General features: G+C 46.8%; 4 protein-coding genes and 1 pseudogene across 6 annotated transcripts; 1 reads left to right on the top strand and 4 right to left on the bottom strand.

Annotated features, from left to right (window-relative positions):
• Nucleotides 1–18081: 18081 nt before the first annotated feature.
• Nucleotides 18082–19956, top strand: LOC100822393 (NAC domain-containing protein 76). 2 transcript variants are annotated; one of them, XM_003560640.4, is made up of 4 exons: nucleotides 18082–18274; nucleotides 18413–18601; nucleotides 18721–18995; nucleotides 19246–19956. In XM_003560640.4, the coding sequence occupies exons 2-4, from the start codon at nucleotides 18433–18435 to the stop codon at nucleotides 19894–19896; spliced, it is 1095 nt and encodes a 364-aa protein (XP_003560688.1). In that variant the 5' UTR covers nucleotides 18082–18274; nucleotides 18413–18432; the 3' UTR covers nucleotides 19897–19956. The 2 variants fall into 2 exon arrangements, with proteins under 2 accessions (XP_003560688.1, XP_024313114.1); XM_024457346.1 differs by having other exon boundaries at nucleotides 19231–19956.
• Nucleotides 19957–21813: 1857 nt separating this feature from the next.
• On the bottom strand, nucleotides 21814–27577 carry LOC100822083. 2 transcript variants are annotated; one of them, XM_003560639.4, is made up of 6 exons: nucleotides 27439–27577; nucleotides 26566–26815; nucleotides 26350–26484; nucleotides 24311–24348; nucleotides 24140–24206; nucleotides 21814–22313 (listed from the first exon to the last, which is right to left on the bottom strand). In XM_003560639.4, the coding sequence occupies exons 2-6, from the start codon at nucleotides 26761–26763 to the stop codon at nucleotides 21939–21941; spliced, it is 813 nt and encodes a 270-aa protein (XP_003560687.1). In that variant the 5' UTR covers nucleotides 26764–26815; nucleotides 27439–27577; the 3' UTR covers nucleotides 21814–21938. The 2 variants fall into 2 exon arrangements, with proteins under 2 accessions (XP_003560687.1, XP_014752492.1); XM_014897006.2 differs by lacking the exons at nucleotides 24140–24206; nucleotides 24311–24348.
• Nucleotides 27555–33025, bottom strand: LOC104581545. The gene is made up of 4 exons (XM_010229341.3): nucleotides 32760–33025; nucleotides 32586–32630; nucleotides 28894–29048; nucleotides 27555–27901 (listed from the first exon to the last, which is right to left on the bottom strand). The coding sequence occupies exons 1-4, from the start codon at nucleotides 32818–32820 to the stop codon at nucleotides 27884–27886; spliced, it is 279 nt and encodes a 92-aa protein (XP_010227643.1). The 5' UTR covers nucleotides 32821–33025; the 3' UTR covers nucleotides 27555–27883.
• Nucleotides 33026–35956: 2931 nt separating this feature from the next.
• Nucleotides 35957–41400, bottom strand: LOC100821769 (annotated as a pseudogene).
• A 25-nt stretch (nucleotides 41401–41425) lies between these two features.
• On the bottom strand, nucleotides 41426–44329 carry LOC112269268 (pentatricopeptide repeat-containing protein At4g21065-like). The gene is made up of 2 exons (XM_024455626.1): nucleotides 41909–44329; nucleotides 41426–41723 (listed from the first exon to the last, which is right to left on the bottom strand). The coding sequence occupies exon 1, from the start codon at nucleotides 43936–43938 to the stop codon at nucleotides 41974–41976; it is 1965 nt and encodes a 654-aa protein (XP_024311394.1). The 5' UTR covers nucleotides 43939–44329; the 3' UTR covers nucleotides 41426–41723; nucleotides 41909–41973.
• Between the last annotated feature and the right edge of the window lie 26736 nt (nucleotides 44330–71065).

Here is a 71065-nt window from a genome sequence, read left to right as displayed (position 1 = left end):
GAATTGGAGTGGGATCGGCTACAACAACGCCCGCATCGTTTTCTTCCTCTCCGGCTGCCGCTCGTCTCCAGCCAAATTCTGGCGAAGTCGTTCGTCTATTCCCCGTCAGCTTCCTCCTACGTCTCCAGGGTGAGCTCCTCTCTCTCCCGCCTCTTTCCTCGTTCGTTGTAGTGCACCGTAGCGTTGTAGCCGTGCCTACGCGCTCCGGTTTGCCGCCGGCGAGCTTCTGTGCTCAGCCGCTCCACCTCCTCGCTAAGGGTTGTGTGGTGACCGTCGTGTCACCTAGTTTGTTTCCGCGCGTCACCGTTTTTCCGTGGTAGTTAGCCCTCCGCCGCTTGCCGTGGTCGTTGGCGTTTATGCCTCGCCGTGGCCGCCGCGCGAGCCCCCAAGCAGCTAGCTTGGGTTAGTTTAAGAGGGTTTGCGCCCAAGATCTAGCAAGATCCGATCCGCAGCCCGTCTGGTTACCTCACTCTGGTCAGATCCGACCGGGTTCGATCTCCCTTGGCTGCAAGGTAAAAAACCCAACCTTTTTACCCCTTTGACCGACCCTGACAGGTGGGACCCGTTGGTCAGTGACCGCGGGCAGCCAGCTCAGCGTGCCCGCCTCGTCAGCTCTCTCGGGCCCGCTGTCAGCCGCACAGGCTAGCTGCACCCGAGTAGTTTTAGTTCTCTGTGTGTTTTCGGATTTGTTTTAAAAATTCCAGAAATTGTGTTATCTTGTTTAAATCCTAGTAAATGCATGCTAAATCCAAATTGGGCAAACCATATATGTTTTGGAATCAGAAAACTGCAAGGAATTTAACTGTGCAATTAGATTTACACTTTGAGGTTTCAAATTTCAAATCTGTCCCAGATTTGAAATTCAAACATAAGAACTTGTGCAGCTCCTAGTTTAAAATTGGTAATGCTTTTGAACCTTCTGTAAAAATGTGAATTATTCCTTGGAACCTGTACTTTATGACCATGTTACTGTTTGTCATATTTGGGCAAAGTGTAACCACTGTTATCATTCATCTTACTAGCTCATGGATAATCTATTTCTCTAAATGCCTAGAACTCTTGATTAAATTGGATACATCATTCTATCACATGCCATGCATCCTTGTTTGCACATTGCACTCTATGTTTGTTTATTCCTACCTACCTTGTGTGTTTGGTTCTTTACGTTAGCGACTCCGGCTTACTCCGTCGACGATCCGGGTTCCCACACTTCTTCGGATCCCCTCTCTCGATGCCCAGCGACCGAGAATCCAGGCAAGCAGCCATTCCTTGAACATGTTGTTTATACCCAATACCTCTCTCTCTCGTTCTTGCATTAAGTTACGTTCTCAGTTCCTGTCACGATGCCTCTAGGATTGCATAGCTTTAGTCAGCTCTACTCAAATGCCTGTTGTCTTGTTCCTTATCCCATTATCATGTCACATGTTTGTTATTGCCCTAGTTTGTCAATAGAAGTTTGCTTAGCTTGCTAGTCTAGTGTCCTTACTTGGGTTACACCATTGCTACATCCACATGCTACTTTCTGCATTTAATTGCAATTATTAAACTGTGACATGTTATTTACCTGCACAAGGCAACGATGGGAGGCCGTGCTAACGCATTGGTGTTTTGATCCATTGGCGCCAACCTAAGGACTGAGTTCTCGTTTTCGCCGACCCAAGAAACTTCACGCTAACCGCTCGTGGGAGAATATATGGGTTCCCCCTCGGCTTAGTACTCGTTTCATAGCTCTTCCAGGGGCCACATAGTTCGGGCGTTCCATTTGGCATCTCGCATATACACTGGTGTTGTGTTTGGAGATTTTTGTTGGTACTTTGCATACATATAGGATTGCGGTACTAGTCTGGAGTGGTTATCCTGCGGGCTCTGAACCGCTACCAGCTGTCCACGCAACTCTTGAGTCCGTACGACGCTTCGACCGGGCTCTCGTCTCGAATTAGACTCAGTTGGGTGGTCCCCTGGATTAGTTGTGGGGCTTGGAAACGTCGTGTCGCCCAATCCTGCCGACACACGCCTTTGTGTGTTCCTACTCGAGTGGCAATAAGAGTTGGACGAACGTGTACGGGTAAATTGGCACACCCTGTAGGGATAAATCTTTCGGAAAACCGTATCCGCGGTTATGGATGACTTGGTTGGTCATTACTTGATCATAGAGAACTTAATCATTTTAATCCACTTAATCTCATAAACTTGAGTAGTAATTAGCCTTAATCATGGATATGCTTAAAACTGCTTAAGTGTGAGTGCCTTTGGATCATTTCCTCACAAAGGGTTGAGGGGGTAATAAGAGGTTGTGTTTGTTTGGTGTTAGTTGTTAGGAGATCACCTCACTTCGTAGACGCTTCTCATCCTCTACTTAGACGCTGTCATTAGTGAGTCTCTCCAGATATATTGCTGCTGCATGACCCCACCATATTTATCCATCTTTTGAGACTTGTTGCATATCTAGTTTAGATCTCCCGTAAGTCTTGCGAGCACTTTGTACTCAGTTGTTTTACAACGTTGTTTTCTCCAGAGTTTCCGAAGGAGCAGGTGAGTGGTTACTTCGTGGAGTTCGACGACGACAGCTTCGACGTTTAGCCAGAAGATTCCAGAGCAGGGTTCTGAGAACTTGTGGTGGGCTCTCCTTTTAGTTTCAGCCTCTTAGGCAATAATTGTAAACTTGTCCGTACTCGGGCCTAATTTGGTTCTGCTGGTGTAATGATGATTGTGGACATGCGTCCGTGAGTTGTAATAACTTGGTATTTTCGCTCCTTGTATGAGCTTGACATAATCTTGTGTCTTAGAGTGATGTAATGATATCATTTTGTTCCAACCTGCGGTGAACACATTGCGTGTATGTTGTGAAGTGTTCATCATAGGGAGGCACTGGGGTTTAATTTATGCGCGAGTTAGCATTTGGGGCTAAATTGCATAAATTTGGTCCCGAAGTCTCACACCTGATAATTTAGTTGGCGGGCACGAGTTCTAGTAATTTGTCTGTGTGTCTCCGATGCTTGAGGTGTAGGTGTCGTAGGGGCTGTGGTTGTATCTATAGGTGGGATGTCCTCATCATCGTTGCTACGGTTTGCCGCAGCTTCTCGCCAGCGCAAACACGGCGAGCCCTACCCCGACACCTCTCTCAGAATCCTCCGCCCCAGCCCAAGCTAGGATGTCCCGGGCGCCTCCTTGATGACGTACGAGTTCCTGGACCTCGCCATGGTCCTCATCACCATGATCCCCCTCCCTCCTCCTCGCCATGGTCCCATTTCTCCTTGCCATGGCGTTCATGCTGCGCTGGACCGAGCCAGCCCGAGATGGGTACCAGCTCTAGCCGAGCCGAGCTGGCAAAAACGACGCGCCAAGGTCTCAGGCCGAGCCGGGCTCGGCTCGCCGGCGGTGAGCTCGCGGCGAGCTCAAACCGAGACAGACCGAGCTGTCTCTGCATCCACCTTGATGGACATTCCAAAGCTTCAAACCCGCCAAAGGGTGAGAGAGAGGAGGGAACGGGCTGCTTTGACCCTTCCTTGAAGCCAACCAGCTCCGGCCGCCAACCAAGCAACAAGGTCCTCAGATGGTTGAGGCAAACCCGTGAGAGCCCCATCCCTGGACAGAACCTAGTGGAGGACCGACCTCGTGAAAACGCAGGACAAGAGGAGACTGTCCATGGTCTCTCCCGCTCTTTGTCACAAAGATGGAATCATTGTAAGGGAGATTCTGACGTTCAAGCCGATTGGCCGTCCAGCACCGGTTAGCACAAGCTAGCCAACCACATACAGGTTTGGCACTTCAATGGATTGAGCCCGGACATGACTCTCGCTGGGAGAGGCCTAAGAGTTCGCCGAAATTTGACATTAGGTTGTGTCGATCCAATGATGGAGTACTTATTACGGGCTATGTTACATACATGGAGCTTAAAGCGCAGTCTCCAAATCCACTTGTCTTGCCAGTGATGATGGAAATTCCTTTTGCGGAGAAAACAAAGTTTAGACGTGTGTGAATAAATAAAATCCAAACATACTTTTGTGGTACTTGAGGGCCGCTAAGAGTGCATGAATGTAAAAAATCATAAGAAATAGAAAGTGGTGCATAATGGTTCTTAATAGGGAATGCAAGAACTTCAAAAGATAGTTGTTGATTTCTTTGAGAAATTTACAATAAAAGAGGAGATAAGTAGAGAGAGAAACTCATCATCTTGTCAAAGGAATATGTGAGCATTTCATACGAGCTAGAATGTTCAAATACTTGAGAACCAAAACAGGGATTCTAACCGCAGTCCACATGGGATCGAACATAGGTTTGACGCATAGTGCGTCCTATTTGGGGTGGATTATCTTTTCAAGGCTAGTCAACGTACTACAACGAGCTGTCAGTGGTGACTTCGCGAATATGAAGATGTTCCATGACTTCAATAGTCAATTTTAGGCAATGTATGAATGCATAAGCGTGGCGGTGCGCGGTAGGTGTTTTTCATAGAAAATATTTCTAAATACAGAGGAAAGTAAAATTTTCTATATGACCGATTTCTTTATTGGTTGATACTCAGGCAATGCATAACCGAACCAAACCCAAATTTCCAGTTTTCCTGTTTTCAGTTCTGGTTATGGTTAGCCGTAAGCCAATCGGTTAATTCGGTTAAAAACCGAAACTAACCGGTTAAACCGAGAGTTTTAAAATACCACAGTCCGACGAGGGCTCATTTCCCCCCTAAGGGATGCAAGTGGGACGGGATTAGCCCATCCGCATCTCGCCCTGAGTTCATACGGGATTACCACTCCAGGCCTGCGTCCCGTTTCACGAAGTCCCTCCGGGATAAGTGGCTTATTAGCCGCAGCCCATTTATCCCGCATAAACCCATTATTATGAATTAGCTATAAAAACATCAATTCATCTACCATGAACTGTGAATTTGTGTTCCTTTAGGTCCGTTCAGGAATTGACCAAATCATCAAATCCATGCTTCACTGTTAAATCTGGAATTGCAAATCCGTTCGGCAAGACATCATGATTCGTGAGTTAGACAGAAAGCTTCAGCTGAAATCAAAGAAGCAAGCAAAACAACAACAACAGAAATCTCGAAGGATGCGGACAATCTCTGCCCCTAAATTCATTCATCCAAATCAAAACCCAAAGAATCCCAATCAAGAATCAATTCCCGTTCAAGAACGCATCAATCCAAATCAAGAATCAATCCCCGTCCAAGGAAGAAGATTAGAAGAATCAGAAGAAGGATAACTGCTGCTCTCGGGCTCGTCTTTTCCTCATCGCCCTGCGCACAGCTGAGGCGCCGCGTCCCGTTCCTTTTCCTCCTCGCCCTGCGCACAGCGGCGGCGCCGTGTCCCGTTCCTCGCCGGCTCGGATCTACGGATCTGCGCTGGTATAGTTGGGAGATGACGGGATAAGTGGGTTGCCCGTGGATTTGGTGGGTACGCCCGTTTTGGCCCGTACGGGATATGTGGGCACTGTTAGGCGGGTTAAGTGGGCTTTTTTGGTGGGATGGGAGACGGGATAAGTGGCAGGCCCATCCCACCTGCATAGCCCCTTCCTCTACTCCTTTCCTCTCCCCTAGTGCTACAGCTCCGAGCCCTGCCTCCACCTCCTCTTCCCCTTCTCTCCGGTGGCTCTGCCGGCCGGAGAGGAAGGGGAGGAGAGGATAGGTCTGTTCCCGTCAGTTTTATGTACATTACCATAGTTGCCTTAGAGGCGTTTCAGCGAGGAATTCTGTCATCGGTGAAGAGGCCCCGATGGCTCGCCGGAGTAGTGGCTCTTGCCGTCGTCGTTTGCATCGGGTCTTCCGGACAGCACAACAACGGTTTGACCCTTACTATGGATTCCTCTTTTAATAATAGCCTCTGGCCAGATCTGGTTTTCTTTGCTGCCATGGCTACAAGAGCTGGATCTGAGGCCCTTCCCCTTCTATCCAAAAGAAACCCCTGCAATTTATCTCATGTGTACCTGTCGTACCTGTGCTCCAAGAATCATTCTCTCCGACGATCTTGTTCTGAGCCTACCTTTCTGACCACTTTGAAGATCTTGTGGGCTGGTTTGGGGTTGGGACACGATTCTTCTTTGAAACTATTGGTCCCTTCTCCCTATTGATCAGGGCCAGTTCTGGTCATCGGATCCGTGTTGGTGGCTGTCGTTGCCCCTCTCGACCTCCTTCTCGGAGGCCCGCATGGCGGCTCTAGGGCGTGACCTCCAAGATGCGGAAACGATGTCTCTGTAGGATCCTTCGGTTGGTGGTTACAGCCCATTTCAGGGGCAAGTTCTGGATTCCGTCGTCCATTGCGCGTATTCCCCAAGATTTCTTGGCGTCGGCATCTTCTTTTGTGGTGGCCATGGATCGGTCTTCCCCAACATCAATTGCTCTGGCTACACCATTTTCCTCCGGATCTGGCGGAGGCATGTGCTATGCTTGGCTTCTCTGTCCACCGGTGGCGGCCGGCGTCGGTGTTCGTCGACGAATCCTACGACGGTCAGTGGTGAAGCAAGCCTTCAGATGTGTGTGTGTGTTCGTGGCATCTCAAGCAACGTGGAGGTTCTTCAAGCTTTATGTGATACACGTGTTTGTAATCTTCCTTTTTACTTTTTATCCTTATGTCTTGTACTGCGATGTAACCTTTTGTGGAGCTTCTTTGCCTCCACCTTGATAGTAATATATTGCAGGCAGGGTTCCTTTAAAAAAAAATACCACAGTTCTATACCGTGACTCCTTTTGTAGAACTCGGTGTGGAGTCGTTGGTTGTCACCAGGAGACGTGGGACAAATAACTGCTCTGTACTGAAGACTGCGGTATAGTATAGCGAACTAATAGGAATTTTGTGGGCGTGCAAGAGGCTAACGCTGCGAACACACTGGCTCATTGGGTGGCCCAGCTGGCTGTTAGGAAGTTACCGAGTACCAGTGCAGTGCTAGTACGTTGATTGATCAATCAGTGTGCTTGGTTTCTTTTTTCTGCCATCATGCATGCTTGGTTATTTCTTATTTGATCCTTCAGAGAACATGCGTTGTGTTCCAAGATACTCTCTCCGATACTAAATTGTTGTCGAAATATTACATGTTAAATTGTTGTCGAAATATTACATGTATCTAGACGCTTTTTAAAATAGATACATCCATATTTGGACAAATTTGAGACAATAATTTAGATTCGGAGGGAGTATATTCTTAATTAACAAAGCTTTCTAGTTCCTCTAAACAAAATCTATGTGACTCTGTAGCAGCTATACTATGGAGAAGAAACGAAAACATTTATTTTTTATTTTAGCCTGTCTCTTGAAATAACACATGCACTTCTTTTATTTATGTATGTATGGTTTGAAAATTCTCGTCAACTTTGGTTAGTTTGTTTATAACCGAAACGGAACCAATAATGTATGGTTATAACCAAAACCGAATCGTATTTTTATACGAAACCGTATTAACCGAAGTATACCAATCGTATAACCAAAAAACTGTATGAACCGAATCGAACCAAACCAAAAATCGAACGCACACCCTGAGTTGACACGCATGATCGACCCGTCTCGAAGGAAAAATAAATCCCATAGAGAACCCTAATTTGCTCTAAGCAAGCCTTTTACGTACCCTGTCAAAGTGTCATGCAAGAAAAAGCTTGTAAATGTAATCCAAGGACAAATGAAGACATCCTTCAGCCTGTAGTCTAAAAAAGTTAATCAGAACCATTTGTCTAGCTGAACCTCCGTGGTTGACCAGATTCCTGTAAAGAGCCATTTGTGCATCGGAGCGAGCGCATTATATCGATAGCGTAAAAGCCACTGCATCCAACAATACAATAAGACAAAAAAAATCAAGTTTGGTCAGATGAGTAATAACCAGCATACAGAACTTCGATCGAGTAGATCAATCAATAAAGTAGTAACACAATGCATTGCAACGTCGGTACTCCAGACAAGAGCTCAAGATTATTAATGTGAACTGCGGTGAGGTGAAATAAAGTAAGGCAAATTGCAGGGAATAGAAGAAGAATGGAGAGATCGGGATTTGGAGCAATGGAATTAGAGGTTTAATTCCCTTGTTCCCCTGGCTCCCACGTGCAAAGTCCAAAATAGGAGCACAGTTACTCCAAACTAACCTCTGCTTAATTAATTGATGTCCTTTTTTTCCTTTAATTAATTTGAAGGAACAAGTGCCAAGACTACATCGACCTTGTAGTACTTTATTATTTGCGGCAAGGGCGCATTTCCAAATTCACAAAATAACGACCGAGATCGATCACATTAGTGTTGCATATGGAGACACCCTAATTGCTCCTTCTGAGGCTAGTTTTGAGGTAGGTACCCTAATCAAGGGACAAAACCCCCTTCTTTTCATTTAGTCCTTCCAAAACGAGCCCAATACATCACTACTACAAAACAGTCTATATGCAACGGCACATCAGTAACGGGTCCGGCGCGACCGTCACTGATGAACAACATCAGTGTCGGTCGCGGCCGCGACCGTTACTGATGAACAGAGCGAGGTCTGCCCATCCCCGCCCAGCCATACATCAGTGGCGGTCGTGCGAGGCGACCGCCACTGATGAACCATCATACCTAGCGAGATACATCAATGGCGGTCGGTTAAGAGGCGACCGCCCCTGATGAACCATGCATCAGTAATGGTCGCCCTAACGCGACCGTTACTGATGTACCCACTATTATCAGTAACTGTCGCCCATTTCCTGACCGTCACTGATGATCGTCGCAGCTTAAATACGAAGAGCAGAGCCACAGCTGGTCGCGTTGCGCGTCGTAACGGACCAGCTGCGGCCCCTTCTTCTCCGGCGACGGCGAAGCGCTGCCCGACGGCGCCATGGCCGCCGGCGAGCCCCCCAGGTAGCCCCTCCTCCCTCCCCCTTCCTCCTCCCCCCCCCCTTTCAAATATTTAGTTAGCTACGGTTAATTAACACCTTAATTCCCTTGTCAATGATTAGGCTAACTATTTTGCTTTGTTTGTTTTCTTGTGTATTGTGTTGTAGATCGAAGGACCATTTTTGGATGTACGGCAAGGAAAGAATCAATGCTCGATGGATAACCGAATGGACGGTCTTTTTTGGAATCGCGAAAGGTGATATGGAACGAAAAGGACTTGTGATGATGCGTTTTCCATGTCGCAAATGTGGAAACACATGCATGATGAAACCTGAAGATGTTCAGATGCATGTGCTGGCATCGGATTATGTGGAAGGTTATTCTTGCTGGACTTGTCACGGGAAGGATGCGGTAGCGATGATGATGATGTCCTGCGGTATGATCTGGCGAATGATTCCAGGAAGAAACAAGGGTCGATGAGGAGGCTAATGTGGAAGGTGAAGGAGCTCCACGTGGCAGAATTGCCGAAATGCTAGACGACCCGTACCTACGGGACCAGCTGGAGGACCCCGAAGATGAGGCAAAGTCTGCTCAGTTCAAAAAATTGTTGGACGACGCAAACACACCCTTGTATGATGGAGCTGGCAAAGAAAACAACGTGCTCGAAATGACGCTCGAACTTTTGAGGATGAAGGCAGCATCATGCTGGTCAGACAAGGACTTCACAAACTTGTTGAATTACCTTGCTTCGGTTTTTCCACAGCCAAACAAGTTGCCCAAGAGCACATACGAGGCGAAGAAGACTACATGCCCGTTTGGATTAGATTGCGTGAAACATCATTCATGTCCAAACGACTGCATGATATACATTGGAGAGTACGAGAATCATGAGAGCTGCCACATATGCGATGCATCGAGATACAAGAAGAAAAACGCCAGAGCTGGCGAAGACGATGGAGAAGAAGTGATGAAGGGCAGGCCGGCAAAGACTGTTTGGTATCTTACGACAGGTGGCCGAGTTGAGCGTTGGATGCTGAACGTTAAGGACGCGAGGTATCTCGTCTATCACGATCCGGCGCAGGCTGCATTCGATCCTGACGGGCACTACCGTGTGGAGGAAGCTGGGGTCCTAAGACACCCTGCCGATTGGACTCAGTGGAGGAACTTCGACACGGCATTTCCTGATTTCGGGGCAAAGCCAAGAAACCTGAGACTCGGTCTCAGCACTGACGGGATAAATCCTTTCGGAAACATGAACAACAAGCACAGCACATGGTCAGTGATCTTGTTTGTCTACAACCTTCCTCCATGGTTAATCATGAAGAGAAAGTACATCTACATGTGCATGCTCATACAGGGTCCAAAGCAGCCGGGAGCTAACCTAAATGTGTATCTGCAGCTAGTGAAGGATGAGCTGAAGCAGCTTTAGAACCCTGGCAGAGTGGTTTGGGACGCAAACAGGAGGGAGTACTTCACGATGAGAGCAGCGCTTCTGACCTGCGTGCATGACTACCCCGCGAATGGAAATACTTCATGCCAGGTGACACATGGCTACAAGGCCTGTACAAAGTGCGGGGAAAACACGACATCGGAGAAGTTGCCCGCTTCATCCAAAATTGTTTACATGGGCCACCGAAAGTGGTTGGATGCTAAAGACCCTTGGAGGGATGACAAGGAAAGGTTCAATGGGAAGACAGAGCACGGTACAGAGCCGAAGGAGAAGTCTGGTATGCAAATCCTCGAAATTGTGAACGATCTTGAAGTTGTCCCCGAAAAGATTGCTGCGAAAAAATATAAGGAATCTGAAGGCGTCGTGTGGAAAAGGAGGTCTGTATTCTGGGACCTGGAGTACTGGGCACATTTAGAATGCCGCCACAGCATAGATGTCATGCACGTGGAGAAAAATGTATGCGACAGCATGCTGGGGTTGCTGATGAACAATCCAGAGAAGACGAAAGATGGACCCAATGCACGAAAGGACCTGGAACTCATGTCTATCAGAAAAGAGTTGTGGGGCAAAGATCAAGTGTCGGCAGCCGACAAGAATGGTTTCGTGACGGTGACCACGCGGTGTCGTCTTGCATGTTACAACCTGTACAAAGACGAGATGCATAGGATGTGCCTGTGCCTGCAGGGCATTAAAGTCCCATCGAACTACTCGTCGAGCATCAAGCATCTAGTTGACATGAAGAGTCACAAGCTATCTGGCATGATGTCTCACGACAATCATGTCATACTTCTCAGTTACTTCCAGTCACAATCAGAGGTATCATGGAGCCGCACGTAAGGGAGACAATCATGAAGCTTTCTGATTTCTTTGACAACATCTCGCAGAAGTCAATCACCGTTAGACGATGTCAGATACTGAAGGATAGTATGATACAGATTCTGTGCGAGCTCGAGATGTTCTTCCCTCCATCATTCTTCGATATCATGGTCCATCTAATGATCCACATATGCGATGAGATCTTGTCCCTAGGGCCCTCATTCCTGCATAACATGTATGGCCCTGAACGATACAACGGGGTTCTGAAGCGCTACGTTCGTAACAGATCGCGTCCAAAAGGTAGCATCGTAGAAGGCTTTAGGGCAGAAGAGTGCATCGAGTTCTGCACGGATTGGTTGGCCGACCAGAAATCAATAGGTGTTCCCAAATCACGGTAGAAGGGCAAGCTCGATGGCGAAGGTAGTCTTGGACATACATATCTTAATGTCTTTGGAAGAGGAAGGGAAGCTGACTTTGAAAGAGCACATTTGGTTGCGTTCCAAACTGTCGATTGTTGCCGGCCTTATCAGAAAATGCACATGGAACAACTGCGAAATGAAAACCCTAAAAGAGAAGTCTAGATCCACTGGGAGCACAATAAAACATTCGCAGCGTGGTTGAAGAATTATTGGTACGGCAATTATTGGTACGGCAGGGAGACGACCAATGTATCAGAAGAGACGGTTGCATGTTTGTCACGGGAACCTGCTTACCACGTCTCTACTTGGCAATCATATGCGATCAACGGCTATAACTTCTACACTGCGTCTCAGGACCGTGAAAGCACGTATCGAAATAGTGGTGTAGTCATGACTTCTGAGACCATGACCGACGACAACAGCAAAACCAAAGCGTTCTTCGGCGTTATCGAGGAGATCTGAGAATTGGAGTACTCGATCACAAAGATTCCAATGTTTCGTGTAAGATGGACCAAAGGTGACAAAGAAGAAAGTCACAGGTTCACGACGATGGTGCTACCTCCTGAGATCCCTCGTGAACAAGTTGACGTGAGAAAAATCCCGACAAGAGAGAAACCATGGGTCTTTGCTAAACAATGCAAGCAGGGTATTCTACATAGACAACCCGGCAAATAAAGGCCGCGTCGTAGTAAGAAGAGGGAAAGAAGCATTGTTGGAGTGAACGGAGTTACTTCACAAGAAGACTACGAAGGTTTTCATGATCCGACGACCGCCCCAGATGATGAAGAAGCGGAACGCACGATATTAACGAGGAAAAGGAGAGGGAAAAGAAGAAGTGATGGGAGCGAGAGCGAGAAAATACCACAAAAACCCTACCTCAGAAGCAGTTCTGCGAGGAGTCAAGTTATGACTTACCGAAGGAAAGAGAAGCACTAGTAGTCACATTGTAAAATGTACCCGAACTGAATCTTAATGCAAACTTTGTACTAAGTGAAATTCTTTGTGATTGATGTACTTTTGTGTATGCATGTTAGTACATGGCTTTGTCACTCCCAAAAAAAACTAGACAAAATGCATGAATTTATTCATCAAACTTCAACGTTTTGATTTCATCTATCTCAACAAGTATGGGAACACATCAGTAACGGTCGCCTGGTTACCCGCCCGTTACTGATGAGTATATGCACACATCAGTAACGGTCGGGTAACAAGGCGACCGTTACTGATGTTCTGTTGAGCATTGCTCACTTGAGCACATCAGTGGCGAGCGTTTTGTTCCGCGCCCGTTACTGATGATTGAAGGAACATCAGTAACGGTCGCTTTCCTTACCCGCCCGTTACTCATGTACATAGGGTATATAAGGGAACACGCCGAAACACTTAGTCTCATTCTCGCCTGTGCTCCTCCCCTAACCCGAGAGACCAACAGTAGGCACTTCCCTAACCCTAGCGAAGCGCTGCCGGATTTTTGCGACGCCGCCGCCGTCGACCCCGTGCTGCCCTGAGCCCGCTGACGGCCTCCTCGTCCTCGCCTCCGCGCCGTCTTCCTCCTCCGCCCCGAGCCTGCGCCTCCCCGTCCTTGCCCAGAGCCCGCCGCCGCCGGCCTCGTCATCCTCGTCCCCGAGCCTGAGCGCCGCCACCCCGCGTCGTCCTCGCCCGAGCGCCGCCACCCCGCGCCGCCGTATCCCTCCTCACCGAGCCCGCGCCATCTCCCTCCATCCTGAGCCATAGGTGCGCGCCTCTGCCTCCTTCTCCTCTGCCTCCCTCCCTCTTCTCTGATTTAGCTTGATTTAGGTTTAGGGTTAGGGTTAGGATTTGTTCCTGTTAATTTAGGGTTAGGATTTGTTGCTGTTAATTTTGTGTTAGGGTTAGGATTTGTTGCTGTTAATTTAGGGTTAGGATTTAGGATTTGTTGCTGTTAATTTAGGATTAGCATTTTAGTTTGTAGTAGTAGATAATTTGTATCAAATTAGATGTACATTTCCCACCACACACCAGGGCATGTATACATTGTGAATTTGATATAGTATTGAGTTAGATGGGCACACATATTGTAATAGCTAATTTGTAACATGGATACATTTTATTTACCATTGTGAATTTGATATAGTATTGAGTTACAGACCATTGTAGTGAGCACATTTTACATGATGTTTTATGCATTGTAATATATAGCACACATGAGTATATGCATTTGATAATATATAGCACACATGAGTATATGCATTTGATAATATATAGCACACATGAGTATATGCGTTGTAGTTTTTTATATGCTATATACATGATGTTTTATATGCTATATACATGTTGTTTTATATGCTATACATGTAGTTTTTTAGATGCTATACGTGTAGTTTTTATATAGCGGTTTTATATGCTATTTTGGAGAATTGAGTAATGAATTGTGGGCCCGACCATCGTGTCGGGTCATTGGAGAAGGGGCTGGCCATCGTGCCGAGGGGGTACATATGCGGGGGGTTTTATGCAGGTTTCGAGCTCCTAGTAGAGAAAAAATTCTAGTTTTTTAGCATAGGTCATGCCGAAATTTTCGGTCAATATATAGTTGATGGTTTTGATGGCATAGGTATGAAATGGGCAAGAGTATCCAGAAACCAGTTCTTGATCGGGAGGACGCAGATCGTGTCAATGAAAAGTCTTCATCCGGAGAGCAAATTGCCAGCTCTGGCTCAAGTAGCTCTCGTTCAGAAGAGCGCGACAACGAGCGACGGGTGGAAGAGAGTAACCCGCAGCCTTCTGAAACTCCCGCTAAGAAGCCAAGGAAGAAGACGCCGAGGGGGAGCCACAACTTGAAGGAGTTCTGTTACGTGGTCACCCGGCACTCTGAGAGAGGCCGCCCGGAGTCGCCTGAGAGGGCACAAAAGGCCTTTGCAACGACCTGTGGAGCCGTTGCACATAAGTATTGCAAGATCACCGACGAGTGGAGTGACATCTCCGAAGTCATTAGAAACACGTGCATCGCGGACGTTGCAAGGAGGTTCCAAATCACTGACGAGTGGCGCGAGCGATTCCTAGCGGCCGTCAACATAGCAGTGCGCAATGGATTTGCTAATTGGAAAACCACCGCTAGAAAGTGGATGGACAAACCCTACGAGATCATCAAGAAGAAATGGCCGTCGGTAACTGATGAGGCCGAATGGGAAAAATTCAAGAAGGAATCGTCTGACCCTGCCTTCATTGCGAAGAGTGAACGTAGGAGGGCGTTGCGTGCGAGGAAGCTCTTGAACCACAGGTTAGGGAGTGCGGGGAAAGAGGGGAAGAAGAAGGTCTGGCGCAAGCAGTACTGAATTCTCGAGGCGGCAGGCAGGGTGCCTCCAGTGCACGACATGCTGGAGGACCAAGGTGCTAGAGAATATGCACGTCAGCACATGACACCCGAGGAGTGGGCGGGCATTGAGCCAATGCAGCCGCCTGTTAAAAAATTTACGGTAAGGGTTCACGTGCATTTATTTGTTTTTGGCGTTAATTATGACACTCCAGATCCATATAGACTCACGTCCTGTCTTATATGATAACAGGAAAATGCCCACAAATGGGAGGAGAGCAAGAGGTCAGAAACCTCCGACAACTCCGTGCAGAGTAAGAGGTGGGAGTCGGCTGTGACCGCCGGCTTGCAAAAGGCGGAGCACACGGGCCGTGTTCTAGGGGAAGGCGAAGGGGCCTGCTGGAATGATTATTTCCCGCCTGCTCCGAAGCGAAGCAGGGTCCAGAAAAAGCTCCCTGCTTCTGCTGAAATAATAGAACAAGCTAAGGCGGAGGGGCGAGAGCAGGCATCTATCGTGTCTCAAGAGGTGTCGCGGGAATATGTAGTGCAAGCCGTCCATCATTTGGTGTCGGCATTGGCCAAAGACCACCCCGCCCTTAACGCCATACTCGGGGGAGGAGTGGAAGGTTTGAGGAACCTCCTTCCTGCTCTTCCTCCTCTTCCCCCGCGAAAGAGCACCCCGCTGAAGAGCAGCGCCGCCTCCGACACACGTATGGACGACGAAGACACCTACACCCCAGGTTACAGCCCGGCTCCTAGCATGAACAACCCCCCCCCCCCCCCGCTAGCCAACCGGACCCAAGCGAGGGCATCCGGGATAACGATCTGGGTCCGAGCGACAACATCCTTGTAAGCATACTTTTCAAACTCTTTTTCAAGATCTTACACACATATGCCTTCTTCTTGTTACGCGCAGGCACCGGTGAAGTGTCGTATCCACGTTGACAAGCCTGTAGGCACCATTAGTCGCCTGATGCCCAGACAATCACCGCCACTGGTGCACAGCATTCTTATGAACGACGCACAAGTGAGTGTGATGGTGGACTCCGTCGTTGAGGAGCATCGGGATTATGCTATCCCGCTACCTCCGGAGGAAGGCGTGGATATCCTAGGCGGTTGTCCAAACTACCGCATTATGTGGCCTAGGAGCTTGGTATCTATCTACAACCAGCGCCGGCCCTCTATGACTCCATCTCCCTCCGCCCACAAAGGTACTTCTCATTCGCTGCTCGGCCTTTCCCTTAGGATACTTCCTCCTGTCGATGTCGGCGGAGATGAAGAGTGGGCAATGTCGATGCCTGCACAGCTCAAAGATAGTCAGACCATAGGGTCGGCACAGGCTGGAAGCGTCCCTCCTACCTTCTCTCTCTTGGGTGCCGCTGAGTCCATGGGTGGCCGCAAGATCGATGACAAGTACAAGGCAGAAGAGTAGAAGGCATGGGACAATAAGAGAAGGCATAAAAAGAGAGGGCGCGGCAGCAAGACCATCAAGGAATCCTCCAATGTCACTCAAGATGAGATGCACTATGTGCCTGACATAACTGGAGTCTGAGAGGACAATAGGCTTGACATTCTCATAAAGAACCCCCGTCAAGGCCAGAGATTCGAAAATGGATCCTATTTCGTGGCTAGTGAGTTTGACCGGGTGCTTATTTACTATCCTGGAAGACCGATGGTCACCGAAGATTCCCTGCGTGCCATGTCCAGAGAGATGCAAGAGCTTACATCAGTTTTACATGCAAGCATCAGCTGGTTCTCAACAGCATGCCCAACAGATCAATGTTCAAATCCCAAAAGACAATGGCTTCTTTCACCAAGAAACCGGAAACATTCAGGAACGTCCTATCACCTTTGGTGTGGACTTCAACGAACTGTTCCACCTTTTCAACTGCCAAAAGCTTGATATCAACCTCTTAAGGCTGTGGTCTGCCTACCAAATAAGAGAACTGCGGCGAATGGAGGTCAAAAAAGTAGCCATTTTAGACCCCGCGATGTTCAACTACGATGACATCAGTCTTGAGCCAGAAAAGGATGCCGCAAAAACCCTTGCATCTAAATACTTGGTGGCATGTCTCGAGAAATACGCGGACCACGACTTTATATATGGAACCGTTTGTTTTTTCTAATTCAGTCTTTCTTATACACCCTTAGATACTAAAGTTTGTTTCTTTTGAAAACAGAGACCATTGGGTCACACTAGTCATTTGTTTGCCTTGGTCCGTGGTGTACTACTTCGATTCACTACTTCCGAAGAAGGGTGTGCGAGGTAGGTTCTGGAAACCCATCAAATCACTCATTAACACTGCTTGGAAAGTGGCGACCAAGGGAAAACCAGCTGGTAAAGGCTATAAAGACGAGCCTCACCACAACCACAGGTTCCCTTGCCAGCAACAGCCGCCCAGCAGTGTGTTCTGTGGCTACTACTGCTGTCACATCCTTATGAAGAATGCCAGCATGTTCAAGATTTAGTGGAAGGGGTCAGGCACGGCGATGGAAGAGTACTGGCGGCACCGAATGACAATGGGACACCGACCTAAAAGGGTCGTGTATAACATTTAAAGGGAGTTCGCCCATCTCATCAACAATGAGGTCATCAAGCCTAGTGGGGACTTCTACGAACGCGTGGAACAAGTGGTGTTTAGGGTTCACCCACAACATTAGGACCTATCTTGAAATGAGATACATTTGTATTCTTTATATGCTTCTATGAAATTTTGACACTTTGTAATCAATGTCGTGAAGTGAGATACTTTTGTATTCTTTATATGCTTTAAATGATGCGGCTTTATATACATTTGTATGGTTTAAATGATGTGATGTGTTGTGCTGTGATGTGATGCGGCTTTATATGTATTTTTATGTGCTGTGCTGTATATACAATTCTGTGTATTTCCTGTGTAGTTTCTGTGGTTTTAATTATTTTTTTAAATACCGAAAATGTATCAGTGTCGGTCGCTCGACCGACACTGATGTCGCAACACGACCATTACTGATGATATATACATCAGTAACGGTCGTGTCAGCCCGCCCGCCACTGATGTATATATACATCAGTAACGGTCACTACCCGTTACTGATGATACACGAAGTTAACAACGGCGGCTCCGACCATTACTGATGTTGTTTTTCGACCGCTACTGATAAGCCTTTCTGTAATAGCGCATGCATGCATATATTATACATTACCGTGACCCTATCGATATGGTCAATGCTTTGATCACCAAATAATTTAGCTCGTAGCACTAATAGCCAGCTCAAACCCATCCCTGCACAGCAGCACATGCCATATATACAACAATTTGTAGACCTAGGGTTTGTCTTTGGTGAGCATCTTGGACTCACTTACATTGCCTTCCAGCTAGCTGCCTCTTTCCATAAAACCCATACATATCTTCTCCCTTCCCTAGCTTGCAGCCTCACCTTCTTCTTGTTTTTCTTGCTTGTCTCTATGCTTTTTGTTGCTTTGAGGAACTAGGCTGAGGAGGACAAAGGCAACAAGGAGATTTCCAAGGTTTGTGCTCGATCTCTTGCTTTTGTTCTTTTCTCTGTATGCATGAAGAGGAAGGTATATATGGATAGATCAGACTTGTAGTTTGGTGTTGCATATATTTGGTAACACATGTACATGGTATTGTTTCTCCGATCTCAGGGCCGGCGAGGGAGCTGAGCATGCATCCGAGCAGCGGAGCTGTGTCTGTGCCACCGGGGTTCCGGTTCCATCCGACGGACGAGGAGCTCCTTTACTACTACCTGAGGAAGAAGGTTGCCTATGAGGCCATAGATCTTGACGTCATCAGGGAGATCGATCTCAACAAGCTTGAGCCATGGGACCTCAAAGGTATGTAACCAATTAAGCACACCTCTCTCTCTGTTTAGCTAGATCTCTGGTCTAGGTCTCTAGGACCGATGGAAACAAAAGTACTAAATGTGTCGTCGTGGCATGGCAATGCATGGCAGATCGATGCAGGATAGGGACGGGGCCTCAGAACGAATGGTACTTCTTCAGCCACAAGGACAAGAAGTACCCAACGGGGACGAGGACAAATCGGGCCACGACGGCCGGGTTCTGGAAGGCGACGGGTCGGGACAAGGCCATCTTCCTCGGCAGCAGCGCCAGGAGGATCGGCATGAGGAAGACGCTGGTGTTCTATGTCGGCAGGGCTCCCCACGGCAGAAAGACAGACTGGATCATGCACGAGTACCGCCTCGACGAAGACAACGTTGACATTCAGGTGGATGATGGGATCTCCATTGAAGAATATGACCTGTCGTACTCCCTCCGTTTTTAAATTCTTGAGCTGATTTAGTTGAAATTTGAACTAAAATCACAACAATAATTTAGGGACCGAGTGAGTACCAAATAATTTGCACCGAAAGTAACTAAGCAGCTGCGATGATGTATTTCATCTTGTGCTAGCTACTAGTACTATGTATATCTCGCTATCTCTTTGTTAACAATATATCTAGTCTGGAACATTGCAGGAAGATGGCTGGGTGGTGTGTAGGGTTTTCACGAAGAAGAGCTACCCAAGAGGCATTAACCCGGCGGAGATGGCGGCGTTCGAAGACGACGAGCTCCTCCACCCTTTCCCGGGTCAAGCTCAAGCGTCCGCCGCCGGCGCAATGCAAACCTCGAAGCACATCCACATGAACAACCCGCACCTCATGCATCAGCAACAGCAGCACTACGATTACCCTTCCTTCGATGCGTCCATGCAGCTCCCGCAACTCATGAGCACCGAGCACGAGCTCCCCTCCTTCCTCCCCGGCCCGCCCGCCGTTGCCATGACCTCCCTGGACGTCGAGTGCTCGCAGAACCTGATGAAGCTCACGTCGAACGGCAGCAGCAATGGGATGCTCCACCATGGCTGCATCAGCACCAGCGGCGGCGACCCCCGCTTAGCCGCCACGGATTGGTCTGTCTTGGACAAGCTCCTTGCCTCCCACCAGAACCTGGACCAGCTCTTCCAGGGCATGGTTACTGCCACAGCGGCAGCAGCATCAATGGCGCCTTACCAGCAGCAGCAGCAGCTCATGGAGCTAGGAAGCAGCAATGGTAACTCCTCCATGCAGAGGCTTCCACTGCAGTACCTCGGCTGCGAGGCCGCCGACCTCCTCAGGTTCTCTAAGTAGAACAATTAGTGGACCTTAGCTTGTACCTCCTCCAATCAATAATAAGACACTTATTATGGATCGGAGGGAATACTGGCTACCATGTTAAACTGTTGATCTGATCGATCAGCTCCTGTTTTTTGTAAAGACTGGTTAATTTGATCATCTATACCATGATATGGAGTCCAATTAATATGCATCCAATTTTATAGGGAAAATTTTGTATATATGACACTTCGAGTTTGCCATGAATTTTTGAATCTGTATATGGAGATAATGTTAATTAACCTACCTTTGTATTTTTCTTCTACCCAATGAGACTGCAGACCATATATAGCTACTTAGATGATTTAGAGAACGGGTATATATATGGCTAGTCTCTTATCACTTGTTTCAAAAACAAGAAACACACAACATTAATGGCAAACTCGTTATCAAAAAAAATTAATGGCAAATTCTAAATTGGCATATATTTAGTTATATATTTTCAAATGTATTACGGTGCACTGTGTGGGTCATCGCATCTACTTATCTGGTTGGATATATACTTCTAATGTTACAATTTGGCGTAGCGACTTGCTTCTCCTTGGGTTGATGGAGATGAGTACGCCATCAGAACCTGCCACGTATGTGAAAACCATCTTTTGATTGGGTGAGGGGGTAATTTAAACGGTATGAATAGTTTGAGGTTGTGTTTTAACCGGCATTGGAGTTGAGAGGCATAATTTAAATGTACTCTATGGTTAGTTCAAGGTTGTAATATGGACTTATCTCTTGTCTGTTCGTATTGCTAGTTTGTTTTTTCATGCTTTCAAGCGAATCCCCTTTCCTTGTTGTTATTTATTTAAATGGAAAGCCTCAAAGGATTTGAAATGGCTCCAAATAAATAGTTGAATTTTCTTTTATAGTTTAACTGAGTGGGCAAAACAATTATTACTCAATTAGGTTGGATATTGCACTGAGATGGCCTGCTAAATTTATTTGATTTCTTATGATATTTCTAGAATAAGACTATGCTGTAGGAAGGGAAACAATTGGTCAAATTGGATATTTGAAATTTTAATTGAGGTTAGATTCAAATCTTGTAGCTTAATAGGTTTAGTATTCATGATGGGATTGTCATAAATATTTGACGACCTACAGACATTGAAGCTAGATTCACTTGTTGTACTATTTCCTCTCTTGTTTTTTTGTTCTCTGGTGTGATTGTAAAAATATAAGAAGTGCCTTAAATCTCCAGTTGTTTGTAGTTACATAGATTTGCAATTTTTTTCTATGAGGAAGAATTAGCCACATAACATGATTGCTTTTACGAGATCTGGAACATCGTCTTCCTCAATTGGATAATTAGATCACTTGGAAGTTGCAACAAAGATTTTTATTTATTTGCTAGTCCTAGTCTTTTCGTCAGGATGGAAGCACTTTTGAATCTTTTACTCATTTACGCTACAATTCGACAACCGATTGCTTGCTATTCTTCGCTAGATCAATTGGGCAGTGGTGCAGTTCGATTTGAGCCCTAAACGTGAAGGTCTTCGCCGTAAGGTCTCTTTGTTTACTAAGACCAATGAATATATTTATGAAACGGTGTTACAGTAAGAAGGCAACGCCTGATGCGTCACGCTTCTTCCTCCTCGCCATCACACCCAAGGCAGGATGTATAGCTTAATTCTGGCAATGCAGGGTGCGCACTATGATTAGTTTAATTTGTCTCGCCACGCACATCAAAGTTCCTGTACAGTGTACACGTAGGACACAATCATAAACATATACGTCATGTCTACTGGTATAGTAGTACTACTTTAGCGAGCTATTCGATCTCTGTAATTACAGTGAAGAAACGGCAGCGTGAAGCAGGGGTAGCTGCTGCATTGCAATGTTCAATGCAGCAGCAAGTCAGCAACTGCAAAGTCTTCAATGCAGCAGCAAGTCAGCAACTTCAAAGTCAAATGATATGAAACATGTTTAATCGTGGTAGAAATAAGTCACTTGTGTTGTCATTTTTTCTGCCTAGAAATTCAATCAGGCGTGTAACCAAGACTGCAAAGGAAAATTGGCAATTGTTACAGTGTCGCGTGTACGGCTAAGCTTACAACAAAACCCAACAAGGCACCGACGGCCACCTGCGCCTCCGTGTGGCCGACGGACTCGTTTAACCGGTTATACTCCTCTTTCAATTCGGCTAGCTCTGGCTCCGAGCTTCCGAGCGCGTTCGATCTCGACGAGTTGGTGGCAGCATTGTGCCTCGAGAAGGGGGTCGTGTTTGAACTTTGCGATGTTGATGCATCCTCGGGAATGGAAACAAGCTCGGCAGCAATCTCGCTGTTTGAGGGGTGGAGTTCAGAGGTAGAGTCCTGCAGATCTTGAGCTCTCAACTCCTTTAGGGTCCATAACTTGTTCAAAAGCCTTGCATGCTTGCCTACTTCTCTTCTCACTCCCTATTGGAAACATCAGATAAGCATGGCATTAGCATCATCTCACCCAAGTTTAGTACTTTTATGGGAGAGCCTACCAGATTTCTGATCTGGAAACAACGTTATAAAACATTCCTTCAGATCTTTGTTGGATCATAAACAAGTTTTGGACAAGGTGTGGCATAAATTCAGTAATAGACGATAGATATATGAGAAAATGTACTAGCAGTGCACGGTTAGCACATATGACACACAGGTTACTCGTTAGACTGTTCAAACTTTCAACACCGGCATCCTATACACCAGACTGAGACAAAATTGGCCATGTTGAAATGCAGTGCTGAAGAGAAGGCAATACAAAAAATTTATAGGCACATAAACAATGATCTTGTTAAGCTAAGCTAAAATATTAAATGGGGTTATGTTAATCATATTCAACTTTCAGAAATCCACTGGTTTCTTTTCTTTTTTTTGCGAGTAGAAATCCACTGGTTTCAGATGTGAACAAATGAAATAGAATGAAAAGCAAAGAAAAAAAAATCAAAACTCGGATAGATTTTCCTGAAAGTCACAATTTATGTACGATTACAAGACAGTGCTTCATACTTCAGTGCAAATTGGCATATTTCTTTGGTCAGGATATATCATCTAATATCAGGCCTTCAGGGGCATCATACATTCATACTATACACTGTATTATTTGACACTAGAAAAACATTTAAAGCTAACATGTTTTGAAGTGCTGGGATTACAAATATACTACAGGAAAGTAAGAGGAAATAAAAGACAGTCCACATGACATGTCTATCAAATCCAGAGGACAGAGGCAGAAAGCAAATCTATCATACTCCCTCCGTCCCACTAAGTGACTTTCTATTACATGTATCTAGACGCTTTTTAAGCATAGATACATCCATATTTGGGAAAATTCGAGTCACTTAATATGAGAAGGAGAGAGTACTAATAGCGTTTCCTTAGGATACTTTTTTGTCCTAATTAAGAGGTATGCGCATAAAGTTGTTGTGAGTTTATGGAAAGGAAATTAGTAGCAGGGCATCAAGATAGTGCTCCATGAGTCATGTACTCATGTGTAACACCGTTATCAAAAGTTATGTTCTATATGAGCCTGCATATATATATCCGGTAACCATACAGTGCCACGTTTCACCTCCCAATGTGGTGAAGAAAAAATGCAACGCAAAAGGACATCTAGGCCCATATAGCAGGAACAAAGAGTCCTCTGGGTAGAAGAGAGTTACACCCTTAATAATGCAAATGCTCTCATGCTCGTATTAAGCCTCCAACTCTCTACCAAAATAATGGCCAGCTTGACTTTTTGGCTTTGGCACATGGAAAACTATGTAAAAGCATCCATTAACAGATCAAATTTGAGACTAAATTCAGGGAATAGGGAGAATGCACTTAAGCTGCCTTATTGATAACAACTTAACATTAAGATACTACTAGTAGTTTATAGCTTTTTTAGGCACCGATCCAACTTCTTACTCAAGGCTAAAGCTATACTTTTGTGTACACATTGTTCCAAAAGGGGACAAAATAGTAGTATCTTAACAATATTCCACTTTTTAGCTTTATCTCCTACATGGTAAGTTGCTGACATGTAAATCACTGTGCCTAGTTTTAGTGTCTTCATCTCTTTTGGCTGTAAACAAGTTGCTCAAATAATTGATTAAGTACCCTTTTCTGCAAACCTAGTAATTTTGTACACCGAATACAGACTTGAAACTGAGTCATATCATCGGTACACTTGAATGATCAATACGCTGTCTGATATTGATGATTTGGCAAAGAAACATGAAGGACAAACAACTGACATAAGTCCACCATACCTGAGCATCATACATTACAATCGCTGCAAACACCACCGACATCCCAAATATGGAGTCTGCAAAACCCCTGCGCTCTAAACCCCGAATCAAAAATAAAAACACAAAACCTAGGGATAAAAAGAAGCAGAAACATGTAAGGCATGAGCTAAATTTTTTTTTTGAAGAGCTAACCTTTCTAGCCCAAGGGAGGTAGTCACTGCCACAACCGCCTAGAACATCGAGAATAACAACAGTTAGAACTTTACCAAATCTGAAATGTCAATCCCCACCACCACCAGCAGAAATAAAAGATAGATACGCAGTCTACAGTGAAGAACAAACATTTAGCTCTAAGACCTTGCATTGGAGAATTCCTCTTCCATGCTATATGTTTCCGGTGTAATATTTTTATTTTTACTATTGAAGTACGGGGTAACCCTGGACACAAGAGGCGTGGCAGCTCCGTGAAGGTAGCCACACCTCAAGGGCAGGGAGGCAGGGGACGGGGTAACTAGACTGATTTATTCTTCATTCCTTCGATGCCTCGTAACGGTTACAGGGTGGGGTGGGGGGTGGGTGGGGGGGCTTTTATAAGGAAGACTCATCTTGACAACCAAGAAACTAATCTCTATTTTCCTAACAAACAGTATCTTAATATTCCTGTCTAATCTCTTGCCTAGCTAATTTAGATGATACTAATGGGATATTGTCCCTTATTGGATACCTAGGGCTACGCCCCCTATAGGATGTGTCTCCATGATATGAAGGGTCTCACTATCTCAATACCATCCTAAATGCTCATTTGTAACCATGATGACGCAAATGCGAGGGTTATTCTTGGACGCCTACGGTAGCTGGCCTCTGTACATAGGGAGAGTGGTGTGTATCGAACAGTATAGTTTCTGAATTTATTTCCTTTTCTGACATTGAGTCCTTCTAATAGACTAATACCTGCAGCGGCCATATATAATTAGTTGACATCTCACTGTAAAATCCTGGCCGTAACTTTTGTGTCCAGTGCATCCACTTTATTCCCTGCTGGTATTGCATTTTTCTAGCACTACGACTTCATTTCAGATTGTGAATTCAGAAATTTCCATGTAACAAAATTACTTATTACTCCTTCCCGTCCCATATTAATTGTCTCAAATTTGCCCAAATATGGATGTATGTATGCCTAAAAAGCGTCTTGATACATGTAATATTTCAACAATTAATATGGGACGGAGGGAGTAGATGCCACCAGTTAATTGTCCGTCATGACAACTAGGACAAAAACTGCCTATATTCTTTTTCACTCGACGTCCTTGATTTCGTGTAGTCAAACTTTCTAAATATTACTCCCTCCGTTCCTAAATACTTGTCGCTGTTTTAGTGCAAATGGAGGGAGTACAAAAGTTTGATCGCCTATTAGTTTAAAAAAAATCTACATTGGCTACATAAAAGATTACTTTTGTTAATAAGATTTGTTATTAAAAATATTTTCATTAAATGGTAATTCTATTAGTGCATCTTACTTCACTGTAGTTGTAAAAAATAAGGGTTAATTGGATCTATGCCACTTTCTATTCCACCGGTTGAAGATATGCCATTACAAAAACTTGACTCGGAGAAATGCCACTCTAACTTTCTTATACCTCTATCAATGCCATTTTGTCCATACCAGCACGTATACTGTCTAAATATGTATAGACACAACTCTATATGAACAGTTTTTACCCATCCTAAGTCAAACAGTTCTATTTCTCTTATCCCCCACTCGCTCCTCATATCCCGTCCCCAACTATACTGCTGAACGTGTACTGTCTAAATACGTTTAGACATAGGCATAGAATTTTTTGAAGCTTTATGGTGCCTGGAAGACTCGAATTATGGTAAATACTGTTATACACGCTGAAATACATGTATTTTATGAACAGTTATTGGTCTTAAGTGGACAGAATGGCATTGACAGAGGCATAAGAAAGTTAGTGGCATTTCTCCAAGTCAAATTTTTGTAACGACGTATCTCCAACCGGTGAAATAGAGAGTTGCATAAATCCAATTAACCCAAAAAATAATGGTCAGACAGACTAGCATCTAGAAAACTTGAAAAGTCAAAAGAGCGCACCCTTATCCCTAGCAGAGCCTAAATATGCAAGAACAGCTACGAGACACTCTTGCAAACTCAAGAAAGGCAGCAAAGCAATAGTAAATTAAAGAAAGTAATAGTCAAGGGACGATTATCCCACCGCGGAGTGGGTGGAGGGCATCCCGCCGGACCGAACAGCCGTCTTGATGATGTCGAGGCCGCCCCCATCCCTGCCGGAAGTGAATGGCTTCGACAGCTGCCCGATCGCGCTTGCCACCGTCGCCGCAATCAAAACCTTTGAGGAAACGAGCCGAGTCTTTGCTTACCAATCGAATGAAAGAACACACGAATTTGGCCAAGTGAAGTCAACACGAACCTTGTTGCGGGCGAGCTCGGCGACGTCCTCCGGTCCGAGGTGGAGGGAAGACGCGGCCGCGGGGGGGCGGCGGCGATGCGGTCCATGCCTGGAGGGAGACCAGGAGGATGAGGACGGGGAGCAGGGAGAGGCGACCGCCGGCGAGGGAAGGAAGGTGGACGGGGGTGGGCAGCGAGAGAAGGACTGGGTCATGGCCATTGGATTCGCGAGGCGAGGCGAGGCGGCGAATCCCAGCTACCGCCCACTTCCCCTACAAAACCAAATGATCCGTCTCATCTCTTTTTATTTTCGCACTTACTCCGTATATTATTTTTCTTTCTTATTAACCTTCCTATGTTCGTCATGATGTTTTCCTCGTTATTACTTTGAATGTACCATTACTGCTGTTGCACAGAGCCGAAGTGTCGGACGGCGGCCAAACTACCGAACAATCCATCGAACTTAATAAAGCAAATTTGTCTCGTTCCTATGCTTCTGCTGCCAAAAAAAAACTCTGAACACGTGTTTTCAACAAAAAAAAAGTTACAGTACAACAGTCCTGAAGAAGATCGTAGCCACGGGACAAGAGAAATCTATTCGACGAGTACAGAAAAATTTGTCACACTTGCACGGCAAATCGGTTTGACTCTGAAGAGAAAGCAAATTTTGCCACAAGAAACTTAGCACGGCAGTACGACAGCGATGGCTCCTATAATGTTCATTCACTAACATAGGGGAAAAGACAAGAAAACAATATAACCGGGTATTTGTACGCTGGGTATTTCTTTAAGTTTTCATAATTGGTTCAAATTTAAACGAAATACTGAAACTCTTCACAAAATTAGCATTTACCAAAACACACATTTAATAAAAGAAAATCCTTCATTAACTTACCAGATGGTATTCTCTTGGCAGCTTGCTGCTGACATCTTAACATGTGCAAATCAAGGAAGAATATCTCTGCAAGCCTAGACTGCAGAAAACAGCACCAAAAACGGTAGACCAAAAAGTAAACAAAAACAGGCACTAATAGAAACCTTACAGACAGAAATACAAGGAAAACATAGAGGTTCATAAATCATTCCCTGATCAACATGTCTGTCAATGCACCCATACTTCACATGTTCATGTTCACCATTTTGGTTAGTCACAGGTGGAGAATATTCAGAAAACGAGTCTGGCAGCTGGTGACTTCTGGGGACCAAGATCGACTAAAAGGTAACAGTTCCATATAAACATGGCTCTAATAACACACTTCGCAGGTGAAGATCAAGAACACAGGGTGTAGGGAATCTTATTGATGCTCCACAAAATGTAACAATGATGAGGAGAAGCAATATCAGAAGACACCACCCATCTGCTCAAAATAAATGTGTATTTTCATGTTAGAGAAAGGAACATTCTTCATAATGATGTAGAACAAAACAAAAAAATTGTCAATGAACACACACATTCAGGAGTTTCTTAATATAACAGAAAATATGGCAGGGCATTTAAGTATTGTTGGGACAGAAAATTTTGAGTAAACATTGTAGATAAGTGTAACAGAACGCACATGCACTATGGCCTATGGAGGTAGCTAGATTGAAGAAAGACGGAAAACACAATTGAGGGTAATCCTAGAAGTGGCAAGGAACCGCAGTGTTGGGAAAGGTTACGTGGCAATCTGAGAAGGTCCTTTTTTCTGGTTCACGTATACGAATCCATGTCAATGAGTAACAGATTCGAAGGAAATTCCAAATGCCATGGATTTATGATGGGGATTTTTGCAGGAAAAATGCATATGGCCCTTAGTTTTTTTAAAAAATACAGATGGGGACTGATGATTTTGTTTACTTTTACATGCGAGTTGTTAGCAAGCTGTATCACTCTTTTTTAACATGCAAGTGGTCAGCAAGTTGCATAGCTAAAGTGGTCAGCAAGTTGTATAACTAAATAGAAATGAAGTGAGAAAGCAACAATTTTCTGTAGTCCATACAGGGATCATTTGTGAGGAACTGAATACTGCCTAGTTCCGTGACTTCTGATTACTAAGTGGCAAGTGCAAAACGTACAACATTTACCACTTTACAAAGACCAATAACTAATTAGGAACAACCATAATGATTGATTATGCAAGGGTAAAATAACTAGCTTTTCGCTATTATCTTTAGACTTGAACCAACAAGCACATACGTGTTAAGCAACAATGGCATAGCCATTCTGAAAATTTCATGTATAATTTACCAAGGGTCCACACTACGCATAAGAGTTCGACAAAGTTGCTTGTTGGATACTACTACCAAAGACCTTAAGCATAACTATACAACATTTGCGTTGTATTTCAGCATCTGTAAACAAAGAACGTACCATGATAGCCTCAATCTCTTCCTCAGAGAGTGGTTTGCGTTTGGGAAGCTTTGAAGCTGGCCCTCCAACAGCAGTATGAGAAGGTGGGGAAGGCACATCTGATTTAAAGCGGTAATTTTTTTTCTCTCCAGAAGGTGGTACGTCTACTTTAGCTCCTGAAAATGAAATTGTTAGTTACACTCCTTTCTACGTATTATGAGGAAGGTACTATGTAATACTCCCTCTGTCCCATATTAAGTGTTACAACTTTGTCTAAATACACATGTACCTACACACTAAAACGTGTCTAGATAGATGCGTATCTAGACAAAATTGTGACACTTATGGAACGGAGGGAGTATAATTAAAACAGAAGTACAAGAAGACACCACCTTCGTCCACATAGACAAAAATATCTCGTCAATTAACAATAGATTCTAACGGTCAGGATTTAAAAGTAGACGCAGATATATTTAGGTGTTTTGATCAAGTAGCATAAAAATTAGAAGACGCACGGTCAACTCAAAAGGAGTCCGAGTGGAACTCTGCATGAAAAGTGCTAATCATATTTTTCTAGGACGCCGATATGGCTTGGCGTCGCCTGTTTGGGCCACAGCACGACCGTCCAGCTGACTTGAGGTACTTTTTGCATGCCATTCATCACACATGCATGCATGCACCTCACATGCATGAAAACTGGACCTGCAAAGGGGTAAGCCACCCCCCAGGCTTTTGCATTAAGAAGAAGACCTTCTCACGCAGGTCGAGAAACCCCCGAACCCCTGCCCCACACCATACACAGCAGCACCTAAGCCCGTGTGAGAGCGGGCGGGCCTTAGGTCTGTGCTTAAGGCGTGGGGCAGACGAGGGGATTTTTTAACCCCAGCCTGAAATTCGTTCCCACTGGGAGTCGAACTCATGACCTGAGGAGTGCTACTAGAGTTCCTTAAGCATTACGCCAAGGACTCGTTCGCTCCAGCCAAATCATGCATCCAGAGACCGTCGCTATGTCAACTTTGGTTAAATAAAATGACCAAAGACAATTCTTGACCAACGAATCTAGAGGGAAATAAGAAGTGAAAAGAAAAAAGAATGAAACTTCAGATTTAAACATGGTGCGAGATACTTCAAAAGAGCATAAAAAATATTCCAAATTTTGCAATGGTGTATTTTGCCTACATGATTATTTATAGTTGTAAGCATATATCTAATGATTAACGAACATCTCATTGTCAATACAATAAATACATGCAACATATCAAGAATATATAAGGAATCTAGCCACACAAATGTGTGGGTTACCTTGCTAGTTATCTATATATGTATCAAAGTTCACAATAGAAGTTAGTGGTCAAAGTAGACAGTGTCGATGCACAGAATGTCACTCTTTTGTCACCAAAGGGAATCATATAATGGGGGAATTGTAAATTTGCCCCAAAGTTAATCAAACTTTGCGATTTCGCCAACTTGAGTGGTCCCAAGTTAATCAAACTTTGAGGGGCTTTTTTAGGAAACAACCATCAGCTGTCCCCACCCCTCTAGTTTTCCCGGATAATTTTACCATGGCTAATTTTACAACCTGGGCGTTTCCCTTCCATCAATTTTCTCGCCCGCTTGTCTCTCCGTTCTCTTGACACAAACGCCTGACGCAGTGCTACACCAAGGAGCTGTGGGACTTGCAGCAGCAACGACAACCTCCAATGTCCATGCGAAGCTCGTCCACTGCTTAACATGCCGACAACAATTCCGCCGTCCACATCTCCAGCGGCAACCTCTCTGACTGCCTGCTGTTGCTAGCCTACTTAGCGCCCGCAACACCAGCCACATATGGAGGACGTGCTGAGACTGTTCCATGAAGTTATGAGCTGCGTGCGCATGGGCATTGTCTGCAGTGGTAAAAGTGGCGATACAGGGGGCTCTGGGGTTGTTCCAGCGGGTGGTGAGGCTGGGTTCCCAGGACAATGGTGGATGCTAGGCTGATGTGATGGGCAGAGGGGCAACATGAGAAGGTGGTGGGGTACTACCAGAGGGCTGCGGAGCTGAGCTACCCGATCAGGATGTGAAAGCACGGGCCTCCTACCTTGAAAGTATTGAGGATTCGGCCTCTATGGAATTGGTTTTCCTAGGGACTTGATTGAGATACTTGGAGAAGGATAAAATTTTAGGACAACTTTGGCTAGGTTTCAGTGTATATCCTATATTGACACTGTGGTTAGAATCGTCCACATCACACACATTTTGGTCCTACGATGGAGTGACCAGGTGGTGGAGGGTGCAAGAAAATGGGCATCATGTTTCTTTTTCCCTGTGTTAACTTGAGGATCAAGTGAATTTGTAGTGCTAGGTAAATTTACAGTTGACAATTAACTACAGGGTGAACTTAAAGACAGAATACTAAACTTAAGGAAATTGACAGGTTGACCAACATATGGAAATTACAATTCTCCCTGATACAAAACAATTTTTTGACACATAAAGCTGAAATTGATGTGCTATGTTCCGATACATAGTTAAACAAAACACACACAACTGCATGAACAGTTCAATAATACAGTAAAAAGCTAAAATAGCATGTGAAAAGCAACCCATTGCAACACCTACTTAAAAGGTACTGTACAATATTATTAGGCCAGGCAAGACTCAATACTCAAATACTAAATAGCAATGTGAAAAAACAACTAATTGCAACAGCTACATAAATGGCAGGGCAACACTGTATTGTTGTTCCAAGAGAAGATAGCTAGCTAAATTTTGTTTGGGAAGGCAGTAGGTTATGTATCTAGGCCTTTTCGTTTCTATTTATCTTCCTACTGTCATCGTTTAGTGCCGAGAGGCTGCGACTGTATTCAATGTTTTCTCTTCTTTTGAATGAAATGATACGAAGCTCTCATGCATATTCTTGAGAAAAAAGGAGCTGACATCAATCATAATGAAAAAAAAAATAGGGGATCAAACTTGGACTTGGTGTACTCAACCAACGTTGCATTTTTTGGGTGGTAGTAAGTGGTAACTCAAAGGAGTATTGGCTTTCCTAGGGCAACCAGTGTTCCTGTAATACCTTCAGGCAGGGAATGAAAAGCCAAAACCACAGCATTATTATAAAAAAAACAGAGTGTAATTACAATCTCAATGTAAAATGTACAGTAGAGTAAAAAACTATCCAATAACTGGTGGTAAAAACCAATAGCATGACAATGACAAGGGCGATGAAAGTCAGAGAAGACGCCATGTGTCATCTGCGGCCGGACACGGGGTTTGTTATCAAGTAAAACATTCAGCACATCCATACTTATGGGCTTATGGCATACCAATCCAAACTACTGAGTCACAGCTTATTCATTGCCAGGGAGGCGCAGATCATATACTATGTCTACAGTGGGTCACTAAATGATTATTGTCAAACATCACCTTTATAAACTTTGAAAATATCTTCAAAGATTAATTAGACAGAAACAACCCTACATCTGAATGATATAATAGCATCTGTAAAACGAACAACTATGGACCATAGAAGTACCAATAAAACAAATTGTGGTTGCATGACAATCCACAAAGCCTTCTCTTTTTCATTATAAGTCCGTTGCTAATATCTGACACATAATATCCCTATTCCATCCGTCGTGGCGGATTTTCTATAAACGTGATTTAGAGTCGAAGAGTATCAAATAAAGTATTCTAAATTTTGGTTGCGGATGAGAGAATCTTGCGCTTACCCAATCGGGCCATGAGGGTCGCGTGCTGATCTGCAGGTTTGGCCGCTGCATCAAGGAAATCAGCCAAAAAACGAAGAATAGTAAAAATTAGATCTCTGGCAAACTAGAACTAGAATAGCAAACGATAACCTACACGAACCCAAGGGCAAAGAAAGAATTGGGGGAAAAGAGAACCTGGTGAGGATGGGACTTTAAGATTTCTATTGGGGAATTTGATCAGCGGGATGCGCGGCATCTTTCCGTTAGAATTCGGAGGAAAACAATAGGACTAAGCCCTGGGCGTTCGGTTCAGGCGGACTGGAGGCAGGCACAGCGCGGAGATGGTGGCGGTGCGGCGCGCCGACGGCCAGGGATCGGGGTACGGGATGGGGATGGGCGGTGGCGACTTTTTTTTTCTTTGGAGGAACAAGATGGGTGGCAACTATTACCGGCTGTCCGGCCGGACTTTTTTAAAAAGCCCGGAAAACCCAGCAGAATTGTGCCGGCACAAAGTTAAACGGGCCGTGCCAGCCCGAAGCACGGCCTGTGCGGCGCCAGAGCTTCCGACCGAGACCTGACGGCTAGCCTGACACGACCCGATAACAGCTGGCCTGACGAAGCCCGACACGGCACGCAACGCCCGGCAAGCGCGGCGGCCCGATTAACTGTGCAGGCGAGGCGGCCCGATTAAGAAAATGAGGCGCGCGAGGCCCGGTTAGGCGCGGGGCGTCAGGGAGTGGGGCACGGAGGGCACGGGGCGACGCCTGATTGGTGCGGGGCGTGCGGGAACAGGGAAACAACGGTCCGGAGAGGGGGCGCGGAGGGCACGTGCCGTTCGCTGGTTGGTTGCGCGGGGTGAACAGTCGGCTGTCGGGCTAAGGGGGGCTTTGGAAACCCATTTGTGCTTTTTTTTCAAATTTAGCCCCTATTTTGGCCGAATTTTACCTATAAATAGGACATTTCATATGGAGGATTTTCACACTCAAACCACTCCTCTCTCAAACATGTCTGACTCCCATTCCTCCAAATCCACCATATGATCCAAACAATCCCAATTCATACGACTTCCCACTCACAGATTACGGCCTAAACTACACAGATCCCACATACACCGATGTCCTAAATGCCCAAGAATCAAACTATCGGGATCGACGGGCCGTTTATCTGGGGTCGGGCTAGCCCGATAGCCAGGTATAGTGGCGACCTGTCTACGGGTAAAGACGTATCAGACTATCGGGATCGACGTGCTAGTAGTTGGACTCAGGGGAGGGGGGGTACTTTTGGACGTTGTAAAGAAAACTGGGCCAAAAAAAACTAGGTCCTCTAAAAAAAATCTAAAAATACTCGGTTAGTTCCCCCGGAAAAAACACTCGGTTACTTGGTTTGGTCCTCTCGGTTATGACGACTGAGACACTGGTGTTAGTGTATTTTTTTAGTCACTAGTGTTTTGGTATTTTGAGGGTTTTGGGTGTTCACCCAAAACACTAGTGTTTTTCTAAAAAACACTAGTTTGAGAAGTGTTTTAATTTGGTTAAAAAATGGAATGTTTTGTTGGGAAAACTAGGAATAATCATCTCCAAGCCCTTCCTACCAAACAACCATTTGAGGTTTGTACTGTTTTTTCAATTTGGAGTGATTTATACCTAAAAAACATCTCAAAAACTCTGTTACCAAACAGGAGTTCCTAACCAAGATAAATTCCTTTTTAAAATATAGCTAACCACTTAAGACCGAATTTTCCGGTTTCGGTACATCAGTGCTTGGTTAATATGCCCATCCCCGAATACAACATACTCCCTGCGTCCAACAAAGGATGTCTCAACTTTGATCAAATTTGAATGCATCTATACACTAAGTCATATCTAGATACATCCAAATTTTGACAAACTTGAGATTTCTTTTGTTGGACGGAGGGAGTAGTTTTTCCGGAAACACTTTCTCAGAAAAATTGTGATGCTACGGTGTTCTCCCGTTCGTATTATTTTCTTTTTCCTTGCACTAGAGGGGCCGGCGGCAGGTTTTGCACAAAGCTCTAGAAAACTCAACATATTGCCATAGTGCTACTTTTCAAAGTTGAATTCGATGGAATATTTTGATTTTCGTAGGAAAAACCACAAGGGGACAAGAAGTCGACTAAGCAAAAAACACAAGTTTTCACTGCCGCTAAAACGAAGGATTAAGTAAACGGCCTGGCATTATTTGTTTAATTAACTGAAGTACATTTGATCAAACAGACATAACAAAATTAAAAGTTACCTCAAGGACCTTTGAAGTCGACACTAGCTCCATCTTTTGCATCTTGCATGCGTCCATAACTATTGTGAAAAAAACAAGGAACAGCTGACGCTCGTCTTTGCAAAACCTAAATCGACATAATTCAAGCACATCGACAAAGCTATCGAGGATTGTGGCCCGTGCATCCCAGTGGACCCCCGTTATGTGTCTATGCCTATCAATTTCTAGTCTATTTGCTTACCCCGCGGCGACTTTATATATTAAGTCCGAATTACAAGTGTTCAATTCCAACACCTAACCTTCCGTTACTAGCAAGTCCAATTGTAACCTACACACATATTCGACATAAACTCAACATTCATTTTCTCTTTCCTTCTCCTTTTATCGATGTCTATTATAGCTTATGGAAATCTAATTGGCACACATCTGCTGTAGTCTAGCACTCGACTTATCCTACACAACGACAATATGAAACAAAATTGCCTAGGTATGAAGGATGCAGAGAGATCCCTCCCCGCATCGGTAGGTCCAATCTAATTCTTCTGCCTCTAACATTCTCGCTAATAGCACAACGCGAGACATACTCCCTCCGTTCAACAAAAAATGTCTCAAATTTCTCAAAATTTGAATGTATCTAGATGTCACTTAGTGTATAGATGCATTTAAATTTAGTCAAAATTGAGACATCCTTGGACGGAGGGAGTAGAACTTAGCTGTTACACATGACCTACGATACGCCCTCTATACAACCACCAGACCAATAAACTCATCACCGACTAGACTGGTTAGTTACTATAGTACTCCCTCCATCCCATCATATGAAGTGACTCAAATTTGTCTAAATACGGATGTATCTATGCCTAAAAAACATCTAGATACATGTAATCAAAGTCATTTAATATGGTATCGTATTAAATAATCACAATATTATTACTCCCTCCTATCCTAATTAATTTACGAAATATTACATGTATCTAGACACTTTTTAGTCATAGATACATCCATATTTGGGTAAACTTGTGACAATTAATATATATTGATGGGAGGGAGTAACAAGCTATCAGGGTTAACACTGCTCCGCTGTGCTTTGAGTACATGGCGATGAGGTGCTTAACTCTCATATTCAATCTTGTGGCCGGAATGCATAAGATTAAATATGAGAATTAAGACATTTACATTATTATGCGTTAATAACCACAACTGCATGTCCTGGTAACTAAGCTGAACTCATTTTACATGTATACAGCGACATCTATTTCATGAAAACGAGCTTACAAACATGTATGGGAATTGGGAAGTCATTGTTGCGACTTGTGTGCGGATAATAGCATAGCCATAGTTAGATATCTACATATATAAAGAATAAGTAGAGAAATACTCCGTATACATCAAAGGCACTCCTACATGCAATTCAGAATCTAAGGTGTGAATTCAGAGGAAGGACACAACACCATCTTCAGTTTCAAAGAATTCATTAGCCTGACTGTGGTGGCAGCTGAAGCTCTGCGGTGCTCTTTTCCAGCATCTCCACCACTCTGGTCATGGAAGGTCGATCCGAAGTAGAGATTTGCACGCACCAAAGCCCGACCAACACCATCTTCCTTACCAGACTGGTGGCCTCGCGATCGATCTCACAAGCGCTTGCGCAGAACTGATCCAAGTCTTGATATAAACACTGGGGAAAATACTTGCTGCTGCTACTTGTCTCTGAACCAGCAACGTCGTCGATGCTTCTCCTTGCACCAGACATCTCAAGAAGCATCATGCCATAGCTGTAGACGTCGGACTTGCTGGTGACTGCTCCTACACCCCTGGCAAATACCTCAGGCGTGATGTACCCAATCGTGCCCCAGGCTCCGGTGATGGACACATTGATGGTGCTCTCTTTCTGGGGGCACAGCTTGGCTAGTCCAAAATCGGAGATCTTAGGCCGGAGGTCCTGGTCCAGGAGGATGTTGTGAGGCTTGATATCGAAATGCACAATGTGCGCATTGCAGCCCCGGTGCAGGTACTCCAGACCTCGCGCGATGCCGAGGGCGATGTCGAACAGCGTCTCCCAGTGGAGTGAATGCTCCATGGCTTGCCCAAAAGTGTGTCTTTCCAGCGAGCCATTGGGCATGAACTCGTAGATGAGGCCCCGTTTTGATCTCCCCTGCAAGCAGAACCCCAGCAGCGTGACGACGTTGACATGGGAGGTTCTGCTGATGCTGGCGACCTCGTTCATGAAGTCCTCGCCGTCGATGTCCTTGGCGTCCTTGAGCATCTTCACAGCGATCTCACGGCTGTCTGGCTCTGGGAGGGTGCCTTTGTAGACCACTCCGTTGCCGCCTTGGCCGAGCTTGTGCGCGAAAGATTTTGTCATCCGTTTCACTTGCGAGAAGCTGTACCTCCTCGGATGTTGCCGCCGCAGGAAGGATTCGATCGTTGGCGTGTCTCTCTTCCACTTCCAGTTCTTCCAGGGCATGGGAGGAAGTGAGCCATGGCGCTCATTCTTGCAGCAAAGGAATGCAACGAGAAGAATGACGCACAGCAGTGCACTAGGGTGCCAGCTAGTATGTAAATCCTAGCCTTCTTCTTCCGCTCCGGGGGAGTAATCCCTGGCACAGACGCCGGAGCTGGAGGTAGGAGCGGCGCCATTGACGGCGACATGCTGGGGACGAAGCCCATGAACTCGTAGCGTACGTAGCAGCTCGGACCGTTGAGGCGGACGCCATCCATGTCCGCGCAGCATCCGGTGAGCCAGGCCATATGCGACGCCAAGCACCGGTTGCACTCCTCGGCAGGCAGGTCAAGGGTGCACTGTGCCAGCCCGTGCAGCGTGGCGTTCGCGGCGACCTCCTCGGCATCAAAGGCAAACCACAGGGTCGAGGTCGCCGCAGCAGCGAGCACCCGCGCAGCCAGCCTCTGGCGCACCATGCCCAGGCGTGCGGAGTCGGAGAAGTTGTTGGGGTTGGGCACGTCAAACCGCTGGGCCGGTGATATGTCCGCTGTGCCAAAGAAGGCGTCATCGTCGTAGCGCACCAGGCAGTGCACGTACCAGATGATCATGTCCCTGCGACCTGCGCACCGGGTCCCGGCCAGCTCAGCTGCTGCATCGGTGAGGCAGGGGGCGCAGTCAGGCCGCTCGGTGTCAGCGAAGCACATGGCAAGGCCGTAGATGGTGTCTTCCGTGTCGCCGCTGCCAGTGGCGAACGTGGCGTTTAGGAAGCTGGCGTTGGCAGCGGCCATTTGTTGGAGAGATGCCCGGAGCCGGAGGAGGTTGGCTTCAAAGCCGGCGCTATGGTTTAAGGTGGCCGTAGTAGAGGTGGAGCAGTCAGGGCAGGCGTACCTGCCATTGGCCTTGGTCCCGCAGATGTTGGTGAGCTGGGAGAACACTTGTGGGGGGAAGACAACGACGACGATGATAAGGAGTAGGCACCAACGAGGCAAAGCCATGGGATTGCAACTGTAAAGGATGGCATCCATGTCAGAGCTGATAAGTCTTGCTTCCAAGATTGTAAGGCAATACAGATTATTCATGCAAGGATTTCGGCAAGCAAAAAATATATGGAGATAAATTAGTACTAGTAGCATGGAGTCAACATGAAGTATTCCCCCTCAGGAATGGACGGAGACTAGGACAGGCACCGGCAAGGAGCAAGTTGCATGGTGGAGCAAACTGCACTATGTGCCGATACCGACGCCACACAAATCCAGTCTGTCTCTACATCACCAGGTCAAAGGAGACGGCTGACTAGCTTAGCAGAAGTCCTGTCAAGTATCTACCATTATTCCACCGCCAAACCCAATCTACACGGCACCTTGTTAATCTCTGTCTTGATCCTCTGGTGCCAGGTGTATGATTCAATTTTGGTTGAAGAGGAAAAAATGAGATAGTGATAACCTGTGCATGCAGCATGCTTAAGTGCAAACCGATGTAATGGCTTAACCTTTAGCGAATGTAGTGGGTAGCTGACCCCCAAAGAAATCCTACAATATTTTCAGTTCTATTCATTTCAATTCAGCAAACAGTATTGTGATTATACCATGATGTTAACATACACTCAATTTTGAATGAACCTGAGGGTGACCCATGCTGGTGTGTGGGGGCCATGTCCTACATTTCTCATGACCAGCGCATCGACAGGAAAGATCAAATTTGTGAAGCATGCAACCTACTAAACACAATCGAGACAAATAGTACTCTGGTAGAGTAAAACATTTGTGTAGATCCTCATGATCACATAAGCAAAATTTACAAGACAGGTATTTCCATTTTGTAGGAGAAATATTTTTAAAGCACAAGCATGTTTTAGTAAACTACTATGGCATGTAGATAAAACTATTGCAAGAGAGCCACAAACAGGTATCAGTTTCAAAATGGACGTAAAACAGTAAATATTGCGTGTTCACGTAATCAAATGAGGATCTTATAATTCTTATTTGAGGTAATGCATAATGAGTCACAGTTCCAGAATCGTTGCCGCAATGGCAAGTATGAGGCGTATACCAATAGTAACCAATCTATTGGATCTTGAAAACTTATGCAGTACTATGTGCAATTCTCCACACACTGATCAATTTCTATTTTATTTTAATTTGCTACCACATAATATTCCCACCTTCAGCTGCTATGATGCATGCATACGCCAAGTTGATGTAATAACAAAGATTTTGTCTTACTCTAGACTATTCTCTAGATGGTAAATGCTAGTTTAACTTAACTATCACTACAGGCATCAGAGCCTCTGTATGTTTATTACCTAATTCTTCTTGCTTCCTTGAAATTTTTTGGTTTCTTGCCTACCTTTTGCTAGTTATCCTCAGGCTCAGTCTGGAGATGGGCTTTCATCATTTAACGTGGCTTGGCTTCATCTAGCCTGCTATGGCAAACAGAATTTTCATTTGTAACTCAAAGAAATTCATTACGACTAAAACCAATTTGTGCCTAATTCATCTTGATGATTGTCCGCAATTGCTTGATGAATGGATTGTTCTCAGAGGTAAAAAATTATATTGACAAGTACTGTTGTATATGGCCTGCCTCAGATTCCTGAGGATCTTTGCATCTGTACATCGCTAGACGTATTGACTCAGGTGCACGTGGTTGAGATAAACTACCAATTGTCAGAAAATTAACTCCGTTTGACATTGCTAATACGTAGTTTGCACTAAAACAGCGACAAGTATTTAGGAACGGAGGGAGTATATTTTCTTGCATAAACAACTTGACATGCACCTCATCCGTATGTGCCATAGCTTATACAAAGTTGCAGTGTGGCATTTTGGCAGTTCAGTGGTGTCTTAGTACCCCAAAATAGAAGTTTGGTATTTATGTTTTTTATGCAAACAAAGATTTCAAACTAATGCACTAGATATAAAAGAAGTGCAGAAAGAAATTTGAAAAGATGACGATTTTATCTTTTATAGTGCAGAACCATGCTAACTTCTCCAAGTTCTGATTTTGTAGCACTCTTAGTTTTCTTTGGCTGTTTGGGTTCCTTTTCCTTTTCTAGTTTTGGCTGGCTGCTGTAAGAGTTTGCTATCTCACAACTTTACTGGAAATGACTCACAACTTAGGTGTGGGTTCGAGAAACAAAATTCCAGGTTCTCAGTTTCTCATTTCACAGTACCAACATTCTTCTTGCAAATATTGCCATCCTAAAGAAAGAGGGGATTGGTGCAGAACAGCTTAGCAAACCAAAAAGAATTCAGATGAAGACTTTTCTCATCTGTGAAGTTTTCATTATTAAGGATGAACATGTCACAGGTTAGGTTTCACAGAAGATATACGTGAAAGGTGGGAGTTCTGGGGCGTGGAGGTTTGTTTGGCCTTGGGGCCTGCGATGGGTGTCTGAGAGACATAGGTTTGGAGTAAGTCTCTCTTTTTGTGTTTATGGGTTTCTTCAAGAAAAGATCACACAATAGTCCCTTTATATAGGACGACTCAACTTTATCCACAAATGGGATCATAATCATAACCTCCCTAACTTAGAGACCTATCCTAACTTGTCTTTTGGAAAGAAAGTCCCTAACTTGACAATGAAGTAACTAAGGACATAATGAGGCTAAGCCTCTGTTGTGACGGACCCCTCCTGGCTTGGGCCTGGAGCCCATAGTGTCTGCCCCACATGACAGAATGCAGAAAGATCAACAAATACCAAAGCCGGATTTGTTTCTTCAAATGACGATAAACCCCTGCTGACAAGTCAGGAGAACAAACAAAAGAATGTCAACATGCAACAGAAATTCTGACCTTCTGTAACCAGCCTCGTCCATTGCGCTATTTTGGAATAACTCTTAGTTACACTCCTTGACAGCATATGCAACATGGAAAAAAGGCCAAGGGACTTCACTTCAGACTTGACAAAGGTTACTTCTTCAACCTCTATAGCAAACAGTAAGATAGGCATTTTCGATTATTGAGAGAAGAATATAAAGACATGCAAAAGAATAGATCGAACACGACATACACAAAAAATACTATACCTTGTGTCCTTGTAGGATAGTGCAATTGCATCCATCAATTTCTCATTGTTATATTCATCATCAATTCCTAATTTATCCATGAAGTGTTGACCATCATTTTCACAGAAAGCAATGCAAGTGGCATAACAGGTTCCTAACAAACCTTTCAATAGGTATCAGGGCATAAAACTCAGCTCTGGCAATAAATTTTGTCAGCATGGAAAATTACAACTGTACCTTCTCCCCATTACATCATGCTTAAGTGTGGCTCTAGAAAGCAACCAAGTAGAAACGATAAAGGCCAATCTTGAGTTTGTGTACACCTCCTGCTCCTGATAGGGATTAAAGTTACGAGACCAATGGAGAACTAGATGACCATTTACAACCATATCAAAGTCACCACCTTTGTGTTTTACAACTTGCTGCTGGCCTAGTTAGCAGCCTAACTTGTCTCATAGAACAACATTGCAATGAACCCTGACATAGAAATAGACAGTTGCAGATCTCCCGTCACGTTTGAATTTGTCAACAATGAGCTATGTTTTTAATGATAAACAGTACTGTTTCTGACAGGACTATCTTCTGCCATATAAAGTCTTAGGACCACCCCCACTAAATTTCCAAATTCAACTAAGGTTTAAAGGAGGGCTGAGCAAGCGTACCTCCGCCTATCCGCAGGGGTGGCTCCTAATGAAAATGGTAGTTCACGTACGTCATATAATAGCAGTTACCAGTAGTCTTTGCAAGAGCATTCACCATTTACAAAGTGATGGTAACGATTAACATCTCTTATGATGATTTCGCGCTGCACAATTTGTGAAATCAGCTTGATGACAACATGGCAGTCCTCGCAAACTCTAAGATTCTTAGTCACAAGAAGCTTTGTCCCAGAAGGTGTACTAATGAGCCCAAATGCAATGGCCAGTCTCTCACTGTGGCTCCTCATCATGTTCCTCTTTTCATCATCTCCCACATCATGGAAAACTGGCATGGTATCAGGCATATATCCAGCATCACTCATGAGACCTTCCAATCTCTCTAACTCTTCATAAATTTCAGCTGATCTAGGATGAGATGCATCCCCAACAAGAAATCCGTGTGTTTTCCCTTTCAACTCAATCCAACTGCAACCAATTATTTTTTTCAGGCCTCTATTGGTCATTAGCTTCCTCACCCTTGCAGCCTTTTCCCATTTCCCAGACTGAGCATATATATTTGATAGAAGCACATAATTACCAGCATCTTCAGGCTCAAGCTCAATCAACTTCTGCAGGGCTAGCTCACCTAGTTCAACATTTTTGTGGATCTTACAACCATTGAGAAGCGCACCCCATATCCCTGAATCCGGTTGCATGGGCATCCCCTTAATGAGATCATATGCCTCCTCAAACCTACCTGCGTGGCCAAGAACATCTACAAGGCAAGTGAAATGCTGCACTGTTGGCTTGATGGAGTACACATCCACCATCAGTCCAAAAAATTCTTTTGCTTCTTTTACCATCCCTCCATGGTTGCAGGCAGATAAAACTCCAACAAAAGTGATGTTGTCAGGAGTCACTTGGGCCTCAACTCTCATTTTGTTAAAAAGTTTGAGCGCTTCATCAAAATGACCATGCATCCCGTATCCACATATCATGGCATTCCAAGAAACAAGCTCCCTCTTCATGAGTTGCTCAAAAAGAACGCGAGCCACCTGAACCCACCCGCTTTTGGCATACATGTCCACAAGGGAAGTTTTCAGTTTATCCTGCCTATCAAACCCCCTCCTCCAACCAAATCCATGCAACTCTCTCCCTCTAGGCAGAGCAGCCGCATCAGCCGCTGCTGAAATTGTACTTACCAGAGTAGCAATTGTCGGCCCCACACCATTGGCAGCCATGTCTCGGCACAATGAAAGAGCCTCCATGGGCCGCCCATTCTGCCCATATGCAGCAATCATCGAATTCCACACCACAGAATCTCTCACCCTGATCCTATCAAATACCGCTCGAGCATCATCCACACAACCGCACTTGGCATACATGTCAACAAGACCGGCGCACACAAACATGTCCTCACCCCAATGCGTGCCCAAAACGCGCTCATGCACCTCCCTCCCAGTCTCCAAGTCCAGTAGGGCAGCGCACGCCTTGAGCGCCAGCGGGTACGTGAAGTTATCCGGCTCCACACCATAATCCACCATCCCCCGGTAAAGCTGAATCGCAACCTCGTGGGGCCCATCCCGCGCGTAGGCCCTGATCAGCACGTTCCACAGGAACACGTTCCGTTTTGGCATTCCGTCGAACAGGCGGCGGGCGTGCCCCACAAGGCCGCATGCAGCATACAGATCAACGAGCTTGGTAGCCAAGACAGTGTCAGGGCCGAGGCCCGACACGAGGAGCCTACCATGGAGCTGCCTGCCGGTGCCAAGGGAACGCGATGCGACGCAGGATTGGAGAACAGAGGTGTAGTGGTGGTAGGAATTAGGGGAAGAAGCGATGTGGGAGTTGGAACTTGGAGGTGATGATGCTGCAGCGGCGGCGTTGGTGAGTTGGAGATCTGTAGCTGTGCGGAGGGAAGAGCAGAGGAGGCGACAGAGACGGCGGCGATCTCGGGCTAGTAACGGCTCGTTTCTTGATTTTGAAAGGATGGAGGGAAGCATTGTCTGGACCGCGTAGCGCGTAGGGGGTGACACTGGCGAGCCGGCTGCCATAAGAGCATCTTCAACGCCACTCACTACGGTTAAATTTGAGGATTTTTAAAAAAAAGACCCTCGAACAGATATCTCATCCTATTCCCCGTCCCTAGCCGTCCCCCAAATGGAGTTCGGAATTCCAATATTGAACACCAGGATGACGATTCCCCATATCGATCTGAGGTGAGACGGAGAAAGGAAATCAGGGAGGGAGAGGCAAATCGGCTCTTAATTTCTCTTTTCGGAATCTCGATGAGACATAGGAAATGAGATCTGAGAAATCTTTTGGAGAGGAAGTGAAATCCTTGAATAGGTTTTGGGAAAGCAAATATAGGAAAGCTCTTGGAGATGCTCTAAGTACGTGGAGCTGGAAGAGCAGACGGTGGTTGTGGAGAAGCGGCAGTCGAGGCGGGGCATTGTCACGGTGGAGATGAGAAACGCGGAGATCCCTGCTTCCCAAAAGGCCAAAACCATGCGAGGCATTGGATTGGCTAAAACCGTCAGGTCGTGCCATGAGCGATACCAGTCGTAGCTACACGATGGATGGGCTGGTGACCGACCCGTGGCGCGAAGAACGGGGAGCGAAGCTAGTGACCTCCTATCAACAAAGTGCTCTCTGGCGACAAGTTGCTGCCAATGTTGGCGAGAGGAGCGGCGTTCAACCAACCCCTGCATCTGTCTCCTTTATGATCATATGGGCAATCAGATGCCACGTCATTTTTTCTGACCCATTTCGATGCCACGTCATTTTCTACCTAACCCGACCAGTTAAGGTATCTGACCCGTCCGAAAACCCTAATCTTGGAAAAATGGCGTGAGTTCTTCCGCAGGTTATAAAACCAAGTTTGCGTCATCCCAGTGAGCGCGGACGGAAAGAGGTTGCACATCTCGACAGGTCCTCCCCCGGCGGCCCGTATGGCGGTGGAGTAGACATCCAGGAACTGAAGAGGATTTGACTCCCCGTCGTACGACCGTATCGTAGGCGGCTTGAACCTCGGTGGAAAAGGCGCGTCTTGGATCTCTCGTGTAAGCGGGTTACAGGTCGGCCGGTTCTTCCGGTTTCTTTGGCGGCGAGGTCCTCCCTCATCGGAGTCGCTTTCTTTGCTAGAAGGGTCGCTTGGAGAATGATCTCAGCGTTTTCTTGGGGGGTCGGAGCGTCGACGGGAATTTCTACGCAGCCGGCACGGGCTCCGGACTTCGCCATTTGCTCGTTCCCATGCACGCTGGGGTCTCGCTCCCAGTGAGGCGCAGCTTGAGGTGGTATTTGGTTGCCACCTTGCTCGACCCCGGCGGGGGGAGCAAGGGGCGCTTGCGGAGTGTTCACCAAGTGAGGTTGGTGTCGAGCATGCGCGACTTGGGGAGCGCCATTTGACGGAAGCCCCCAATAAGGATGATACCAAGGAGCTTCATGGGCGATCGCGGCGAGCGCCAGCGGAGGCAGGCCCGGGTTGGAGGGGTCGTAAGCCGGAACTCCTTGGTTTTCTGGCGCAGATTCTCCTGACGCCACATTGTTTCCTCTTGTAGGTTTCGAGGGCAAGGTCACTACCGGTTGTAGGGAAGGTGGCGCGAAGCCCATCGAGCGAGGCATGCCGAGTTCCGTATCCCCTGCGGGGGCGGCAACCATAGGCAGCTCGCCAATCCTTGCCACCACGTCGGTGAGTGTCGAGGGACCGCCTACGACGGTTTCGATCACCTCGGTTCCTTCCGGGACGTCCAGGAGCAGAGGTGCGACCACGACTTCTGTCGTAGCGACCATGCTTGCGGCGGCGTCTGGATTGGTGAGGATTCCTTCTTCCTCGGGAGCCCCCGAGGCGCTTGCTTTCTTTGTTTGCAACTATGCAGATTTCACGGCAAGTCGGCCACCCGATGTACTAGGATTCGTCGGGGCCATTAAATCTTCAATTGCGGCGAGGGTTCCCCACCATCGGCGCCACTGTTGTTGTTCTCGACAACAATTAGAGTAAGGGCTGCCAATGCTTGATGGCACAAGTGCGTGTATAAAAGTAGGGCGTGTACGCCGACCTTATAGCGAAGGTCGCCGTAGACTTGGAGAAGTTGACACGTCGATATTTTTTGAATAGGTTCGGTCGACCCTGCGGGTACGACTTAATCCTATGTTAGGAAAGGCTTCGAGGAGCAGTTTGGGGATGACATGTAGTACTGAACAGCAATTTAGTCCCCAACTTAGCCCATAAACATCTCCAAAAGTGACTAAGAAACTTGGTATCACGATCTAAAACAATAGTATTTGGCACGCCATGCAAACGAACAATTTCACGAAAAAACAAATCAGCAACATGTGCAGTAGCATCACTCTTGTGACAAGGAATAAAATGTGCCATCTTTGAAAATCTATCCACAACAACAAAAATACTATCCCTCCCCTTCTGTGTACGAGGCAAGCCTAAAACAAAGTCCATCGAAATATCCTCCCAAGGAACACTAGGAACAGGAAGAGGCATATATAAACCATGTGGATTAAGGCGTGACTTAGCTTTTTGACATGTCGTGCAACGAGCAACGAATCTCTCCACATCCCTACGCATCCGCGGCCAAAAGAAGTGTGTAGCAAGTATATCCTCCGTTTTCTTCACACCAAAGTGACCCATTAAACCTCCTCCATGCGCCTCTTGCAACAACAAAAGACGGACAGAACTATCCGGAATACATAGTTTGTTAGCACGGAACACAAATCCATCATTGAGGACGAATTTGTTCCAAGTTTTCCCTTCTTTACAATTCTGCAATACATCTTTAAAATCAACATCATGTGCATATTGTTGTTTGATTAAAAAAATGCAAAAATCAAGCTGAGATAACATGATATAACGGCGTGACAAAACATCAGCAATAACATTATCTTTACCCTTTTTGTGTTTAATAACATAAGGAAATGCCAAGTTTCTAATGTCCGAACCAGTGCATACAACTCTTTATCATAAGTAGAATAATTCAGACTTGGTCCACTTAGTTTTTCACTACAATATGCCACAGGTTTCCCCTCTTTTAACAATACACCTCCCAATCCAATACCACTAGCATCACATTTAACTTCAAATGTCTTATTGAAATTAGGAAGTTGTAATAAAGGAGCATGAGTTAACCTGTCTTTCAGCAACATGAAAGCGTCTTGTTGTGCATCACCCCAAACACAGGGAACATCTTTCTTTGTAAGCTCGTTCAGCGCGCAGCAATGGATCCGAAATCTTTGACAAAGCACCTATAGAACCCCGCGAGTCCAAGAAAACTCCGCACTTGTGTGACCGTTTTTGGTGGAGGCCAACTCGAAATGGCCTCAATCTTGGCGGGATCAACTTCAATGCCCTGCGCTGTCACAACAAAGCCAAGAAAAGCAACTCGATCGGTGCAGAAGGTGCACTTCTCGAGATTACCAAACAAACGTGCATCGCGTAAAGCATTAAAAACAGCACGCAAATGATCCAAATGTTCCTCTAACGATGTGCTATAAATAAGAATATCATCGAAGTATACCACCACAAAACGCCCAATAAAAGCACGTAAAACTTCATTCATTAATCGCATGAATGTGTTGGGAGCATTAGTTAAACCAAAAGGCATTACTAACCACTCATATAAACCGAACTTTGTTTTAAATGTTGTTTTTCATTCATCTCCTAACTTCATACGAATCTGGTGGTAACCACTACGCAAATCAACTTTAGAGAATATGGTTGAGCCACTCAATTCATCTAGCATATCATCTAATCGTGGTATAGGATGACGGTAACGAATGGTAATATTATTGATAGCACGACAATCAGTACACATGCGCGATGAACCATCTTTCTTTGGAACCAAAATAATAGGTACAGCACAAGGGCTAAGAGACTCACGAATGTGACCTTTGTCGAGTAGTGCTTGAATTTGGCGCTGAATCTCTTTGGTTTCCTCCGGGTTGGTACGATATGGCGCACGGTTGGGCAGCGATGCTCCAGGAATTAAGTCAATTTGATGCTCGATTCCGCGAATAGGTGGCAGGCCTGGAGGTACATCTTGTGGAAAAACATCCACAAACTCCTGCAAAATGTTAGCAATAGCAGGTGGCAAAGAGGGAGGCATCTCCTCGAATGAAAATAGGACCTCTGTGCAAACAATAGCATAACATGTGGTAGTACTCACATCAATTTCAGAAATATCAGATTTGCTAGCAAACAAGCACGTACTCTTCAAACAAATTTCATTAGCATGTTTAGGTGCAGATTTGGAAGTACTTTTAGAAGGCATAAGTTCCTTAGCAACCATCTAATTTTCACTCAACTTTTTCTCCTCATTATGTGCTCTGCTAGCTCTAGCAAGATCATCTTTTAAAATACTTTCAGGAGACACAGGGAGTAGCATAATTGGCTTATCATTATGAACAAGAGAGTATTGGTTTGTGCTACCATGGTGTACATAATTTGTGTCAAATTGCCATGTTCTACCAAGTAAAAGAGCACATGCTTGCATAGGTACAACATCACACTCAACATAATCAGCATATGCAGCAATAGTAAAATGCACACGAGCAGTACGTGTTACCTTAACTTTGCCGCTGTTGTTAAACCATTGAATGTGGTACGGACGAGGGTGGGGTCGTGTCGTGAGAGAAAGCTTCTCCACCATCTCCATACTCGCCAAATTGTTACAGCTCCCACCATCAATAATAATGCGAACACATCGATCTTTTACCACACCCTTGGTATGGAACAAATTATGGCACTGATTTGGTTCGGCCTTCGTCACTTGTGCACTCAAAACTCGTTGTGCAATTAAGCTTGGGTATTTCTCAGCATCTTCGGCAGCCATAAAGTGGGAATCGTGCTCCTTGTTTGCTGCAGCGCATTGCTCCTCATGTGCAAGAAGAGCTAAAGTGTCCTCATCATAATCACTGGCAGAATCATAACCACCGTCCTCAAGAGCGATCATCACACGAGCGGAGGGGCAGTCACGTGCAAAGTGGCCAAGCCCGCTGCATTTGCGGCATTGAATCTGGCTGGTTTTGCCCGTAGACGCCATGGATGAAGAAGAACTTGGTGCGGGTCCAGCGGGGGCGCGCTTGGCGGCAACAGGAGGCGATGTAGTAGTTGTAGTTCGCGTGAGTGTGGGCGTGGAAGTGGATGGTGCAGCAGGCTGTGACGACGAAGGCGATGTTCTCCAAGAAGTAGAACGCCCTGCAGAAAAGTTAGTTCGGGTCACCTCTCTCCGATCCTGCACTTCACATTCAGCACTGCAAGCAAGGTGGAACAAACGGGTTATAGTATGGTATGACTTATATCTAAGAATGGTCTGAATCTCCTTATTTAACCCACCGAAAAATCGTGCAAGTAAAGCTTCATTATCTTCCACTATGCCATAACGCATCATACCAGTTTGTAATTCTTGATAGTACTCTTCTACAGAATTTTTGCCCTGATCTAAACGTGTTAATTTGTTGAGCAAAGTACGCTGATATGATGGTGGCACAAAACGAGTTTGCATGGCCCATTTCAAAGCATCCCAAGTAGTGACTGAATTAGCATAATTAACACGACAATATTCAGTCCACCAGATGGAAGCAAAACTAGTGAACTCACAAGTAGCAGCACTAACACGTCTATCCTCTGGATAATTTAAGCATGTAAAACGTTGTTGTACTTCTAATTCCCATGAAAGGTATGCATCAGGATTATATCTACCATCAAACATAGGTATATTCAATTTTAATTTCGCAACATGGTCATCATCACGTACCGGCGGCACATGCGGGCTCGGCGTGGCGAATGTAGGGGCGTGGATGACCACGCGTCTGTGGTAGAACTTCCCCCTCGTCCTCTCGCTCGCCCTCGGACTCGTTGTCCCTGTAAGACTCCTCATGTTGCTCCTCACGAGCAGCAGCAGCCGAGGTTTGACCTTGGTGAACGGGAACACGCTGTGCCCGCCCAACGAATGCGTGGAGAGGGGGATCCCGAGTCGCGGTTGGTTGTGGCAAGCGCGCCATCAACTCTCGGAATTTGGCGTCGAGCTTGTTGGTGAAAGATGTTTCGAGGCACTCGAGGTGTTCCATCGTATCATTAAAGCGTTTGTCAACGTCCTGCATGTGATCGTCCAAAAGCTTGGTGAAGTTCGCCTGTACTTCGGCGCTTGTCGGTTCTGAAGTCTCCTCCCCACCTGTCATGATTAGTATTCAAAAAGCACAGCAATATGGGTGTATATGCTTCAGGCAAGTTGTGGACAACGCGTAATCTGTCAAGCAAACCAAGATTCTTACCCGTTCTTACCCTGCAGCAGGTGGTGACTAGCAACCGTTGTGATTAAACCTCAGGAAGATTGAATAAAGCGATTGCCAGGCGGTGTCAACGTACGGTGTAGGAGTATGTGGAGCTCTGGGTGGCTGTATCCTAATATCTGTAGCAACAATTCAAAACAGTAATGCCACAAGTTGAATAATAGCTCAACGACGGTACCGTGCTGGCCCTAGGCTATACCGTGCTAGAGACGCGAGCCTAGAACACCTGGGAGTCACGCCGCGACACCAAAAGCAACAGGTACAGTGCTGGGAAACGAATAGATATATACGAAAACTCACTATGATGGAGCGTGTCTCAAAACAAGAAGCAAGGTCTGAAACCTAGATAGCCTCGAAAAAATTTGTGGCCAAAAACTAAAACTGCAAAAAGCTGCTCTGGAAAGCGTGCAGACGTCTCAAAAATTCCGCTATGATGGCGGATAGCTAAAAACGATCTTGGAAATATAAAAACAGTGTATGCTAAAAAAAAATTCGGAGAGGGTTCCAGTTTTTTTTTTACTCCCCTCCTGTTTCCTTGCGGCCGAAACTTTCCGGACTTATATCAACTTACAGATCGGAGTATGGAGATGGTGGCGGAATTGGTGGTGGCGGAAGATGGTAAGTGGAACCGAAATTGATACGGTTATGGATATGTGGTGGCGGAATTGGTGGTGGCGGAAGATGGTAAGTGGAACCGAAATTGATACGGTTATGGATATGTGGTGGCAAAATTGGTGGTGGCGGAAGATGGTAAGTGGAACCGAAATTGATACAGTTAGGGATATGTGGTGGCGTGGAAGATCGGCGAGCGAGGCGAGGCGGTGTGACGGCGGCGTGACGGTTATGAACAAAACTCGAAACTCTAAAGGTCTAGACTCTAAAACCAGCACTCGACACGACGATGCAGACTAAAATTCAACAATGCACGTACTGAAAGAAAAGATGCAAAGGCTCGAAATTGTTTGTAGGACAAGATCTAACCCTAATTTTTTTGGCTTTTTCGTGGACTGTAGGAATAAATCAGATGCAACTAATCTAGAAAAACAGTAAGATCTCACCGAGAAACCTGAAATCTGATACCACTTGATAGGGGTAAAGGTGCCCGATCTTTCGATGAGAAGATAGCTATCGATTTTTGGGTGGATGTCGACATTGACGAACCGGCTACAAACGTGCGAGACGTTGCGCCTTAGCGATCGCTACACCAACTTCCGAGGTTATTGACAACGCCGGAGCTAGATCAACCTGATCACGAAGCATCAATCCTTGCATGCAACCGAAGAACAAGCAAGAATTATAGATGCAATCAAGATATTGCGAACAAAGGTAAAGCTTTATTGATGGGATTCCGCAAGGCGTAGTACAAAAGGTCGATTTGGCACTTGTGCCTATGGCGAAGAGTAGCAAATAGCTAAGTCTTAAACTAAACAAAATCTGAGTCTAAACGAAGACCTAACGGGGGTATATATGGAGGACTAGAGGGGTATGCGTCCAGCCTTGGGAAAGAAGGCCGAAACCCACTGTAGGTTGGTTTCCTTCACCTATACGGACTCTAAAAGTTTAGCCCATGTATGTGGACGAAAATTACATGGGCCTAGCCCAAACTTAAAAGGTGTCGCAGCACCATATAATTATGTGGACGAAAATATGAAGGGAAAAGCTCTATATTTCGCCCACGTCTTCATCTCTCATTATGGTGGCTTCACCATTCTGAAATCTCCCGTTGCGGCGCCATCTTCAATCTTCACACGCTTGCTGCCTTCATCTCCATGCGTGATCATGCTCCAATGCTTGTCCCTCTCATCCATGCTAGGTCCATCATTCCTAAGTGTGACAAACACATCTGATTTAGGCAGCATCATATTCTCATGTATGTGAAGAATCGTTCCAAGAAACGAAAGTACCTGATAATTAAGTTGGCGTGCACGAGCTCTTGTGATAAGTCCTTGTAATGTGACTGTAGGTGCTACGGGTGTATCAACATGTGGGATGTCCTCATCAGGGTTATTAGCCAAGTGCTTGGGCCGAGCGGATCTTCCCAATACACCTTTAGTGAGAGATTCGTCGGGGCCGCCGGCCTCGTACTTGGACTGAACGCTTCTTTCCAAGTATCAAGGTTAGGATACCCTCGGAATTCTAACCCAACCCCTTCTCCTCCGAGCCCGTGCTAACTAAGGTTAGCTCGGAGCCTGGAAACTAGAGTCCCCTAGAAGGCTTCCTCGAGGCCGGTTGACTTTTAGTGGAAAGCGGTGCTCGAGAGCGAACCTTAGAAGGAGCACTCTATCCCTCTCCTCTTGAGTTTATTCAAGTTGAGAGTGAATGATACATGCCTCCATCGGGGGTATTTATAGCCTAGGGGTCCATGACAAAAGACCATGGCTACCCTTTAGGGAGAGAGAAAAGTAGGAGCAAAATGGTAAAAGTAGCTCCTTGGTCCATATCTTTTGTGTGCACCATGTGTTGAAAGTGAGGGTTGTTCCATGGTACACCATGGACCAAAAGTCTCATCCTTACACCTTTCTTGCCACCTACTCTAGCTCATTTCTGCCTTTGACCATGGTATGAGAAGCCTGACTTGTTGACTTGTCTTCCTTCGCCACGTAGGATTGACTATGCCACGTGGGCATCTTGACTCACGCTTGGGAAATGTTAACTTAGTCGTCGCCACCTAGGATTTACGGCCCGACCCACTCCCCTCATCCCACTTTATGAATGGGCCTTTGAGATTTTCAGAATTTATTAAAACTTGGGCTTGCGCTGATCAAGCCCACCAACACCAAATTCTAACAATCCCCCACCAGATCTCAAATACCCATTTAGAGATTTACCTGTTCTCGCTACTTGTTTATATACTAGTGTTTTAGTAGAAACTGTTAAGTTGAACTTCTGCCTAGAACTTTAAGTTACATCTATCCACACTCACAATGGACTAAGCCTTGAATTGCAAGCTGGCATGAAATAGATTTCACTCAAAGCCAACCAGTACTGGACTATCGGTACTCTATCCTGCGGGTGGAGCATATGTGTCGTACTCCGTGGTCTCTTCATGAGTTACTAGAGATCAACCAAATCTCGTAGACTGCGACGTTAGACAGTCAGAATCATATAGATGTGTTCTTTCAAGAATACTCTGTAGGATAGCATCTTTCGCTACTCATAGCCGCAATGAACACATTAAGGCATGTCGCCAACCTGCCTTACAGAAATTTGAGAGTCGCACATCTTCACATAGAGAGGGTTATAACATACTCTCCTCTGTTATACCGATAGCTTCGTTCTTCCCAGATCCTACTTCACGGGATTTCCGATCACATAGGTTGGGTTACCATTATGGCACAACGTTCATGGGTCTCAACCCCATCTCCCTCGATGCACTCTCTATCACATTACGCGATAGTCCCTTGGTAAAGGGATCTACAGGTTTTTCTCTGTTTGAATATATGTAACAGTTATCACTCTAGAGTTTTTCAATTTCCTGACAGACTACACACGTCTCCTCACGTGTTTTGATGACTTCGCGTTATCCTTTGAACTGTTCACTTTAGTAATAACCGTTTTATTATCACAGTTCATCAGAATAGTCGGCACTGGTTTTTCAACCACCGGCAAGTCCATCAAAAGATTTCTCAGACACTCTGCCTCAAAGGTGGCTGTATCTAAAGCAGCAAGCTCTGCTTCCATAGTTGACCTCGTCAATATGGTCTGTTTGTAAGATCTCCATGATACTACACCACCACCAAGTATGAAGGCATATCCGGTTATGGCGTGGAGATCATCTGCTTTAGAAATCTAGTTCGAATCACAATATCCCTCAAGCATAGCTGGATGCCCTGAATAATGTATTCCATAACACATCGTATCTTTTAGATAGCGCAATATCCTTTCTAGTGCACGCCAATGATCTATACCCAGGTTTGACGTGAACCTACTCAATTTGCTCACAGCAAAAGAGATATCAGGCCTCGTAGCGCTAGCTAAGTACATAAGGGAACCGATTATTTGAGAGTATCTCAATTGATCTTTGCCTTCTCCGTTGTTTTTTCTGAGTATCACACTGGGGTCATACGGTGTTGTGAAGGTTTGCTGTCAGTAAAACCGAAGCAACCGAAGACCTTCTCAACATAGTGAGATTGCAACAAAGTAATTACACTCTCATCTTTAACCAGCTTAATGTTAAGAATAACATCAGCCTCTCCCAGATCTTTCATATCAAAGCAATTTGATAGAAACGACTTGACCTCATTTATCACTTTTATGTTTGTACAAAAAATCAGAATATCATCCACGTACAAACACAAAATAACACATTTTCCTCCACCATGACGATAGTACACACATCCATCATCCTCATTAATGACGATAGTACACACATCCGTCAACCTTCTCGTGCCATTGCTTAGGTGCTTGTTTTAGTCCATACAAAGATTTTAGTAACTTGCACACCTTTCGCTTTTCACCCTTTACCACAAATCCATCTGACTGATCCATGTAAATTTCCTCTTCCAACTCTCCGTTAAGGAAAGTTGTCTTTACGTCCATTTGATGAACGACAAGATCATAGGAGGCAGCCAGGGATAGTAGTACTCGAATGGTAGTAAATCTAGCAACGGGTGAATAGGTGTCAAAGTAATCTTTGCCTTCTTTCTGAGTGTAGCCTTTTGCCACAAGCCGTGCCTTATACTTTTCAATAGTACCGTCAGGCCTTAGCTTCTTCTTGAACACCAACTTGTAGCCTACTGGCTTACAACCGTGGGGTCATTCAGATAGCTCCCAAGTCCATTAGAAACAATGGAGTCCATCTCACTCTGGACAGCTTCTTTCCAGTCATCTGCATCCGGAGATGCATATGCCTCTACAATGGTTTTGGGAGTATCCTCCATAAGGCACACAATGAAGTCATCATTGAAAGATTTTGCAATCCTTCGTCTCTTACTCCTGGAAGGAGCTTCATTGTCATCCCTCTCACATCATCCTCAGGATGTTCAAATTCATTATCAGAGGTATTAGATTCAGGTATGCTAGACTCAGGTAATATTTCAGAAGAAATTCTAGCAATGCTATGCATATCTTTCATAGGAAAAATATTCTCAAAAAATGTTGCATCACGAGATTCCATAATAGTGTCAACATGCATATCAGGTACCTCGGATTTAACTACTAAGAATCTATAGCCCACACTCCGTTGAGCATAGCCTAGAAAGATACAATCCACTGTTTTCGGTCCGATCTTGCATTTCTTGAGAATTGGAACGTTGACCTTCGCCAAACATTCCCAAGTGCGCAAGTAAGAAAGTGATGGATTTCTCCCAATCCACTCCTCGTAGGGAGTCTTCTCTTTATTTTTGTTTGGAACTTTATTGAGGACATGACATGAAGTCAGTAGCGCCTCCCCCCACCATGTCTTAGATAAACCGGCAATGGCTAACATGGAATTCACCAAGACAGTCAACCTGCGGTTTTTCCTCTCGGTGACCCTGTTTGATTGGGGAGAATAGAGAGGCGTCCTATCATGAATAATACCATGTTCCGCACAAAACTCATCAAATACATTGGAGAAATACTCGCCACCACGATCTGACCTAAAACGTTTGATCTTTCTCTCCATTTGATTTTCAACTTTAGTCTTATAGATTTTAAAGTAGTCTAAAGCCTCATCTTTAGTTCGCAACAAATAAACATAGCAGAATCTAGTAGCATCATCAATTAACGTCATGAAATATCTCTTTCCACCTTTTGTCAACACACCATTCATCTCACAAAGATCAGAACGTATGAGTTCTAGAGGTGCCAAATTTCTCTCCTCGGGCCGCCGTATGGGGCTTTCAAGGTTGTTTTGATTGCACACAACTATGTCACTTAGAACATTTGGCAATGGTGAAAGTAGGAATTAAACTCATAGTGGATAGCCGAGACATTAAAACCAAAATTAATGTGACATAAACGAAAGTGCCAAACACTTGCATCATCATTAACACTGCCACAAATATGGTTCACCGACATATCACTAAAATCAGAAAGGGAAAAACGGAACAAGCCTCCGCACTCATAACCTTTACCAATAAATTGTCCATGTTTGGACACAACTACTTTATTAGACTCTAAAACTACCTTAAAACCATCTCTGCATAAAAGGGAACCGCTAACGAGATTCTTGTTCATGGAGGGGACATGCATCACGTTTCTTAGCCGCACGATCTTCCCCGAAGTAAACTTCCGATCGACCGTACCAACACCACGAACAGCTGCATGCGACCCGTTCCCCATCAAGACGGTTGAATCCCTTCCATGCTGGTAAGAAGTAAACAAAGAGATGTCAGAACATACATGAACATTAGCACCCGTATCAATCCACCAACATGGAGATGGAAACACCAAAAGAATAGTAGATAAAATACCGTACGTGTTAGTGTTGCTAGGGGTCACGACGTTGACAGTCTTCTGCCCGTTTTTCCCTCTCCGATCTGCACAATCAGGACAGTCTCTGGAAAAGTAGCCGAGCTCTCCATAGGTGAAACAATTCATCTCGCCTTTGTTTACTTTCTTCTTCTTCTTGAAGGTAGTAGTCTGCTCAGGCTTGTTGTTAACAACATCGGACTTCTTCCCTTTGTTCTTTTCGTTGCCGCGAAAATTCCGCTGTACCATATTGACGTTAGACGGAAAATCAACAGCTTTCTCATTGGTGTCCTTAGCCCGAGCTTTCTCTTCAACATCAAGGGACGCTATCAGTTGTTCAACTGATATCTCTTGTCTCTTGTGTTTTAGAGACGTGGCGAAGTTCCTGCACGCGGGAGGTAACTTTGCAATAATGCACCCAGCCACGTACTTGTCGAGTAAATCACAGTTGAGAAGTTTGAGCTCTCTCACAATGATCTATATCTCATGTGCCTATTCAACTACAGAACGGTTATCCACCATCTTGTAGTCGTTCAGCGACTCCATGGTAAACAGTTCACTGCCTGCATCGGTTGCACCGAATTTAGCATTCAGTGCATCCCACAGCTCCTTCCCGTCTTCTATGTGCATATACACATCACAAAGACGGTGAGAAAGAACACTCAGAATGCATCCTCTAAAGGCAACATTGGCATCCTGAAAAAATTTCTGAGCTTCCTCTGATAAATCTTCCTCTAGTTTGCCGTCTGCAACCAGAGCATGGCTTTTAATATCCATCTCTTGAAGTACATCCCGGAAAATTTATCCGGCTTCAATGCATCGGCTAAACCCATAGTTAAATCAGAAAATTGCCTAGAATAAGGTTTTTGGATTGTTGGAAAATTAAGCAATTTCGAGAATAACAATTCAATGAATAATTCCAGAATATAGATCATGACGACAGCAGCAACTAACAGATGCATCTCAAAAATACTAGAAGTATTAAACAGCCCAACAAACATCAATATGAACTCGCAACTAAACAACAGATCGAATCACCATGTACATACTGTTGCGGCGGAGAGGAAGCCGTTGCTGTTGCGTTCGCTTGACGAAGTTGTTGACGAAGAAGACGGCGGCGCGTCACGCACCTGCTGGTTCGAGGAGGTAGACGACCCGTGGTTATAGGGAAGCGAGCAGTCGCGTGGAGCGCTTCCCAAAAACCTTATTCGCCCTCTCCCGTACAGGATCGCAAGGGCGACAGGTTCCGGAGACCTGCTCTCCCAATCCCTGGTGCACGTCAGCGCTCGGGATGGAGTAGACTACGACGACGGCGCAAAAGCGAGAGACAGGCGAAACCCTAACTCGGTTGTGTTGCGTACCGATCGGAGGGACGGGACGGCTGAATATATAGTCACGCAGGTATATGTCGGTTCGGTTTAGAAAACCTGAACTGACTTCACAAAATCTGCACACGTCCGTAACAGATTCCAATAATACCTCGCACGCGTGACAAAAAGATAAGAAGCACCGACCCGTCCCGCCTCGAGGAGAGGAGGAGGAGCGCGCGTGAGAATTTACCTTGTTCCATTGCTCAATAGGTGAGAAGCAACATCCATTATATGTTGGTTTCACTCACTTTAAACTAGCAAGATAAGACTATTTCCATTCACACTCTTCTCATCCCACTTCATGAATAGATCTTTGAGATTTTCAGAATTTATTAAAACTTAGGTTTGAACTGTATCAGGCCCACCAACACCAAATTGTAACATCTACGAGAGGTATTACTGTATTACGGTTTGTAAAAGGACAGTAGGTAAGTGAAATGAGGCGGGATAAACGTGTTTTCCTTGGCTGTGTCGCTGAATATACTCTAGCTAGCAGTCTAGCTAGCTACCTACCAGTAGTCAACCAACGACGGCTGATCTGGCTTAGATTGTTAGTAGACCAAACTAGCTACTACAGTAACTGCCAAAGAATAGTCACAGACAAACAAAACATATGCGTTTTGGTTACGCAAAGGATTATGAACTGGTCTAATTAGCATGTGATTTAATTAGTCGGAGGCGTGGATTTAGCAGGTACTAGTGCATGGAGAAGAGCGGGGAGTAGCTAGCGGTACAACTTTGTGATTCTCAGGGTAACCTTTAACCTTCTTAGAACTAATTTTTCAAAAAGTTGTCATTTTAAAACTTTAGTCATTTGGTTAAACTGAGGAGGATCAACGTATATCCTGAAAGTCACAAAATTGCAGCTCTAGGAGTCGCACACTGTCTACAACTCAAGCCTGCAAGCCTAGCTGGCTCTGAGGGGCGTACCGCACTACTGTATTGTATTTGTTTGTACGCCTGAAGAATCCTCACATTGGCATTTGACAGCGACATCACAAAGCTTGAACATGAAAAGCACCTGACATTCCACTACTGTGCAAAGTGGTGACCGGAAACAAGCTATTATTCGAGAGCAAAAGCATGCGCCTCCAATCTGGAACGCTGATTCCGCAACTTTTGGGTGTTCCTCAATATGTGTAACCATTCATAGAAATCCTATCCCGCGGGCTCACGCTCCTACTCTGTCTCGTCAGCAACGCACCTTAAACATGAGCGACCTCAGCCCTCCTTTCCAATCATTCCTCCAGAACTCCGGCACCCAGCGGCAGCAAATGCGACGGACGCCTGTGAAGCGCTCGCAAATTAACGGGAGGAGGCTCTAGCGGCGCGATATCCGCGGATCTTGTGCGTGGCCCAGCATGTTGATCTTGGACGCGAAAGGCGAATTGGTCTTTACCTAAGCTAATGGCTGCACATAGGGAGCACGGGCCCCCAGCCGGCCGGTAATCTCAAATGGTCTATGCATGATCACGACCCAGGACTTTCTCCGAAAGCAACCACGTAGCTTCAGCACGAAAAGTCCGAGCTAAGCCTTTAAAATATCGCCCGCCCGTCGACAACTCCCGCGAAGACCGCCTTTTCCACCGGTTTCAACTTTCAAATGGGTTTTCGCTCCACGATTAAGCAAAGCATTGATATCCTAGGACCGATTTAGCTTTGGTATGCGTGCCATACATGGTCCAAATAGCATCCTGCACTAAACATAGTAGAAGTACTTGAGTATACAAAGATGGATTTGTCACCTCTTCTATCGACCACAAATTTTGCATAAGAGCTGATAAACAAAGCTGGCAGGGCCCCAACGAAAAGAAACGAGACGAGTCTAAGATATAGGAGAGAAATATTATATACTCTAATAGTCCAGAAAAATTAATCAAATCTGATAATCAATGGTAGTATTTCACACGAAGACGTACGATAGAGATCGTAGGAACTATGAATATGAATGATGTGTCAGTAGGGATCCATGTTGCTGCCATTTTATTTGATATATTGGCATGTCTGTTTAGACAAAAGAAACACTTGATTGCTTTTGGCCTCTGCCACTGTTAGGAATTTCGTGCTTGTTGATGGTTCCTAGGAACCTAGCGCGCTTAGCAGTTAGCAACCTCAAACCTCTATCAACAACAACAACAACAACAACAACAACAACAACAACAACACAGACAAGCAGCATGCAGTGATCTGCAGGAAAATTCGCATACATGCTGAAGATTCTTGTTTAGCGAGGAAAAGAAGCAGAGTCTTAACGAAAAGCCAAAGCAAATTAACGGTAAAGAGGAAACTTGACAGGCTGACAGCGACCTAAACTAGGAACATGGCCACGCGGGTTGAAAGAAGAGTAGGAAAAAAGCAATAGTGAAGATACGTTCTGCCGAGATTTCTGCGTGGTACTGTACGTACCTACGTAAAAGGACTTGTCGTGGATGAAACCTTCATGTTATCTCAAATTTGCTCAAAAATATATGTATCTATTAAAAAAACGTCTAGATACATGTCATATTTCGACAACAATTATGAAACGGAGAAAATACCATATATGTGCTTTCACGGAACGGAAGGGATGGATATCGGTCAACCGGATGCTGATACAGTTATCTTCTTTTTGAGGTTTTATTAAAGTGAAGCGCGACAAGAGAAGCAGCAAACGGTAGCTTTAGCTAAGCCGTACAGAGGAATTGGTACGACATTGCAGCCGAAATTTCGTGTCAGAATGGGCGCTGGCAGTAGATCTCTCACTAGATGCCTGGAGTCCTTGAAGAATTCAGGAGATCGAATGGAATTTTGCGCAGGCACACGTGGTATTTAGCACGCCCCCGCCGCAGCTAGTAGAACATCAACGTAATTGACTGTTGAATCCAAGTTTATAGCAGCCGAGCCGGGCAGGGTCTTTCATACTAAAAGCGACGGATCCGTACGTATTCATTCGGCCGTTGGTGGCGCGGCACCGTAGTGCAGTGCAGGAGCCTGTCCTAGTGGAGTACTTTTCTACAACAACTCGTACTTACTCCTACCGCTTTTCTCATCCTATCAGATCAGCACTCTCAAAGTAACACTGATACTTCTTCCGATCGGTATTATTTGTCTCAAATTTATCCAAATACGAATGTATTTATGTGTAAAAAACGTCTAAATACATGTAATATTTCGATAAGTAATCCCGACGAGAGGAAATACCAATATATTTAATTCTACCTAGAACATGGTCGCCCAATAAGCAAACGCGATTTCGTTAAAAGCGATCGATCGATAAGCAATTAATTTGAAATTAAGAAACGCACGCACGCCTGGGGGTAGATGCGTACGTAGTTTTGTTTGAATCGTGGAATTTTAGTCAGAGCAGCGACCCCCTGAAAGGGGCGTCACTCTCGTGGTTGAAAAAGCGGGTGAGCCGTAGCATCACGTCCACCAGCTTCCCCGGACGTAAACTCAACAATAATCTGCACATCGAGGTTACGCTTACACATAGGCGACGCATGTGCAAAAGTTTGACCTGCTTTGTTTGTTAAGCCATGCACCCATCCATCCTCGGCAACAGGGCCCAATTTTTTACCGATAGGATGCTTTGCATTGACTAGCGAATGCCGGCAGTTTCGTGTTCATCAATCAGGGCATCCACCGTGCTTCTCCTCCTGCTAATTCAAACGTTCAATCTAAGTTAACTGTTTGGTTAAGTAATACTCCCTCCGATCCTAAATTGTTATCGAAGTATTACATGTATCTAGACACTTTTTAAGAATAGATACATCCATATTTGGACATATTTTGAATCAAGAATTTAGGATAAGAGGAAGTACTAGGTTATGTAATGTTTGAGTGTTTACTAGATCTCTATCCCAAACAAAATCAGCTGACTAACACGAAATCGGTAGATCGGCAGGGGCATTGATATAGAGGGCCCGTGTGAAATCCAACTCCACCCTCGGTTGGTGCCCACACTACGTCAGAATGGGTTACTAGCACACGAGCTCCAGTGGCGATACAGCTGGTCCAAAAAATTCACCGCCACTGGACGTCGTTGAAGGAATTCAAAACGAATACCAGTGGCGGTGAGCAACCACCACCACTGCTAGTGGAGCACCCGTGGCGGTGGTCACTCACCGCCACTGAAGCTCTTTAGTAGTCACCGGGGCACGAGCACTAGTGGCGGTTAAAGTGGTCGAAAAAACAAACCGTCACTGGTAAGTCGTTGGAAGAATCTGAAACGAGTACCAGTGGTGGTTAGCTTCCACCGCCGCTGTTGGTGGAGCACTAGTGGCAGTGCCAGCACTCATGCGGCTTTCACCGCCACTAGTGCTCCTAGTACCAGTTGCCGCATCAGTTAACCGCCACTAGAGCTCCTCCGAGATTCCCATCCCGTTTACCAGTGGCGGGCAGATTTTTTGAACCGCCACTGGTAAGTTATCTATAAAGCAAAGTTACTGTGGCCTTATCTTCCTCAGCTCGCGCGTCTCTGGACCAGCTGCGGATCCTGAACACACAGGCGACGGCGAAACTTTGCCAAAATTTCATGGCATCGGCGGCCGGAAGGTTGCTCCCTTTCCCTCTCCTTCCTCCTCTCCCTCTCCTTTCCTCTAGCTCCTTCCTCTCTTCTCTTCTTCCTCGATGTGGCTGAAATGGCGCCGGCGGCCGGGAGAGCTCGATCTCTCTCTAGGAGCTGTCCCGGCCGGCCCCCTTGCTTGTGAGGTCCCCCACTCTTCCCCTAGCTCCGTTTCACCCTTCCCTCTATTGTCTCTCTGGTTGCTACGCGCGCGCCCCCTTCCCTCTGTCTCTCTGTCTCCTCTCTCTCTCTGCTCCCCTCTCTCTGTGATTAATTAAGCTCTCTCTCAATAAAATATGTGTTGAATGTGCATGTTCCGCGGCCATCGTGCCGTGTTTGTGAATATTTTTTTTTGTACATGTATACGGGCCATCGTACCGTTTGTGTTCACATGTGGGTGTGGGTGGGTGTTTATTTGGCAATTTTTTGCAAAATTTGTAAATTTTATAGCAAAGGTCGTGCCGAAATTTTGTGTGATACTATATGTAACTTGATTTATGTTTGTTTATCGTGTTTTAGTTCGATGAGCTGTGCTTGGATGTACGAGGAGACAAGAAATTGCGAAGAGTGGATAAGAAAATTGAAGGACTTCACTGATGTCGCCACGGAACATATGCTAAGAAAAGGGGACGACATGACATGTTGTCCATGTAGCAATTGTCGTAACACAATGATGCTTCTGCCAAGCGATGTGAAGTTGCACTTGCTCCTACACGGTTTTGTGTTGGGTTATTCACGTTGGACTTGTCACGGCGAGGATGCCATTGAAGTTGAAAGCGACCCAGAAATGGAGAACATGGAGCATGATGATCCACCCGACGAACCATGCCGTGGCGAAGATCAAGAAGTTCCGCAAGGCAGGGTGGCCGAAATGCTAGATGATGTGCACCTGCATAAACAGTTAGATGACGCTGACGATGAGATAGTGTCCCATAAATTCCAGAAGCTGAGGGAGGACGCAGAGACGCCGTTGTATGAAAATGCTGGGCCGGACAAAAGTGTGCTGGAAGTAACGCTCGAACTTCTCCGAATGAGGTAAAATGTAACATCGTGGACTCGGGATTCACGGATATTTTGAGTTACCTTTCTGAAGTTCTTCCTGCGGGCAACATGTTGCCTAAGAGCACGTACGAAGCGAAGAAGGTTGCATGTCCCATCGGGTTAGAGGTTGTCAGATACCATCCGTTGGACTGCATCATATACAAGGGTGACTACAAAGACATGCACAGCTGTCCAGTATGCAAAACATCCCGATACAGGAAGAAAGACCCCAATCCTGAGGGCCTCCCAGAGGAAGAACTGACTCGTGGTCCAGCGGCGAAGACGGTATGGTACCTCCCGTGTGGTAGCCAGCTGGAGCGTTGGTTTCAAAACGAGAAGGAGGCCAGGTGGTTCATCTTCCACGACCCGACTCAGAAGGATATCGATCTTGATGGGATGTACCGTAACGACGATGGTGTACTTAGACACCCCGCCGATGCGGCTCAATGGAGGACGCTGAACGAGGAGTTTCCAGACTTTGGCGCAGAGCCCAGGAACATCAGGTTCAGGATGAGTACGGACGGAATCAATCCGTTCGGAAACATGAGCAGCAAATACAGCACATGGCCAGTGATCCTGTTCATATACAACCTTCCTCCGTGGCTTATCATAAAGAGGATCCACCTATCCATGCTCATACAAGGCCCTAAGCAACCGGGAGCTGATCTGAACGTGTATCTGGAGCTACGGAAAGATGAACTTGCGGAACTTTGGAGTACAGAAACAAAAGGCAGTACAATCGTCCTTGAACAAAACGAACTCGGAGCACTTTCTCGACCCAAAATTAAGCTGCAAGTGTGGCCAATTGTTGACCGTTGACAGTGCAACATCATCAGACCAACCACCAATTTTTTTTAAGAAACTTCCATCTCTCTATGTGTGTGTTACTCGCCTCCCTCCTGTGAATCCCCAAAGCAGCGATGGCCAAATATTCAACCATGGCTCGAAGACATCTGTTCCCTCCGTCACATATTAAGTGACTCAAATTTGCCCAAATATGAATGCATCTATACCTAAAAAGCGTTTAGATACATGTAATAGGAAGTCATTTAATATGGGACGGAAGGTAATCACTAGAGAAAAGAGACCGCATAAATTTCCATCCATCTCATTGTCGGGTCCAAGCATGAGTGCACGGTGCCACCATGCAGTGGCACCATCGTTCGTGTTGTTAGGCCAATCTTCGGGTCTGAATCAGCCAGTGCTGCCGCCTCCAGTCATGGTCGATAGGCGCCTTCTCTTTATCCACGGGCATTGGCGAAGCCAGCAGATTGATGAAGCCTGGACAAAGCACATGTCATTCTTCTGATTTCTGAACTAGAATTTTCCCACAAAAATCTATCAATTTAACCATCATACTTACTTTATCTTAAAGGGAGATCAGCGGGGGAGCCAGGCAGTTGCCCGAGGTAGCGAGGTGGTGGCTCCGCCTTCGGATCAAGATGTTGTCCATCACGACCCGTGGCATAGAGCTTGAGCGCTCCAAGCAACTCAGCACGGGACGTGTCCAGGGGCGGGCCTACGGCACGTGCTAGGCGGGCTATAGCACGGGTCCAGCCCAGAAGAGGTGCCTAGGATATGTGCTGCGTTTTGAGCCTAGACGACTGAATCTAGCGAACTCAGCTCCTCCTGGCCCAGCTTAGCCCCCCAAGCCCAACCTCCAAACCCAATGCCTGACGCCATAGTTGGCACCGCAGCCCAGCGTCCCTGGAGCCCATGCCCAACACGTTGATTGCTAGACTCCTGTCCCGTGATCGCTCCGCCACCAATTCGCCACGATAGTACGATAAGTCTACCTCCCGCCGACTCGCCAAGCACCGACAGCAGCTCGATCGGCGCCGATTCCGGCGGATGCCGTACACGCGTACAACACGGCTTTTGGTTTGCTTTTTTGAAGATTTTTCTTCCATTTAAATTTTGAATTATACGTAATTCATCGGCTTCACTAGTACGGTGTTGCGCGACACGCGAACGAGGTACCCGCAAGTACAGAAGCTCCTTCTGGGATTCTCCTTGCGTCCCGCAAGCTGCGCCACTACTTTCAGGGCACTGCGTCACGGTGGTGTCGGGGTTCTGCCTTGAGCGAGCCCTCACCACCCGTGAGGCCACCGGGAGGGTGGCCGAATGGAGGATGGAGTTGTCGTAGTTCGACCTCCACTTCGCCAACGCCAAAAGCATCAAGAGTACGGCCCTGGCGGACTTCGTCGCGGAATGGACGTCTACAGGCATAGCAGAGAATGAACCAGAGACCAGCCAACCCGGCAAGCTGGCTGAGGACCATTGGGTCCTCTACTTCGACGGTGCGTTCAGTCTCCAAGGGGCAGGCGCCGGGGTCATCATCGAGTCACCGACAGGGGACCAACTGAGGTTCGCAGTCCAGCTCGACTTCCCGAACACCACCAACAACACGGCGGAGTACGAGGGCTTGCTCGTCGGGTTGCGGGCGGCGGTCGCCCTCAACATCAAGCGCCTAGTTGTTCGCGGGGATTCCCAGCTCGTGATCAACCAGGTGAACAAGAACTACGACTGCCCACAGATGGCACCATACGTGGAGGAAGTCTGGAAGCTAGAGCATAAGTTCAAGGGTTTGCGTTTTGAGCACGTCAAGCGGAGGGATAACTTCGCTGCTGACGAGCTGGCCAAGATGGCAGCAGAGCGCCGGAAGCCTCCGGCGGGGGTGTTCTGTAAGAAGCAACCGGCTCCTTCAGTCGTCCCGTAGCCGGCTGCCGGGGACGCCCCTCTGGCAACCGAAGGAACCCCTGCAGCAGCAGGGGTCCATGCCGCGGACACAGCGGCATGCGTTGGCAGGGAGACCCCTCCCTGGGCGGAGGAGATCGCCCGCTACTTGAAAGAGGGGGCTCTCCCGGAAGATGACGTTGCCGCGGAACGAGTAGCGCGGCAAGCCAAGATGTACACTGTGGTGGACGAGAACCCCTACCGCAGGCGTGCGAACGGAGTCAAGCTCATCTGCGTGCCGCAAGACGAAGGGCGCGCACTGTTGAAAGAGATACACCGAGGCACATGTTCCCACCATGTAGCCTCCCGGGCTTTAGCCGGCAAGGCATTTCGGCACGGTTTTTACTGGCCCACGGCCCTGGCCGACGCGGAGCGGCTGGTGAAGACGTGCGAAGCGTGCCAGTTTCACTCGAAGAAGAGCAACCAACTGGCGCAGGCCCTGCATGTCATCCCTTCCTCATGGCCGTTCGCGGTCTGTGGGTTCGACATCGTCGGCAAGTTACCGAGAGCGGTTGGCGGTTACGAATATTTGTTCGTGGCCATCGACAAGTTCTCCAAGTGGGTAGAAGTGGAACCAGTGCGGAAGGTGACCGCCCAGGCAGCCATCAAGTTCTTCAAAAGCATTGTGTGCCGGTTTGGTGTGCCTAACGGCATCATCACCGACAATGGCACGCAATTCACGAGCGTGGTGTTTCAAGCCTACTGTGAGGGCATGGGCACCAAATTCACTTCGCGTCCGTTGCTCATCCAAGGAGTAACGGGCAGGTGGAGCGAGCTAACGCAAAAGTGCTGCGGGGGCTCAAGACGAGAACCTTTGACAAGCTCAAAGGCCACGGGAAACACTGGGTCGAAGAACTCCAACCCGTGCTGTGGTCGATCAGGACCACACCTAGTCGGGCAACGGGCGAAACTCCTTTCGCCCTTGTCTACGGGGCAGAAGTGGTGCTGCCCCTTGAGCTCAAGCACGGATCTCCCCGGGTACGTGCGTATGGCAACTTCAGCCAACACGAGGAACGGGTCGACGATCTGAACTTCATCGAAGAGCTTCGATACCGGGCTGCTGTGCGAGCTGCGTGCTACCAGCAAGGACTCCGTCGTTATCACCACAGGCGAGTCCATCCCCGGGGGCTCGAGAACGGGGACCTTGTCCTGCGCCGGATACAAGGAACGAAGGCCGGGAACAAGTTGACTCCGAAATGGGAAGGCCCCTTCCGGGTACTGCAGGTGACCAGGCTGGGGGCTGTCCAGCTGGAAACCGAAGACGGCTTGCCGGTGCCAAATAGTTGGAATATTGAGCACTTGCGCAAGTTCTACCCGTGAAGCGGCGGAGCCCAACCCTCAAGTGATGCCGCCGATGCATACCTCTCAAACTAGTGTAGCCGGGCAGCCCCCATGTGTAAACCACTAGTTATTGCGAATAAAGATAAGTGTTTTGCTCCCGAGCTTTAAAGTTGCCTTTCTTATTTCAAAATTCTTCCTTCTTCTGTCTCCTACTTTAAGTGCACGGAAGTGTCTTTCCAAACTTGTTTATGAGCAGGGGCTGTTGGAGCCTCGAAAACATAAACTCGTTGCCGGATCGTTCCGGCACGGGACATGCAGTTGGCGGGCTTCCCGCAACGTGCATCACGGGACGTGCAGTTGGCGGGCTTCCCGCAACGTGCATCACGGGACGTGCAGTTGCCGGGCTCCCCGCAACGTGCACCGCGCAGTCACTGCGCCTGGGAAATGAAATGCTCACATCCAAGTTTGGCATCGACCCTTCTGTGCTCGGGGGCTGGGAGGCAGGAGATTATCCGTGTTGCTTTGTGTATTTTCGTGAATTTCGAAAAAAAATTGCAGCACCTCGGGCCTGGTAAAAATCTAACCTGCAGGAAAACGACGGAACCTTGTGCACTATGATACCCGTGGGCTGCCCACGGGTCGTGCCATGCAGTGGTGCCTTGTGGTGTGGGACAACCGCACCACAAGGGACTCACCGCACTCCGAGGCTTCTGACTCGGGAGGGCGCCGCCACGTGTGCCACAGCAGTTTGGCATGCGGGGTGGTGGAGACTGCCCCACATTTCAAGGGAGGGATGCCACGGGTGCCGCGCTAATCCGTCGCGCACGGTGGCAAGTCCCTCCCTCGCACCTATAAAAGGCACGCCCCAGTAATGGAACGTCTCAGAGCGAAACCGGGAGAGGGGCTGATAGGGCACGCGGTGCCGCGGAGGCGCGATGGTGGCGCATGCCATCAGCGCTTAGCACCGAAGGGTGCACTGCCATCGCGCCCTTGCCGCATCACCCCATCGAGCCCACCGCGAGGGGCGTCACGGAGGCACGGTGGTAGTGCATGCCATCAGCGTTCTGCACCGACGAGTGCACTGCCGCCGTGCCCCTGCCGTGCCCCCTCAAGCGGGTGGCTCCTGGGCGAGGGCTGCCGCGAAGGCACTGTGGTGGTGCATCCCATCAGAGTCCAGCGCCGACGGGGTGCGCTGCCGCAGTGCCCTTGCCGCATCCCTCCATAGGACATCTCCGCAAGGAGCAGGGGGTGCCGCGGAGACACTATGGTAGTGCATGCCCTCCGTGCCTTGCACCGACGGGTGCACTGTCATAGTGTCCCGGCCGCATTCCCCTTGAGAGAGCCTCATTTTTTAGGCGCGGGTCGTTGCGAGGACGCTGTGATGGCGTCGGTGCCGGCGCAGGCCGCCCGTTCTGGCCCATCACCGCGTCCCTGCCGCGGCCCCCGAGCAGTTTTGCTCCTGGGCAGCGAGGGTTGTTGCACCCTCCGGGACGAGCTCCCCAGAAAAACCAGGTCTCCCCGGATGCGGAGGCTGTCGCCGGGAGGCTATAACTTCCTCGCCAGCCGCGCCTGCCGTTCCAGGTGGGGTGCTGTTGGCGGCGAGGACGTTATAGCCGTCTTGCGGCAGCTCCTGGGCGGAGTCCTCCGAGGCCGGGGTTTCCCCCTAAAGGCGAGGGTTGCTGAATGAGCGCGGCGGTAGCATCGTCGTTGGCGCTTGCCGCCAGCGGCGATCCTACCTCAGCGTTCCTACCGCATCCCTCAAAGCAGATTCCCTTGAACAGGTACCCGCGGATGGGTCCCTACCAAGGCAAATCTCCAGGCGCACTTTTCTGGCAAGCAGCCCGATGTTTTCTGGCAAGCAGCCCGAGGCATCGGACTGGACGAAAAGGCTGAGTGCTTGAACATGAATACTGAGCTTGTTAAGAACTGAATGAAATCGAGCGCTGTCTCGATGGGTGTGGCCCCAGATCCTGTGTGTAGCCTTAGTGTTAGAAGGATGCTTGCGGGGGGAGTGCGCTCCCCGTGTGGCTTCCCGGGTCCGTCCCGGAAGGGCACGGCTTGGAGTAGTTACCCCGCAAGTGGAGTGGCTCCCCGCTACCGCTTGACCCCAGGTCGGCACCGCGGGTCCGTCCCGGGTCCCTGGTCTGGTCAAGGGTGAGGCGCACGAGTCCCCTACAACGCAAGGCAAAACACGCAAAGGCTAGTAGGGCCGCCCCACGAGACAGCACCGGGAACAAAGAACAAGGAACTGAACATGTTAAAGAACTTGATTGACTAAGAGTCGAGCGATTACATGGGCTAACCGGAAAATAATTGTTCAAATGGTGCTAAGCGCCACACTTGCAGGGAAGAACAAACAAAAGAAGATACATCGGAAAACAGCATGGGCGGCTGGGGGCGGCGGCAACTAGCTGCCGGGGTCTTCGGCCGGGGGGTCAGTGGGCAGCTCGGGCTCCGGCTTCATCTGCATCCGCTCGACCACCTCGTCGACGAACTCGCGCACTACTTGGGTGTGCGTGGGCTCGTCCTCGCTGTCGGACCAAGCGTCCAACAGGGACTCGAAGGGAAACTCCGGGTCCAAGAGATGAATCCGCGGGAGGATTGTCCCGGCAACCTCCCGGGCGCAGTTGGCGACCTCGTTGGCACCGTACTGGGCGATCCAGACGTCGAGCGCCCCAAGCTTCCCCACCAAGTCGGAGAAGAAGGGGATCAGGGTGGAGACGTCCGTGCCGTCCACCGCCGCGGCCTGCAGCTCGAACTTCGGCAGCAGATCGCGCAGCGCTTGTGCGATCTTCAGCAGCTTCTCTGTTTCTATCTGCCGCTGCCCGATCAGCGTGCTGTGATGGATTCGAGCGTCGTGCGCGGCCTTTTTGGCTTTGCGGACGTTGTCCTCCATCGTCGTGAGCTCCGCGGTCTTCACTGCGATCTCGTTGCCGGCCTTAGCAAGCTCCTCCCGGACGGCGGCCAGTTCAATCTCAAGCCTGGCCGCTCTGTCCTTGGCGGAGCCAAGTTGGAGCTCGTGCCAGGCCACTGCTCCCACCGTGTCCTCGGCGGCTTTGACTTGTACCTCCAGCATGACGTGAAGGCCCTGAATCTCGCCGCGGTAGTTGGCGATCAGGTCGCTCTTCTCGTCCAGCCGGGTCTGGGCCGTTGCGAGCACCTCCGCGTGCTCCTTTCTGGTCGCCTCGAGGGTTGCCGCCATTGAGTCTAGCTCCCCTTGAAGCTTCGTGCGCTGAGCCTCCAGCTGCCGGTGGAGCTCGGCCTCCGGGACCACCGGCTCCCTGGCGTCCTCCAAGGCCTGCCGTGCGAGGCGTGCCTCCTCCCTGGCGAAGGGCGCCTCCTCGCGCAACCGGGAGAGCTCTTGCCGCTCCCTCTCCACGGCTTCCCGCACCTCGCCAAGTTGGTTCTTGGCGGCGGCATGGTGCTCCCTCACCTCGTTGAAAGAGGTGACGAAGGCTTGCTGTTGGTCCCTGACGGCGTCCAAGAACCGGTGCCCCCGCTCGAAGATGCTCGGAT

The sequence above is a fragment of the Brachypodium distachyon genome, chromosome 1, assembly GCF_000005505.3.
Source record: "Brachypodium distachyon strain Bd21 chromosome 1, Brachypodium_distachyon_v3.0, whole genome shotgun sequence".
NCBI classification, from domain to species: domain Eukaryota; kingdom Viridiplantae; phylum Streptophyta; class Magnoliopsida; order Poales; family Poaceae; genus Brachypodium; species Brachypodium distachyon.
Note: the sequence above shows the minus strand (reverse complement) of the source record. Positions and strands in the feature narration are given on the sequence as shown.

Bases quoted from the DNA above. Each gene is read 5' to 3' on its own strand.
- LOC100822393 (XM_024457346.1), top strand. From the start codon at position 18,433: ATGCATCCGAGCAGCGGAGCTGTGTCTGTGCCACCGGGGTTCCGGTTC. The intron at 18,602-18,720 runs GTATGTAACCAA...AATGCATGGCAG, and splicing joins TGAGCCATGGGACCTCAAAG to ATCGATGCAGGATAGGGACG. The intron at 18,996-19,230 runs GTGGATGATGGG...CAATATATCTAG, and splicing joins AAGACAACGTTGACATTCAG to TCTGGAACATTGCAGGAAGA.
- LOC104581545 (XM_010229341.3), bottom strand. From the start codon at position 32,820: ATGCCGCGCATCCCGCTGATCAAATTCCCCAATAGAAATCTTAAAGTC. The intron at 32,631-32,759 runs GTTCTCTTTTCC...TCCTTGATGCAG, and splicing joins TAAAGTCCCATCCTCACCAG to CGGCCAAACCTGCAGATCAG. The intron at 29,049-32,585 runs GTAAGCGCAAGA...TTTCATTTTCAG, and splicing joins GACCCTCATGGCCCGATTGG to GAGCTAAAGTAGACGTACCA.
- LOC100822083 (XM_003560639.4), bottom strand. From the start codon at position 26,763: ATGGCCATGACCCAGTCCTTCTCTCGCTGCCCACCCCCGTCCACCTTC. The intron at 24,207-24,310 runs GTTAGCTCTTCA...TTTAGAGCGCAG, and splicing joins ACCTCCCTTGGGCTAGAAAG to GGGTTTTGCAGACTCCATAT. The intron at 22,314-24,139 runs GTATGGTGGACT...TGTTTCCAATAG, and splicing joins TTGTAATGTATGATGCTCAG to GGAGTGAGAAGAGAAGTAGG.
- LOC112269268 (XM_024455626.1), bottom strand. From the start codon at position 43,938: ATGGCAGCCGGCTCGCCAGTGTCACCCCCTACGCGCTACGCGGTCCAG.